Raw genomic sequence first — 72,089 nt, forward strand, 5'->3', positions numbered from 1 at the left:
GTAAATATATAAAGTTTTACACCTGATTATAAAAGTATGTGTATGATATTTAAAAGTAACTTCAATCTTTGCTCTATAACAAATGAGAATTAACTAGAAGTTCCACCTAAAATAATATTTAGAAAATTATACACTAGATTACTCTTAGTTTTTGTGACTGTGTACTACCATCATCCTAAAATTTGATAAAATCATTTTAAATGCCTTTAAAAATATTTTTTACCTTGGATATTACCACCAAGAAATGAAAAAGAATTCTGAACCAAATCAGAAGTTTGAGGTTTGAAATCTGGCTTTGCTACTAACAAACCCTATAAAATTAGAAAGTTTAGTACAATCAATTCACAATAGGCTTTAGAATAGGCCGCATGAGTTTGAACTCTGATACCACTTTTACCAATCACGAAACTTGGTTATAGAGCTATTGCGAGAAGTAACCAAGATAACACACACAAAGGGCTTAGTGCGATACAGAGCACATGATAAAAGTAATAACTCTCACGCAGTATTAACTATTACTAAGAATTTTTTAAATAATGTGTAATGAAAGTGTCACTGTCAAGTTGCATAGCACCCAGAAAGAGGATAATAAACATATTTACATATTTTCTTTTATTATTTTTAAAAAATCAAATAAATTCTTGCTGAAAAAACTAAAGGCCGAGGGAGGCAATAAGCAGTATTTGGAATGAAAACAAAACAAAAAGGCATTTCCTCTTCATACAGTTTTCAAATTCCAAATCCCCTCCCTACCATCACCACTACTGATACTCCTTCCCTCCACAAAAGGAAATCACTCTTTAGGCTTAGGAAAAGACTGGCAAAAAGTGTGTTGGAATGATCACAAATGTGCATCCACAACCCACATACATACTCCTTTTCTAAATACATCAGATCATACTACACATCTTTTTCTGTGTCTTGTACTTAACCACTCAAATTATTATAAGTATCATTTGATGCCAATAACTGGAGTTCTACCTCATTTCTAATTCATTTTATTGTAATGTAATTTATATACAATAAAATGCACATATTTCAGCTGTAGGTTTTGATGCAATTTTATAAATGTATAGGCCTGAGTAGCCTACCTTGGTCAAGATGTAGATTTTCCCAACTCCGAAAATCTCCCTGTTTGTAGACAGTCTGGCCTGCTCCATGCTCAACAGTGACTGACCTGCTTTCCTGCTTTCACTACTGTAGATTGTACAGTTCATGCAAATGGAACAATACAGTGGTGTCCTGTGTTGTCCTCTGTTTTTTAGTTGATGAATAGTACTTCCTTTTAGGAATATATTCCCCCCACTTTTTTTTTTTTTTTTTTTTTTTTGAGGCAAAGTCTCAGTCTGTCATCCAGACTGGAGAGCAGTGGTACGATCCCAGCTCACTGCAGCCTCCACCTCCCAGGTTCAAGCGATTCTCCTGCCTCAGCCTCCTGAGTAGCTGGGATTACAGGTTCTTACCACCACGCCAGGCTAATTTTTGTATTTTTAATAGAGACTGGGTTTCACCATGTTGGTCAGGCTGATCTTCAACTCCTGACCTCGTGATCCATCTGCTTCAGCCTCCCAAAGTGCTGGGATTACAGGCGTGAGCCACTGCGCCTGGCCTATTCCCCATTTTTTTAACCCCATCACCACTTTATGGACATTCAGGCAGTTTTCCAAGATTATTTGCTTCTTTGTTGTTTGGTTTTGGTTCTTAAGAATAAAGCTGCTGGGTAAAAATGTTTATGTGTGGGTCCTTGCATGGGAATGTTTTCACTTCTCCTGGGTAAATATCCAGGCGTGGAATTCTGGTTATAGGATAAGACTGGATTTACCTTTATTAAGAACTACCAAACTGTCTTCCAAAGTGACTGTACTATTTTATACTCCCACCAGCAATGTGTGAGACTTCCGATTTTTCCACATCTTTGAGAACACTTGCTTTTGTTAACTTTTTGATGTTGGTGATTTTAGTGGATGCGAAGTGGTATTTTTTTTTTTTTTTTTTTTGAAACGTAGTTTTGCTCTTGTTGCCTAAGCTGGAGTGCAATGGTGCAGTCTCGGCTCATTACAACCTCTGCCTCCCTGGTTCAAGCGATTCTCCTGCCTCAGCCTCCCGAGGAGCTGGGATGACAGGCTCATGCCACCACGCCCGGCTAATTTTTTGTATTTTTAATGGAGATGGGGGTTTCACCGTGTTAGCCAGGATGGTCCCGATCTCCTGACCTCGTGATCTGCCCGCCTCAGCCTCCCAAAGTGCTGGGATTACAGGTGTGAGCCACCGTGCCTGGAGTTTTAATTCTCATTGTTCTGAGGGCTGATAATGTTGATCCTTGTCTTATGTGCTCATTGGCCATTCATACATTTTCATTTGTGAAGTGTCTGCTGAGTCCTTTGACCATTTTCTATTGATAGCTTGTCTTTTGATTATTTAGTTGTAAGACTTCTTTATAAACCTTGGGCAGACATGTGTATTGGGAATATCTGGTTGCAATCTGTACCTAGCCTTTTCATTTCTTCAATACTGTCTTCTTGAAGAACAGACTATTTTAAGTTTGATGAAGTTCAATTTTGCATTTTTTCTTTTAGAGTTAATACCACTGTCTTCTGTTTTAAATTTTTTGCCGGTCTCATGTTTGCAAAGTTATTCTTCTACAAGTTTGACAGTTTTGTTTAGGTCCATGATCTATTTCTAATGAAATTTTGTATATAATATATTTTATGAATGAAGGCTTAGTGTTTTTTTCATGTAGATATCGAGTTGTCCCAGCAAATTTGTTATATCCTTTCCTTTCCTCATGGACTAGCTTTCACGTCTCTGTTGAAAATCAATTGATGATGACAAATCTCTTGAAAATCAGTTGCTGATATATGTGTGAGTCAAATTTATCCCATCGATCTCTTTTTCTCTTCCTACGCCAATACCACAGGGCCTTTATTCCTATGGCTTTATAGTAAATCTTGGAATCATATAGTATAAGTCCTTAAACTTCATACTTTTTCAAAATTGTTTTGTATTTTATATGTTCTTTGCATTTCCAGATAAATTTTATATTCAGGTATCAATTCATATGACAAATCCTGCTAGACTTTTGATTGGCATTATGTTAAATTTGTCAATCAGTTTGCAGATAATGACTATCATACAGTATTGAGTTTTCTGATTCATAAACTATATCTCCCCATTTAATTAGCTTTCTTTAATTTCTCTCAGTAATATTTTGCTGTTTTTCATGTAGCAGATTTGTACAACATTTACGAAATTTATTACTAATAATTTTATGCTATTTTGATGCTTTTCTAGGTGGTACTTTTAAATTTTTTATTTTCAACTTTTCATTGCTAGTATATAGACATAAATTGATTTTTGTGTATTGATGATGCTAAATTCGTGTATTAGATCTGGTCCTTTATTCGTAAACCCTGTAGTGTTTTCTTCATGTCATATCTTCTACAAATAACAACAGTGTTACTTCATGTATGTCTTTTTGTCTTTTAATTCTTTTGCTTGCTTTAGTGTCCTGGCTAGGACATCTAGCATCATGTTAAGTAGAAATATTGATAGCCAATAAGGCTTTTTTGTTGTTGTTATCTGTTAATTTCTTTTTTATACCCATAACACATTACCACTCTTTTTCCCCCTCTATAGATAACTTTTTGTTTTCATTTTTGAAGTTCTGGGATACATGTGCAGAATGTGTAGGTTTGTTACGTAGGTATACATGTACCATGGTGGCTTGCTGCACCCATCAACCTGTCATCTAGGTTTTAAGCCACGCATGCATTAGGTATTTGTCCTAATACTCTCCCTTTCCTTGCCTCCCACCCCCGCGACAGGCCCCAGTGTGTTGTTCTCCTCCCTGTGTCTGTGTCTTCTCATTGTTCAACTCCCATTGATGAGTGAGAACATGCAGTGTTTGGTTTTCTGTTCTTGTGTTAGTTTGCTGAGAATGATGGCTTCCAGTTTCATCCATGTCCCTGCAAAGGACATTAACTCATTCTTTTTATGACTGCACAGTATTCCTTTCTTTTTCTTTTTTGTTGAGACAATATCTTGCTCTGTCACCCAGGCTGGAGTGTAGTGGCGTGATTTTGGCTCACTGCAATCTCCACCTCCCAGGTTCAAGTGATTCTCATGCCTCAGCCTCCTGCGTAGTTGGGATCACAGGCATGGACCACCATGGCCAGCTAATTTTATATTTTTAGTAGAGACAGGGTTTTGCCATGTTGGCCAGGCTGGTCTCGAACTCCTGGCCTCACATTATCTGCCCACCTTGGCCTCTCAAAGTGCTGGGATTACAGGCATGAACTACCGCACCTGCCCCATAGATAATTATTTTTATGATTTCAAGATGGAACCTTTATTTGGACATATTCTAGGAAATATACATTGATGCTTTGGTGCATATCTTTTTAATATTGGGAAGTTATATTCTATGATATATTTCATGCTCTTTCTTACTTTTTCTTCTAGGTTAGGAGTCAGCAAATTATGGCCCACTGGCTAATTTCAGCCCACCACCTGTTTTTGTACAGACTGAGCTAAGACTGGTGTTTACTTTTTTTTTTTTTTTTAGTTTTGGGAGTACACGTACAGGTTTGTTATTTGGGTAAATTGCATGCCACAGGGGTTTACTGTACAGATTTCATTACATACTTGTGCGTGATCACATACTGTGTTTCATCACAAAATACCTAACTGGTAATAAGCATAGTACCAGATATGTAGATTTTCCATCCTCAGCCTCCTCCCACCCTCCACCCTTAGGTAGGCCGCATGTCTGTTGTTCTCTTCTTCATGTCCCTGTGTACTCAATGTTTAGCTGCTGCTTGTAAGTGAGAACATTTTGTATTCGGTTTTCTCTTCCTATGTTAGTTCACTTAGAATAATGGCCTACAGGCCGGGTGCAGTGGCTCACACCTGTAATCCCAGCATTTTGGGAGGCTGAGGCGGGTGGATCACTTGAGGTCAGAAGTTCGAGACCAACCTGATCAACATGGGGAAACCCCGTCTCTACTAAAAATACAAAATTAGCTGGGCATGGTGGCACATGCTTGTAATCCCAGTTACTCAGGAGGCTGAGGCAGGAGAATTGCTTGAACCTGGGAGGCGGAGGTTGCGTGAGCCGAGATCGCACCATTGCACTCCAGCAGCCTGGGCAACAAGAAGTGAAACTCCGTCTCCAAAAAAAAAAAAAAAAAAAAAGATAATGGCCTACAGCTCCATTATGCTTAATTCATTGAAAAAAAAATCAAAATAGCATTTCATGACATGTAAAAATTATATACAATGCAAATTTTAATCTTTATAAATAAATTTTTATAGAAACACAAGTACTCGCTTTAGTTTATAAAGTGTGTATGGCTGCTTTCACATTACAACTGCAGTTAATAAGTAGTTGCAAGAAATTATCTGGCCTGCAAAGCCTAAAATACTGACCAGCCGAACCTTTACAGAAATGCTTGGAGATCGCTGTCCTATGCAGTCCAGAGTCTTTTAAAAGTCGAACCATGTTGCTATGGATGTATTTTATTCTTGATTTACCAAATGCATAGCACTTCATGTGTATCCACCTCATTTTCCGTATCTGCTCTCCCGGCAAAAAAATATTTAGGTTGTTTCCAACTTCCCATCAGCATTACAAGCAATGCTGTAATGAGTATTCTTGTAGATTTCAAATGAGGATACTTCCAATTAGAAAGATGGGGTTTCCATTTGGTATCATCAAAGAGCTCTGGAACAAGATAGCAGTGATGTTTACACAACATTGTGAGTGCACTTAACACGACTGAATTCTACACTTTAAAATGGTATATTGCATGTCATGTATATTTAACATGATAAGAAAGATAACTGATATGCTAAATATGTGAAAATAATTTTTTCTCTTAAGTAGTTCAGTTTTGTTTACATTATTGATTTGCTTAGTCAAACTCATCCTCATAGACAATACAAAAGTAATCCAGCCCAGGCCAGGCATGGTGGCTCATGCCTATAATCCCAGCACTTTGGGAGGCTGAGGTGGGTGGATCATGTGAGCTCAGGAGTTTGAGACCAGCCTGGCCAACATGGCAGAACCCCATCTCTAATAAAAATACAAAAAAATTAACCAGGCACGGTGGTGCATGCCTGTGGTCTCAGCTACTTGGGAGGCTGAGGTGGGAGGATTACTTGAGCCTGGGAAGAGGAGGTTGCAGTGAGCTGGGATCACGCGACTGCCCTTCAACCTGGGTGACAGAGTGAGACCCCATTTCAAAAAACAAAAAGTAAACCAGTCCATATTTTTGCTAAATTCATAAGGTTCTACTAATGAAGCTGTAGAATGTAATTAAAGAATCATTAACCTCACTGATTCTAGCCAGTTCCACCCATGTCAATAAAAAGAGCCTCAATGACTTTTTTCAAAGTGTAATAATTTATTTTTCTTTATATATTTATATATCAAACTATAACAATTCATAGATAGATAGATAGATAGATAGATAGATAGATAGATAGATAGCGCAAGTTTTATGTCTCTGCATTGAAATATTTTAGTGCTTCCAGTGTGTGGAGTGGAAGATTGCCTTCAGAAAAACAGGCTCTAAATTTCAAGAGTCACATTTGACCTATATTGTGTATAGGTGTGATGGTGTGTATATTAACCATCAATATCATATTTTGGCATGAATTCCTGAGGAATTAGTGCATTTGAGTCAGTAGAGCTGCCAGTGCTAAACTGTGCAGGTCTTATTGAGGAAATGAGTTTCAAAGAAAAGGGTGTTTGAATACATTTGAGTTTTCGAAGAAAATAGTGTTTGCCAGAATGGATGAAGGAGGTTGCTCCAAATGTGGAAAGCAGCGTGCCTGAAACAAGAATCAGGGAGAGAAGTGTGTGGGGCTGTCAGAAGGAATATATGGTTAGTATATATAAGGGGCATACAATGATGGTGGATGAAAATAAACCAGTAAGGAAAAAACAAGTGGAATATTGATGTCAGTTTGCTGAATTCAATCAGCATGATTTTAACATTTAATTAATACAGTAAGACCTAGACAATGAATGGACTTTGTCATATGAATGTTATAGCATTTTAGAAATAACAGTTTGGTACATGGAATTAACTTACACAATCAGTTCAAAAAGCACATGCATATCTTCAGGAGTGCCATAGAATCAGACCAATGCAACGGAATTAAGATTTGGGATTTTATTAGTGAAAGAAAAAGACATTAGGGAAGGATTCACCTAATCCCAATTGCATGGTTTCTTTAGAGCAGGGAATGGAACAGATCTTTACTTTCCAAATTTTCCTAATATGAAATCCACTCTGCAAATGTCACAACAATCCATATGACTTTACCAGAGAGTTGCTGAAGTAGTGGCACAAACTGGCTGAGAAAATTAGATACTGAATTAAAATATGTATTTTTATTAATGAAATCCTAATTCCCTTAACAATGTTATTCACAGGAGCTTCTAAACACATTTTGAAAATAGTTGTGGACAGGTGAATTAACTACGTTACATATCTAGACTCTAGACTCTTGTAACCTGTTGCAAGGAATCTACAAATTCATAGCTCTTGTACTCCTGGGATTTACAGCCTACTGGTTCAAAAATACTGCTGTAAGAGAGCTGCAGATTCAAACGATTTTGTATTAATTGTTTGGAATGATTGCCTTGATAGGTAAGTCGTCAATCTGCAAAACTTAGGCTCACAATAATTATCCGAAGTTATCTCTTACTGCTGCCTGGATCTCAGCTGAGAGATAAACTCATTTCTCTCAATTCTTCATATGAAACATGAGTGTGCTGAGCTGTATCTCACCTGAGGCCCCTTCTAGTTCTAATTATTATATAATTTTATGAAATGAAAAATTAAAGTTATGGTTGTTAGCTTATGTCTCATAATACGTCTTTGTTCAGGATTCTTCCTAGAAATAGACTCTAAATCAAGGATTATCCACATATAAGCAGTTCAGTGGGAAGATGATGCCAAGAACACTACTGGGGGAGTGGGAATTAAAATGTGAGTCTTTGTTCTCCAAGAAACAGACACCATGTTGGGAATAAACAGGAAAGGACTTGATTAGGGAAAATACCTGTGTGGGAAAAAATAAAAAATAGAGTGCCTGGGATGTTACCAGATTAAAACATTAAGTCTACTCCCAGTGGAAGGAAATATGCTTGGGTGACTTGGAGGGTATGAAGAAGTTCTTCAGGAAGTCCTTGAACCAGAGCTGGCTGCCAGCAAGGTCCCACACCTGCCAGGATAAGGCCTGCGCTAGTATCCCTGCCATACTCTGGTTATGGGCTGGGAGCAGGAAGCTGTGACTGCAAGCAAATGCTGCCATGGATTCCAAAGCACAGCAGCAGAGGCCTTCATTGTTTCTCTCTAGGTACTTGGAGTCCTGCCAGGGCGTTCCCATGACGACCCTATGAGATATGGAAGGTAAGGGAAGCCAATACAGGGTGCGCCCAATACAGGGTGTATGCCCTGTATACCCAATACAGGGTGACTAGTGTGGGCCCTGGGAAATCAGAAAGACAGGCTGGAACATGTGCCTCAAAGTTATCCTATCTTAGGGTTGAGGGCTGGGGTATTTATTTGCCAGGTCGCACTGGTGAGTTCTCTAGGGCTGTGGGTGGGGGCAAAAATTCCATGAAACCTCCAGGCTGTCATATACCCAGACAGGCTGCAGCAAAAGCCCTCAGGCAGCAATCATAGGTGCTTGAAATTGAAAGTCAGGCTGGTGGGCACAGATACAGCCAGTGCCAAGAGGATATGGGCAGGGCCCCAACAGAGTCTGCTGCAATGCATGGGAAAGACGGTGGCAAAGGCAATGGAGGTCCATATGGTCCCTCTCCGCAGTTCTTCCTCCAGCATCAGTGCCATTTGGAATAACCTTCCAAAGACAGAGCACAGTCAGGATTAGTTATGTGTAGACATTTTAACAGTAAAACTACTGTGGTCTTCACCTACCCCTATCTGTTGACTTTTTCAAAGTAGTGCAGAAACCCTAGGATAGCCTCCTGCCAAAGAGTTACATTTATATTCCTATCACTGCTCACTGCAAGGTTTTAATAACCCTTTTCTCTTTCTTTATGAGATGCCTTGAAAAGACTATCTAAAAGCTAAATAATTAGGCTATGAATTGGAAAGAACTAATAGACTGGAAGGAAGGAAACAAAGCACAGGACAATTACATTTTTAAAAAAATAGCAGAGCTAGCATTCCAGTAAGCCGTAGGAAGCCAAAGGAACTTGCACGGGGTACACTCCAGGGGCAGATAATGGGTACAATGGTATAGGTCTCCACAGAAGAAGATATGTAGAACAGTCTTCTGATGGGTGGGAATTGTTTGCCAAAGGCAATCTTGGACTATTTCACAGCTAGCCTGGGGGTATGTAATCAATGGTCTTTCATAATGGCAGAAAGTGCTAAAGCAACCAAAATTCCAAGTTCAACTGGATTTACTTGCGTTTACTTACTTTACATGATGTGCCTACAAATATGCAACTATCAATCATAGGTCCTAGGAACATAGAACTTTCACAGTATGTATCCAGAGTTATTGGCAATTGGTTCATGACATTATTGGGTTCAGGGGCATTCCAGAATTGCCCTAGATGCCAAGGTGTCAAATATGTACTTGATATGAGTGTTGGGCAGAAGCATCACCTCTATTGAAACCTCAAAAGGCATTCAGAAAATATTAATGAATACTAATACTAACGTAATTGTGGAAGTGTTAGGTGTTCATCATAGGAAAACCTTCATTACCATGGAGACTTTTCTCTCAGTCCTGCCTCTAGACTGATGAGAAAGAATGATCTACAATAAATTCAATTCATGCTTCTCCCAGATACAGGACTAAAGGTGAGACGGCAGCATTTTAGTCACATTAAAAATGTCCCTGGTTATTGCTTCTGCCTCCCTCTGCTGTAAAGGCTGGATATGAGTTTGCATAACAAGTAGCTAAACTAAAACTTTCCAGCTCTTCTGAAAGATGGAAAGTTTAACCAGTAAAAATATAATGAACAATAGGTAAGTTCATTTTTAGTGCCTTGCAGCCTGCTTAGTTGGTGTAAAGAATGGACTACTGAAAGACAGTAAGAGCAGGGAATTTAAAATCTTACTATCAGAAACATGAAATTGTCACCGAAATTTGATTTAAAAACTCACAGGATTGTAGGCATAACAGTGACTTACAGCTTACTCATCAGAGCAAGTTAGCAGAAACCCAAGTCAGATGTCCATTCTTTCCTCAGATATTGACTTGTGTGTTTTTACATTCCTAATGAAATGTTTAAAAAGCAATATATGTAGTTGTCAAGCAAGATAAATTGGTAGCCAAATGAACCCCATGACGTGAGGCTGCATTACATTGTGTAAATCCTAAGTCATATTCAACTTGTTCTATATACTGATTTCCTTATTCCTGTTAGGAAAGGAAGTTGGAAATATAGACTTGTCCAGATTTCGGCTTTGAGGATTCCTCTATCAGATGAGGCTTGGGGTGGTCTGCGTTTGTTTCAGCTTAAGAGCCACAGCAAAGATGCTTGGGGGTGTTGAAAGCAACAGCTACATTGCGGAGAAGCATGGACAGAACTCACAGGTGTCCAGAAGGAGAGCGAGATGTGGGAGAGAGTCTGGGAATATGCAGCAATGGAGGAAAGAAGAAACGTTGAGGACCCCTCACCTCCTTTGTACTTTGTTTATTCAAGCCTAATGCTGTGTCATCTATTCTATGGCCTTGCTTATCCAGGACCAAAAACGGATCCTAATGAATACAATCATATCTGTAAGCTACAGATTTTACTGTCAAAAATATGATTTATTAGTAAAGCTGGCCACAAGACGCTGAATTTTCTGGCCTTCGTATTAATCATGTGAAATCGTGATGAGAGTTATAGTAGGCTGCTTCTGAGATAGCTCCCCGTGGTCTCATCGGAAGAGAGATGTTTATTATGATATGGCAAAAGCCTAGTGATAATGTGGTCTGCAGTTATGCTGAAGACAGAAGATATACCTAATAGACTTGGCTACATGGCTAAAGAGATTTCCAGGCAGTGAGGAAGACACTGTTTTTCTCTTGCTGTTTATAGTGTGATAGAAGAGCCATAAAGTGAGGGAAGAATAAAACAGGAGAGCATAAGGTCAAAAAAAGAATACATTAAGAGACATCTGGCTTTAATTCCAGTGTGTAAAGAACTTAAAAGTCATTGCTTCTACTCTTACCACAAGAAGAACCTGAGTGAACTGAAAATCAGTGACAATTCGTGTATCCAAACGAGAATGAAATTCCTACAGCAAACAGCCACCCAGAAATTTGCAAAGATAGATGAATTAGGGGAGTCACAGCTGAGATTTGTTTACCTGGCACAGAAACTACTAGAAACAAACTCTTGGTAACACTTCAGTGGTAATGCTGATGATTTTCCAGAGCCCGAGTGTGGGGTCGTGTGACAGTGATAAACTCCTGGGGTCACATTCTTAGCATCCCACACACTTGTGGATTTTACTTCCAGAAGCCCCACCAAGCTCTCACAGTAAAGAGCTGAGAAAAATGCCATCATGGTCCTCTAGGGGACATGGAAGAAAAGTTGTTGTGAAATATACCCAGAATGTTCTCCATAACAAAGACCTACCCTCCAGTAAGGGATAAAACCGTTATTAGAGACTTATCCCACTTGAGGGAAAGTCACTTTTCACACTCTGGACACCAATACCATTCCTGTTCCTTGTAAGGGAGAAGCAAAGCTAAGAAATGCTTGTAAGGGACATAGGCCCCCTAAAAGACTGAGGTGTAATCATAAGATTATAGCATACTTCCCCTATGCCAACCTTCTCACCACACTAACAGAGCTGCAATATAACAACTGTGGATTACACCTAAAAGAACCAGAAAACACAGACTCTCTTTGGAGGAGTATATAAGGATGCTGAAAGTCAAGAGTGGAGACAAAGTAAGGATAGCAGAGGAATTTGAAGCCACCGTTACCTACATCTACAGCAAACATTAAATATAGCTTGATTCTCAGCCAGATTAATAACAACAACAAAAAATACACACTAAAGGCCTGTTTGCCTCACTGATTACTATTAAATACATTTTGTATGAGTTTTAATGGAGATTTTTAAGGTATGAAAAAGGTAAGAAAAAATAAGTCAGAAAGACAAAGCAAGCATCAGAACCAGACTCAGATTTGACACAAATTTGGAAATTATCAGATAGAGAATTTAAAATAACTATGTTTTAGATTTTAAAGACTCTAATGGAGAAAATAGTCAATATGCAAAAATAGATGGGTAATGTAAGAAAGAGATGGCAACCCTAGGAAAAAATCAAACGGAAATGCTACAAATAATAAAAATCACTGACACAAAGAATGACTTCAATAGGTTCATCAACAGAACAAGTTTAAGGAAAGAATGAGTAAGTTTGAAGATAGGTCAACAGAAATAATTTCAAAAGTATAATATACATCCATTTGGAATACCAGAAGGAGAAGAGCAAGAACAAGAAACTAAAGAAATATTTGAAGTGACACTGTCAGAGGATTTTCCCAAATTAACTGCAGCAAATCACAAGTCAAGAAGTACAGAGAACAGTAAACAGGAGAAATACCAAAATAATCATATACAAACTTCAGAAAACCAAAGACAAAAAGAAATTCTTCAAAGGAGTCAGAGAAAAAGTAACCTGACTTACAGCAAAACAGGACAAGAATTAAATTAGACTTCCCATCGGAAATATGGAAGCGAGAAGACTGGAGTGAAATATTTAAGTGCTAAAATAAAGAAAAAAAATACAAACTTGAGAAATAAAGACTTCCTCAGACAAATGCTGAGGGAAATAATTACCATCAGACCTTTCCTGTAAAAAATAATTAAAAGAAGTTCCTCAGGGAAAAAGAAGTTGATAAAGGTCAGAAACTCAGATCTGTGTAACAAAGGAAGAGTGTCAAAGAAGGAATAGATAAAAGTAAAAGAAAATCTTTTTTTCTTTTCTTATTCTTAATTGATCTGAAAATAACTATTTAAAGTAATAATAGGATGATGGTATCGTATGATTAGTGAAGTGAATGACAGCAATGATGGTGGCATAGTGTCATTTAAAGGTGGAGTTAGATTACTTAAAATGTATGTTGGAAACTAGGGCTACCATTAAAATATTTTTATTCTTTTTTTTTTTTGTTATACTTTAAGTTCGAGGGTACATGTGCACAATGTGCAGGTTTGTTACATATGTATACATGTGCCATGTTGGTGTGCTGCACCCATTAACTTGTCATTTACATTAGGTATATCTCCTAATGCTATCCTTCCCCCCTACCCCCTCCCGACAATAGGACTCGGTGTGTGATGCTTCCCTTCCTGTGTCCAAGTGATCTCATTGTTCAGTTCCCACCTATGAGTGAGAACATGCGGTATTTGGTTTTCTGTTCTTGTGATAGTTTGCTGAGAATGATGGTTTCCAGCTACATCCATGTCCCTACAAAGGACACGAACTCATCCTTTTTTATGGCTGCATAGTATTCCATGGTGTATATGTGCCACATTTTCTTAATCCAGTCTGTCACTGACGGACATTTGGGTTGATTCCAAGTCTTTGCTATTGTGAATAGTGCCACAATAAATATACGTGTGCATGTGTCTTTATAGCAGCATGACTTATAATCCTTTGGGTATATCCCCAGTGATGGCATGGCTGGGTCAAATGGTATTTCTAGTTCTAGATCCTTGAGGAATCGCCACACTGTTTTCCACAATAAAATATTTTTATTGTTAATTATTTTTTATTTTTTGAGATGGACTCTCGCTCTGTCACCCAGGCTGGAGTGCAGTGATGCAATAGTGGCTCACTGCAAGCTCCTCCTCCCGGGTTCAAGTGATTCTCCTGCCTCAGCCTCCCATGTAGCTGGGATTACAGGCACCTGCCATCATGCCTGGCTAACTTTTGTGTTTTTATAGAGACAGGGTTTCACCATGTTGGCCAGGCTGGCCTTGAACTCCTGACCTCAGGTGATCCACCTGCCTTGGCCTCCCAAAGTGCTGGGATTACAGGCATGAGCCACTGTGCCCAGTCTTAAAATATTTTTAAAATATGTATAATTAATATGCTAAAAATGAAGATAAAATTGTGCAAAATGTCCTATTAAAATCAGAAAAAGCAGAAAAGTAGGAAAAGTAAAAAACAAAGAACAAATATAGCAAATAGAAAACAGTTTAAATATGGTGGATATTAACCTAACAATATCAATAATCATTTTAAATCTAAATGATATAAAGAAGCCAATTTGTAGACAAAGGTGTTCATAGTGGTTAAAAAAAAAATCCAACTACATTTAATCTACAGGAAACTCATTATAAATATAAAGACATAGGTCAAAAGTAAAGGTTTTAAGAAATATAAATCTTGTTAACACTAATTTTTAAAAATGAGTAGAACTTTATTAGTTGTGAACAAAGATAGCAGAACAAGAAAAATTATAAGAGAAAAAGAAGTGCATTACATAATGATAAAGGGGTCAATTCTCAAAAAAGACAACAATCTTAAACATTTATTCACCTAACAACAGAGCAAAAACACCTAAAAATCATGCAAAAGCTGAAGGAACTGAAGGGAGAAATATACAAATTGACCATTACAGTTGGAGACTTCAAATTTCTTTTTCAGTAATTCATAGCTCAAGCAGGGAGAAAATCAGTGAATACAGTTGACTTGAGGAACACCAGCAATCAATATGATGTAATTGACATTTACATAATAGAATACTACCTACAAACAGCATAACATATGTTCTTCCCAAGCTTCTGTAGAACATACAGCAAGATAGCTCACATTCTGGGCCATAAAACACAGAGGAACAAATGTAGAACAATAAAAATTATAGGAAATATGTTCTCTGGTCACAGTGGAATTAAACTGGAAATTGGGAACAGAAAAGTAGCTAGACAATCCCAAATATCTGGAGATTGTCTCAATTGGTTTAGTGTAGCTATAAAGGAATACATAGGTCTGGATAATTTATAAAGAAAAGAGGTTTATTTGGCTTACGGTTCTGCAGGCTATACGAGACATGTGGTGCCACCATCTTCCTGGAGCCCTTCAGGAAGCTTCTACTTACGGCAGAAGGTGAAGTGCAGCCAGAATGTTCAGAGATCACATGGTGAGAGAGGAGGCAAGAGAGAGAAGAGGGAGGGGTCAGGCTCTGTTTAACAACAAGCTTTCGTGGGAACCAATGGAGTGAGAATGTACTCATCCCCCCACCAAGGGAAGGCATTACTCTATTCATGAGAGATCCACCTCCAAGACCCAAACACCTCCCATGAAGCCCCATCTCCAACACTGGGATCAAATTTAAACATGAGATTTCAAGAGGACAATCATTTAACCTACAGAAGAGATTAAATAACACAATTCTAAATATCACATGATCTAAATAAGTAGGCTCAAGAGAAATATAAAATATTTTGAAATAAAGAAAAATGAAAATGAAATTTATCAAAATTTGTAGGATGCAATGAAAGCAGTGCTTAGACAAATTAATAGTGTTACTGAATGTATAAGAAGAAAGATCCAAAGTCAATAGTCTGAAGTTATGGAAGAAAAAAAATTTAAAAAAAGAGCAGAAATGGATAATATTTAAAACAGGAAAAAAGGAGAAAATCAAACAAATTAAATGCTGTTTTTTAAAAAATTAATAAAATTGATTGATAAACCTTTAGTTAAGCTAACCAAGAAAAAAACCCGAAAGTACTGCATATTGACAATATCAGAAATGGAAACAGGGTCATAACTACTGATCCTATGGACATAAAAAGAAATACACAAGAATACTAGGAACAACTCTGCCTGCCCATAAATTTGATGGCTTAGGTCAGCACTTCCCAACATTTTTGTCACTAGGGACTGGTTTTGTGGAAGATAATTTTCCCTGCATGGGAGAGTGCCATGGCAGGAAGGTTTCGGGATGAAACTCTTCCACCTCAGATCATCAGGCATTGGTTAGGCTCTCATCAGGAGCGTGCAACCTAGATCCCTTGCATGCAGGCAGTTCACAGTAGGGTTTGCGCTTCTATGAGAATTTGACAGGAGGAGGTGCTCAGGTGGTAATGTTCACACACACACTGCTCTGTGGTCTGGTTCCTAAAAGGCCATGGATTGGTACCTGTCCACGGCCTGTGGGTTGAGGACCCCGGCTTAGATGAAATGTAACAATTCCTTGAAACAGACAAACTCATACAAGAAGAAATGGGTTATCTTGAGAGGTGTATTTGTATTAAAGACATTGAACAGTAACTAACAACCTTCCAAAAAGAAAACAGTGGCGGGGCACAGTGGCTCATGCCTGTAATCCTAGCACTTTGGGAGGCTGAGGCAGGCAGATCACAAGGTCAGGAGTTGGATACCAGCCTGCCCAACACGGTGAAACCCTGTCTCTAAAGATACAAAAATTATCGGGGCATGGTGGCATGTGCCTGTAATCCCAGCTACTTGGGAGGCTGAGGTGGGAGAATTGCTTGAACCCAGGAGGTGGAGGTTGCAGTGAGCTAAGATTGAGCCACTGCACTGCAGCCTGGGTGACAGAGCAAGACTCCATCTCAAAAAAAAAAGAAAAAAAAAAAAAGTAAATAAAAAAAAAGAAAACTGCAGGCCCAAATGGTTTCATTAGTTTTTTTTTTAGATGGAGTCTTGCTCTATGGCCCAGACTGGAATATAATGGTGCAATCTTGGCTCAGTGCAACCACCTCCTCACAGGTTCAAGTGATTCTCCTGCCTCAGCCTCCCAAGTAGCTGGGATTGTAGGTGCCTACCAACAAGCCCAGCTTATTTTTGTATTTTTAGGAGAGATGGGATTTTGCCATGTTTGTCAGCCTGGTCTCAAACTCCTGACCTCAGATGATCCACCCGCCTCAGCCTTCCAAAGTGCTGGGATTATAGGCGTGAGCCACCATGCCTGGCCTCATTGGAAAATTCTGCCAATTATTTAAAGAAGAATCAACCAAATTCTCTATGTCTTCCAGATAATAAAAACAGAAGGAGCAGCAAGCAGAATTTGTTCCCGGAAAGTATGACTGGTTCAACATTTAAAAATGAATCACTTTAAGGTCGGGCATGGTGGTTTACGCCTGTAATGCCAGCACTTTGGGAGGCCAAGGCCTGTGGATCACCTGAGGTCGAAGTTCACGACCAGACTGGCCAACATGGTGAAACCCAGTCTCTACTAAAAATATAAAAAAAATTAGCTGGGCGTCGTGGCACATGCCTGTAGTCCCAGCTACTTGGGAGGCTGAGGCAGGAGAATCGCTTGAGCTTGGGAGGTGGAGGTTGCAGTGAACTGAGATCCTGCTACTGCGCTCCAGCCTGGGCGACACAGTGAAACTCAGCCTCAAAAAAAGAGAATCACTCTAACACACTATATCACCAAATTAGAGGAGACAAAATGTATCATCATACCAATTGATGTGGAGAAAGCATTTGATAAAAACCAGCACCCATTAATGATAAAAACTTTCAGAAAATTAGGAATAGAGGGGGACTTCCATAACTTGGTAAAGAACATCTACAAAAACCTACAGCTAACATCACAGCTAATGGTGAAACACTGGATGCTTTCTCTTTAAGACAGAGAGCAAGACAAGGTGCTTCTTCTCACCACTCCTATTCAAGATCATACAGGAATTTCTAGCTTGTGCAATAAAACAAGAAAAAGAAGAAATATATAACAGATTGGAAGGAAGAATAAAAACTCTCTTTTTTGGGAAGATGACATGATTGTCTATCAAGAAAATTGCAAAGATTCTACTTTGAGAAAATCAACGAAATGGGCGTTCTGAAAATAATTTGTAGTGTAGCAAAGTTAAAGGATACACAATCGTGTATATATATAGGCTTATATAAATACATAATTTATATTGTTACTATATGTATAATTTGTACCAGTACTATATAAATATAGAAGTAGCATAACAAAGTTATAGGATACACACACTCTCTGTCTATATATATAAATATATATATTTATATTGTTATTATGTATAGTATCATATATATATTTTGTATTATTATATGTTTGCATAATTTGTATGTTACTATGTACTTTCTAAAATTTTTGAATTGTTGCTATAGTAAACTACCATAGGATTAGTGTTTTAAAACAGAATAAATTCATTGTTATACTTACAGAAGTCAGAAGCCCAAATACAGTCTACCTGAACCAAAGCCAGGGTCAGCAAGGTCCCTTCCCACTGCTTTTGCCAACATCTAGAGGCCACCTATTTTCCTTGGCTCATGGCCCCTCTCTTCATCATAAATGATCAGCATAGCTTTATGACATCAGCAGCTCTGATTTTGCTCTCTTGTCTTCCTCTTATGTAGACCCTTGTAATTACATTGGGTACACCCAGATACCCCCAAATAATCTCGCTATCTCAAGATTCTTAATGTAATTATATCGGGAAAGTCCCTTTTGTCATAGAAGATAACATAGCAACAGATTCCAAGGATTAGTGAGTTTCTTTTGAGGGGCTGCAATTAACCCTACCACAATATGGAAATGTCTATTATTTTTCTGTATACCAGAAATAAGCTTTAGGATGTGAAATTAATAACATAATACCACTTACGGTATTACCAAAAATAAAATAATTAGGCGTACATATGGAAACATGTGAACAGGAGCTATGTGCCGAAAACTACAAAACTCAGATGAAAGAAATCAAAGTAAAGCTAAATAACGAGAATCATCGTCCATGTTCATGGATTGGGACACTTGATAACACATAGATGTCAATTATCCCAGACTTTGTCTACAGATTTACTGGAATCTCAATCAAAATCCCTGCAAGCCCTTTTGTAGATATCAACAAACAGAAGCTAAAATATAAGGGAAGGCCAAAGACCTTCCTATAATTGGCCTAGAATAACCAATACGCTACTGAAGAAGAGCAAAGTTGAGGACTTTTATTACCTAATTTCAAGACTCACTATAAAGCTACAATAATCAAGACAGATATATTTAAAAGAATAGGTAGATAGGTCAATGAAACATAAAACATAGAAATAAATCTATGCAGAGTCTGCTGGTCTTTAACAAAGGAACAAAGGCAAGTCAATGAAAAAAAAGAGTCTTTTCAAAAATGGGGCTGGAACAATTAGACATACATATAGCAAAAAAAAACAAACAAACAAAAAAAAAACCCAAAAAAACAACAACAAATAAAACAGATGCAAACCTTACACCTTTCATAAAAATTAACTGAAAATGTATCAGGGCCCTAATCATAAAATACAAAATGATAAAACTTCTAGATGTAAACATAAGAGACAAACCAGGGTTTTGCAATAAAGTTTTTGCTAGAACAGCAAAATCATGATCCATGAAAGAAAAAATTCATACGTTGTACAATATTTTAAAATTAAAAACATCTACTCTGTGAAAGATACTTTTAAAAGAATCATGGATGGAGCTTGAGAACATTATGCTAAGTGAAATAAGCCAGGCACCAAAAGACAAATATTATATAATCTCATTTATATGTGGAATCTAAAAGACATTGATCTCATGGAAACAGAGAAGAAAGTAGTTACTGGGGCTGAAAATGAAGGAGGGAAATGGGAAAGGAGAAGATATGGATCAAAGGGTACCAAGTCTCCCTTAGACTGGAGAAATAAATTTTAGTGATCTATTTCACTGCATGGTGACCACACCTAAGAGTAACACGTTGCATATTTCAAAATCACTAAAAGAATAAATTTTTAACATTCTCAACACACACACAAAATGTTAATGTGATGATGAATGTGTTAATTAGCTTGATTAAATCTTTCTACTATATATATATGTCAAAACATCACATTTTAACCCATAAATATACATAATTTGCTAATTTTTTTAAAAAAGCAAGGAGAAGAATTGAAAGACAAGCAACAGACCAGAAAATATTTGCAAAATACAAATTTGCTTAATTATATATATTTAATAAACAACTCTTAAAACTCAACAATAAGAAAACAACCCCAATATAAAATTGACAAAATATCTGCACAGACACCTCTGCAAAGCAGATATACACATGGTAAATAAACATAAGAAGGGTTGCTGAACATCATTGGTGACTGGGGATTTTCAAATCAAAACGGTAATGAGGCGGGGCCCGGTGGTTCATGCCTGTAATTCCAGCACTTTGGGAGGCCAAGGCAGATGGATCACGTGAGTTCAGGAATTTGAGACCAGTCTGGCTAACACGGTGAAATCCTGTCTCTATTAAAAATACAAAAAATTAGCAAGGCGTGGTGGTGCATGCCTGTAGTCCCAGCTACTCAGGAGGCTGAGGCAGGAGAATCTCTGGAACCCAGGAGGCAGAGGTTGCAGTGAGCTGAGATTACACCACTGTACTCCAGTCTAAGCGAAAAGAGCAAAACTCCATCTCAAAACAAACTAACAAATAAACAAAAAACAGCAATGAGGTACTATTATACACTAATTAGAAAGGTGAAAATACAAAAACAAACTGGAGATACCAACAACTGGCAAGGAAGTGGAGCAACAGGAACTCTCACTCATTGCTTATGGGAATGCGAAATGGCACGGTCAACTTTGGAAGGCAGTTTAGTGGTTCCTTAAAAAGCTAAACATACTCTCACCGTATGATCCAGCAATCACTTTCCTAGGTATCTACCCAAAGGAGTTGAAACTTCACATCCACACAAAAAAATCTACATTGAAAAGTTTACAGAAGACTGATTCGTAATCACTAAAAACTGAAAGTAACCAAGATGTTCTACAATATGTGAATGGATAAGGAAACTGTGGTATAGCCATAGAATGAAATATTGTTTAGTAATAAAAGGAAATAAGCTATTAAGCCAGAAAAGAGATGGATGAATCTTAAATGCATGCTGTTAATTGAAGGAAGTCCATCCAAAAAGACTGCATACTGTATGATTTCCATTATATGACAATCTGAAAGTGACAAAAACAGAGATAATAAAAATCACCATTTTCAGGGGTTGGGGAGTGAATAGGTGAAGCTCAGAACTTTTAGGGTGGTGAAACTGTATTGTATGACACAATGTGGATACATTACACTGAGAACAAAAAGTAAATATTAATGTATGTACATTTAAAATAGTATTTAGGAGGTCAGTGAATCCTAGAATAGCATGCAGAATGTGACAAAACCAACTTTATTAAAAATGCATGACACAATCTCACTGAAGAGGGCGGGGAAAAGGTGCTGACATAAGCAACTTTGGAAATGAGTCTGTAAGACAGAGTCAAAAGAAACTTTACCCAGCAGCTGCCACTGCATTCTAGTTAATAACACTGTTTCTCACTGGCTACAAGTTAAACATTCTGATACCGCTGTACATATAGAGTAGAACTGAACAACGAATTGAACGGTTGGTAGAAGGTAGGAGCCTTCTACCAACTTGTCTGTTGGAGTGGGAATTTACAGACAAGTAAGAGAAGAAGGCTGGAATGATTCGTGTGGTAATGTATTAGAGTTGGAGACATTAGTATGAATTAATATTTGGCCTAATATAGACATACACAGTTAAATATAGAAATATTTATAGATACTTGTGTATGACCTGTGTTAGTATGTACAAATATGTTACCATTCTCTGTTAGCTAGAGGACTCTGAAACAGTAGCACAGTAGCCATGAGCACAAGTCATGCCCAGACATTCGTTTCTAATACCATTGTCTAATAAAAATAACCAGGGCTCCTTAGAGAAGTGGCTGATTCTAGTGGCAGGAAATATACAAGATGAGTCTGAAGCACCTTGTAGTGCCGTAAAGGAAATATTCCAAGCACATGCGCATGCACGCACGTGCACACACACACACACACACTAATGGGGGTGTGACCAAAGGTGCACAGAGCCACTGAAGATCATCCAATCGCCAAAGCTGGCATAATGTGAGCAAAAATAAATAAGACTAGTATTGAATTATAACCCAAAATATCATACAAATATTCATAAACCCATGCTTTATAGTTAAATAATAAATAAATGAATGGGTGAGAAGAGACAGGTCTCCCGTGGGGGAGAATGTTAAAAATGTATACATATGTAACAGACCTGCACATTGTGCACATGTACCCTAGAACTTAAAGTATAATAATAAAAAAATGTATGCAAATGCTCTGTCGTCGGGGAGGTGGAGCACAACTCCTCACTCCTTCAGTGTAGGCTGCATGTAGACGCCTCCTTACAAAGAGTACAGTATGCAAATGAGAAAGGATAATAGTAATTTTACTGTGGAGAAACTCGACAAATACTCCCTCAGGCCAGGAAATCCCAACCTTTGCCTGGCTGGATTTAAGAATCGCTTTAGAGCAGCAACTCCTTCGTGCCTCCAGTTCTCTCTTTTTGGAACAGGTGTGCCTACACCTGTTATCTAATGGCCATCCCACCATTATATGTTGAATACGTGTGAGAAACTACCTTATCTCTTAACTTTTACATATCTAAACATGGAGGAAAGCTATACACAGGAAGTACCCCAAGGAGCCTCCTTCACACATGAAACTGATTTTGATGATTGAATTCTAGACTTTGAGCTGATGCTGTAATGAAATGACTTTTGGCAATCTTGAAAGAAAGTGAATGCATTTCACATGGGGAGAAACACAAATCATTGTGGGCCAGAGGGCAGATTGTGGAAGGCTGCTTCTGACAAGGCTTCCAACAATCCCATCCACCTGGCATTCACATTCTTGCAAAATCTCCTCCACTTGAGTGTGGGATGAACCCGGTGACTTGCATCTAATCAATAGAATAAAACACAAGTGGTGAAATGTCACTTCTAAGATCAGATTATACATGATTGTGATTTCCATCTTGCTTGTACTCTCTGGCTCTCTGGCTCTTCTTGAGTGCTTTTCCTGATGACACTGGCTGGTGACGCTCACATGGCAAGGAAATGAAAGTATCCTCTGACCAGTCACCAACGAAGAACTGCAGACCTCACTCTAGAGGTGTTTGAGGAACTGAATTCTGCCAAGAGCCACACGAGTGAACTTAGAAGCAGATCCTTCCCTAATAGAGCCTTCTGATGAGACTGCAGCCCCAGATGAACACTTCATTGCTGTCTAGTGAGATACCCTGATGCAGAGGACAAAGCTAAGCCTTGCCTGAGTTCAAGATCCTCAGAAACTCTGAGACAATAAATATGCTTTGTTTAAAACCTCCCTGTTTTCCAATTAAGGATGGTCCCCAACTTACTGTAGTTCGATTTATAATTTTTTGACTTCATAATGGATTTATCATGCTGTAACTCCACTGTTAGTTCAGGAACATCTGGACTTATGATGGGTTTATCATGTTGTAACTCCATTGTAAGTCAAGGAGCATCTCTATTTGCTATGCAATAATAGATACCTAAGGAGTTTAAAAATGGTACTAACATCTTGGGAAATGATTTGGCAGTTTCTAAAAACACAAAACAAACAACCCTGCATCTACCTTAGGACCTATTAATTCCACTTCTACATATCAATACATGATAAATGAAAGCAAGAGTTCACACAAAAAAAATCCTATACGTAAACATTTAAAGCAGCTTGATCCACAAATAGTCAAAAACTAGAATTAACACATGTAATCATTTGTAAGAGAATGGATATACTAATAATGGTACATCCATACAATAGAATATTATTTAACAATAAAAAATGAACTACTGAGACATGCAAAAGCATGATGGACCCCATAAACATTGTATTCAGTGAAGTTCATAATGAATGACTTCATTTATTTCAAATTCTAGAATAAGCAAAGCTAGTCTATGGTGATAAAATCCGAACAGTTGTTGCTTATGGGGGTAGTTTATCGGGAAGAAGTACCCTTTGGGGGGTGGCAGCAATGTTACCTGTCTAACAGGGGTATGGATTATACAAATATACATAACTGTCAAAACTGATCTGTTCATATTACTCTACATTATACCACAATTTTTTAAAAATAAAAGCAGATGGCATTAAAAAAAAAAGAAAGAAAAGGAAAACATAGTGAAACCCCAAATTCACAATGCGGGAATTTTTAGGAAGAAAACTATTTGTGCCATGGAAGAAAAAATCGCTGTTATTTTACTAAATCATAACTGATTACATCAAAGTCAAACATATTGTCACATAAGTGACATAAAACCAATTAGACATCAATAGCATCTTTCTTATCTTTTTCTGTGCAAAGTTTTCAAGCTTGATTAATGAAATGTCTTTCCTAAAGTGAGGGTGAGTCATCAAGCTCAAGATCATGATGAGCTCCTCTCAGGGCCACTGCTCACGCTGCTCCCTTCAATCCATCTCAAGGGCCCTCTCTTCCACCATAATAGAGCTCATAGTCAAAGTGGGAGAGGGAAAGTACACAAGTAATCACAGATAAATGCATGAGTAGTTGTTAGCCAGAAAACTGGAATTGAGCAATAGTGTCTGTAAATCAATGTGAAGTGCTAGCAATTGTTCCAGGCAGTTGGTAGTAACGGCTGATGAACACCCACTACTGTGCGAAGCACCTTCTACACGTTAGTATTTCTGAGCCTCAGTTTCCTCACGTGGAAAGGTGAAGCTATAACACCGACCTTACAGATGTAAGAATAAAGGAGAGAAATAAATTGCCCAAGGATGTGCACTAGGAGGCGGCAAAGCCAAGATGCCAACCAACATCTGCATGCACAGCCAAGCTCTGCATCACGCTGATCTCCAAGCTGAGCCTCCATATTCATCTCATGAGTTGCTTTTGAATGTCTTCAGCAGCCAAAAGCAACCAAACACAATTTTACAAAATGGGGATTATTCCAACTTGGAATTGGGAACATTAAAGAAATGACCATGAATATTAGCAAATAGCAGAACTAAAATAAATCTCTCTTTTACTTTTAAAGGGACGATGTAAGGGGATGTACTTGTTACCAAGCCAGTGCATTGGAGGAAGAAAGTGTAGCTCTGGTCCTCATAAATGAGTCTAACTTCTTCCCTCGATTTATACACGTTCAAACCAAGAATTTGGGATTGTGAAATAGAAGCCAAATTATGTGGCTTGATTCCCATTCAGAATATCCAAACTCAACTATCTCTGCCTGGATAAAACTTAACGTTTTGTCAAATAATATGGCTGTCTCCTAACGTGCCCTTGGTACCCTGTTCAGATCCTAAAATGTTGCAGTGCAGTCTTCATGAAGCAGCTACTCTTTTTTGACTCGTTTTTCTTAGTTCCCTGGGGTCAATTTCCTTTCACCTGTGTCTAAACGCTGACTAATTAGATCATGACTTAACAGGTGCCAAAAGAAAAAGGAGGAAACTGAGAAAAAGGAAAAAAAAAAAAAAGTATTGGGAAGCTGCAGAGACTTCTACTGCAGAAAGGAATGGATGTACACTCTGTTGCCTCCCCAAACACGGCCCTGGTCAGGCCAATTGGGCCGCCCACCAATGGCACCTACTGAGCCTCAGCGTGCAGCGCCTGCCCAACTGACAGCGTGCTGGCATCCCTCAGCTGTAGCTTGTGCAGCCTGTGCTAACGAGCCCGGTACCGTCCCAGCTCCTCCTCCGCCCACTCCACTGTCTCTCTTTCGCCTGTGCAGTGGTTCCTGGCAAAACCTCTTATGCCCCCTCCCGACCATCCCGGGAAGATTTGGCGGCTGGAGCCCTGCGCAGGAGCTGTAGGCAAGAGTGGGTTCCAGTCCCTCCTTAACCCTGCCGGTTGGGTGGGGTGCCCGAGTCCGCACTGATGACCCCTCCAGCCTGAGCTTTTGAGGGTGACGGGACTGTGGAAAGATCCGCGCTGGAGCGGAGCGCGCACCCGTGGGCTCCTTGCAGCGGTGGCTGTGCCCTGGTGGCGCGAGGGCGTGAGTGCGCGCGACTCCCCGGCTTTCGCGGGTTTCCCCACCCCTTGCGCAGGGAAGAAGAGCCTAGTCCTACGTCTCCCTGGCTCTCCCCACACACATCTCCTTGGAGCTCCTTTTGGGTTTGCTCCGGCTTCTGGTCTTGAGCGTCCTGGACTGTTTCCCGTGGAGGCTGCGCTGGGCAGAACGCCCTCGGAGCCGCTGGCGCCGGCCGGGTTCCCTCCGGGGTCCCGGCAGCTGCTTCTCCTTCTCCAGCTCAGGGCTGCGGATTTTACCGCCCCTGCACAGAAGCCTGCAGCGTGGAGGCTCCCCTCGCGCTCGCCCAGACTCGGCTGCAGAAGGAGGACCCACCTCGCGTCTCCTGCAAGGCGCGCACCTCCGCCGCCACCCTCCACGCGCCTAGGAAGTTTTGAAGGTAGAGAATCTGGGCCCCTCAACTTCCTCTGGACATGAATCAAACCGCAGGAGTCTCCAACAGCGTCAGGTGTCCCCCGGGGAAAGGCCACAAGGTAAGGGACCCGCGACGGAGGGGGCTTGTGCGGGGGCATGGGGCGCAGGTGGAGGCTACAGTTGGCCGGCGAGTGGAGACTCCGGCAGGTTTGTGGAGGGAGTGTGAGCAGCCGCCGGTGCCTCTGCATCCCTTGCAGGGGTCCGTGACTGAGGATGGTTGGCGGATCGCTGGGGTTGCGAGAACGTGTGATGTTTCGTAGACCCACGGCCAGCAGCAGGGCTCTGCCCATGCATCCGCTCCCGCCGGCCACCCTGGGGCTGCAGATCCTACGCTGCTTCGAGGCCGGGCTGGCAGGTGCAGCTGGTTCCCACGATTGCGGGGCTTTCGGGAGAAGAGGTCAGCGGCGGGAGGCAGAGCCCCTCCCCCTTTCACAATCACATCCCCTGGGCCAGAGCTTGCAGAGGAGCTGTTCCCGGGAAGCGCGCGGGGCTCTCCCTCAGGCGCTGGCGCTGGCTGCTGTCGCGGACACGTGCTTCATTAACTTTAATGAAGCAATGCGTGCCTGGAATTATTTCCAGGAAATTAGTGACGTTCAGAGAAAGGGGAGTGGGCGGCGGCCTAAGGAATGCTGGCAGAACCTCACTAGTAGCCCAGAGTGTGAGGGACTCGGGAAACGTTTACTCCCACGCGCAAAAAAAAAACCCCAGATCGCCAGCGAGGTTCGGGATTTCGCGCGGATCCTGTGGGGACCGGCCACCCTTGGCTCAGTACGCCTCACCTATCTGCCGCTCCGCTTAGGTTGTGATTAATTAGTGAGGAAATTCTTTACCTGGGTTACATAGGGAAGCCGCACAGCAATGCGTGTAACAATGAACTTTAAAATATTTTCAAATATTTATATTATTTTTTAAACTGAAAAAAGGCGAGCACTGTGGAGCTTAGTCCTTGATATGCAGACTGAATTTGTGCTCCACTCTGTCTTCTTATTTTCGACACCTATTTTGGTGTGTACATTTTATGTAAGGGCATATATTGTTTATTAGCTGTTATTAGAAAAATATTCCCATTAATATCTACTAGCTGGGGTTTAGGGCATGTATTAGCCCACAATATCAACTCCAAACGCTATTTGTTCAGAGTTGAAGTGAGTAATGATATTGGATTCATTTGATGGATAGAGGAATTGTTGGTCTGTTTGAGTTATGTAAGATGAGGATTTACGGTTGAATGCTTTTATTCAACTGAGTAAGTAATATCAAGCATTTTCTTCTATCAGATCATGATGAAATATTTGAATCAGCAAGTCATTTCTCTGATCTCTGTTTTCACCACGATTTGAGTAGTTAGATGTTTCACATTTACATTACTTAGTATCTATAGGACATGTATTTTAATACAGAGTAGTTAATATAAAATTTTTCAATTAAAAATAGTTTCACCCATCAGTGATAATGTAGTAGAGACATCTGTGGAGTTCAGAAGATCATTCAGGAATTTCCTGTAAGAAATGTCTTTGGCTCCAGTATTAAAGTGGCTTCTTGGAAGAATTGGACTGTAGGGTATTGACATCAGTACAACTTTCTGGAAAGTGTTGGAACACACACCAACAATTTAAAAGATACTAGGAAACCTGTTAATCATGAGTTAGGGATCACCTTACATATCTATCAGGTGTCCAACAAATACTTGCTCCAATGAATCATATTAATTCAATAGTCATCAATCATCCATTTATTAAACATGGTAAACCACTATTAAGTTCCAGTAATATGAGAACGGAGAACCCAAATATGAACTTAGACATTGCCTTCACTGTCCAACATGCAGTTCTAGTCATACCCTGTCCTTGTTTCTTTAAAATCTTTGATGGCCTAAAGTGAGATGATGGTGAAATTCATTAGCTAGAAGGAAAAGAATATTCAGTTCCTTTTCTCAAAGAAGAACCCACTTAAGTTGTTGTTTGCCTGCAAAGTTTGTAGCTTTGGAGTTTGTCTCGTAGGTCGCTGTAGTGCAATAACAACATGAGAGACTGAAGTAATTGGAGGTGATGTTCGTGAAAGTTCTGTAGTGGATGAGGGATGAGCTGGTAGCAGGAGTCAACACTGGGAACTAACGCTGGATGGACCATGTGATGTTTAGGTCACAGTATTTTTCCAACAAAATATAAAACTCAATAATGTCAGTGTAGTAGATGTTTTGGAATAGTTGTTTTTCCATTGTATATGCTATTCTTAGAGTTCATCTTGGGAGACTTTGATGGAAGGAAAGGCATTAGCCTCTTAGGAAAATATTCCAGCTGGACTCACTTTTGTTTGGTCTCATTCATTTACTGATTACTGGTACAGCAATTTACATTTGGCAAATTCTTATTTGTTCTTGTGCAGATATTTCTTGAGCAACATTGGTTGTCTCTTTTTGGATGTGTATTCAATGAGTTAGCCTTCTTTTAGATGTGTTATTTATTGCTAGGTTCATTCTTGCCTATTGAACCCCTAGAATTTGGAAAGAAGAGGTCCTTGTTGCAGCCTCCTTTCTCCTGAGCACGGGGGCACCTGACCACCTGGTAACAGCTGCTAAGGATCACAGGGTAATCCACCACACTGTTGGCCCTGGTAGAAGCAGGAGCCACTGGTCCTGAGAAGAAACCTCCTGAAGTGATAATCCTCTGGAATTGGCTCCTGGAAACTTGAAAGTGGTATTCATTCTTGAGCAAAGAATACAAACTTACGTTTTACAGAAGATGTAAACTACAAACATAAGACTGTACAACTTTAGCCTTGGAAGATGGCACTCACCTTCTGAGCAGAAAGTAAGGACACCCAGTTGAATAGTTAACTCCAGCCAAAGTAAAGCCTCTCCTTTCAGCCTCAGGTTTGAAGAGAAAGCAAAGGTTTGGGTTGAGTTTCTTTGCTTAGAGCTTTTCTGGAAGGGAAACTTCTTTGTGTCAGTATGTATTACATTAGGCATCAAGACAAGTATTATCAGTGCTTCAGTCTCTGGAAGCAGCAGACATAGCTGTTCAAAGTTTGGTCTTTGGGATCCTAAGGTACCAGTGTCATTTTGGATAAATTGCTTAACCTCTGTGCCTAAGTTTTATAGGACCTTCATAGTAGGAGTTGCATGAGGGTTCAACAAACTAATCCATGTGGGGGGCTCACAGCAGGACCTGACACACAAGATGAAGCATTACTTTACCTTTGAGCACCCAAATCAGGGAGGACAAGACAACTTCACTTTAAAACCCTTTCCATTTTTTTTGAGACAGAGTCTTGCTCTGTTGCCCAGGCTGGAGTGCAGTGGCGTGATCTTGGCTCACTGCATCCTCCACCTCCCAGGTTCAAGCGATTCTCCTGTCTCAGCCTCCCAAGTAGCTGGGATTACAGTGCCCACCACCATCACACCCAGGTAATTTTTGTATTTTTAGTAGAGACGGGATTTTGCCACGTTGGTCAGGCGGGTCTTGAACACCTGACCTCAAGCAATCCACCCTCCTGGGCCTCCCAAAGTTCTGGGATTACAGGCGTGAGCCACTGTGCCCAGCCACTGTGCCCAGCCTCTTTTTACATGGTCGCCTCTCATAGGCTTTTCAGGAGCAGGTCCCAGAGGGTATGGATGGGACAATCGTTAGAGTATGGGCTTTGCAGTGAGACAAGTGGTAACTTGGTAGAGATCACACAAATAGAGCTGGGCATGGCATGGTGGTGTGTGTCTGTGGCCCATCTACTCAGGAGGCTGGTGTGGGAAGATCACTGGAGTTGGAATCCAGTCTGGGCAACACAGTAAGATGCCATCTCTAACCAGTCACCCTCCAACCCCAGAAAAAAATCACACAGGTAGAAAGTAACAAATGTAGGACCTAATTTAATTTATTTTTACACATCTGGAAAAAGGGAATATGATATATGCATTATCTCATATAATTGTTAAGCAAATCCCCATGAAAGAAAGTGTTTGCATATAGTAAGCATTTATTACATGACAGAGCTTTACATCAAGCATGGAGATAGGTACTGGAGATAATTCTTTATATTACTTATAATTTGAGACCCCATTTTATCTGAAATTCTTCAATCTATCTGATGTTGTAATTGTTTATATTTTATATCTGTTTTATCTTTCCTCTGCTTTCAAGAATATCTCCTTATCTTTGATTTTCTATATTTGGTGACTTGTATGTGACTAGCCATGGATTCCTTCATACTTATCCTGCTAGGAGTTTGCTAAGCATTTGATTCTTTAAATTATTTCACCATATTTGGGAATTTTGTGCCATTATTTTCAAAAATATTTTTCCATTTCAGTCTTTCTTGGGATAGCAATTGTACATATTTTACACAATTTATATCGGCCTACAGATGTATATAGCATTTAAGCTATTTGATAATTAGGATCAGTATAACAGATTCCAAAAGCACAGTTTCCAGCTTGTAAGATTCCTTTCCTAGCCATTTTTGCCAATGAGTAATCTAGTTCCACCAGGTCCAAAAAAACTGTTAATTCAGAAACATACTTAAGGAGTAATCATCTTGTCTGAGGGTAGAGATCAAAAGTCTCTGCTTTCTATTTATATAGGTGGATATTTAACATTCTATTTTTCATTGTCATTCCACCCTTGTCTCCAAAGCCGAAAGGGATGAGTTATTAGCCACTAACCTCAAGTGATTCTTTGCATTGAAGAGTAGACGCAAAACCTTGACTTTGTGAGTTTCAATCTGAACTCAACTACCAAAATCCCTTCAGGATCAAGGACTCACTTGGTGCCTCTCTGATGAACGCGGTGATTAATAATCATCATATCTCCTGTTTACCCATTTGTGTACCTAGAATGTGGCAAGAAGTCAATCCTTATTCATCACTTGGCACCATTTTCTTGTGAGGAACATCATATTCTACCAATGAATTAGTAAAATGTTGGTGTTTCTTCTCAAGGTTTTCATCCTGTGAAAAAGCTGATGAAGCCTTTGCATTTTGAAGTTGCTTATGACCCATGAAGAATATCAGCCTCTGTCCACAGGGGCTTGCTCACTTTTGCCAGCTCTAGGTATTATACTTTCTGGAAATTTAATAGGCTTCTTACCTTCTACCTCTAGTGCTTATTTTATCACAAGGGCAGGGATAGCAAAGATACAGCCTATGGTCTCAATCTGGCTTGTGTGTCTGTCATTTTCCTTTTAGGACATTAAAAAATGAATTAATCAACTCAAGTCATTTTGACTCAATAGGAATGTATTTTTTGTGAAATATTACTCATGAATCCCACCTGCATTTTTACTTTGATTTCATCCTTAAATGATATATTTTCCTGGATGTAAAATTCTAATTTGACAGGATTTTTATTTCTTTTTCAGCACTTTAAAGATGGCATTCCACTGCATTCTAGAATGAGTTTTTTTCTGCTGAGAAGTGAAGTCATTTGATTCATAGTTTCCTGTATGCGCTGCATTATTTTTCTTTGTCTGCATTTAAGATTTTTCTTTGGTTTTCAATATTTCAATATTATGTGCCTAGGCATGATTTTCTTCATATTTATTCCCCTAGTGGTGCAAAGATCACCTCGAATCTTCAAATGCACCATCTTTGGGAATTTGGTGGCCATTATCTTGTCAAACATTTATTCAGTCCCATTCTTAATTTGTTGAGATGACAATTATGCATGTTTTATACAGCTTATATTGCTTTACAGTTCTCTGAGGCTCATCATTTTTCAAAGCTACTTTTCTCTCTCTTTTACAGATTTAATTTCTGTGGCTCCATCTTCACATTTAATGACTCTCTCCTCTGTGTTCTGCATTTTGTGGTTTGTGTATTCAGTGCTTAGCTCCAGATATTACATTTTCAGATTCTAAAATTTCCACTTAGTTCTTTTTTCACAATATCTATTTTCTGCTTGGATTTTTTTTTAATTCATCAGGAGTATTTTTGTTGTTTAATAAATGGGTCTTCTCACTTTAAAACCCTTGTAGGATAATTCTAACGTCTGAGCCTTCTTAGAATTGGTCTGTGTTGACTGTATTTTCTTCTCAAAAATGGACTACAGTTTAAAATGTCCTTATGTTGAGTGATTTTGAATTTTATCTTGGGCATCATGAATGTTGTAGAAACTCTGCATTCTGTTATGTTTCTCTGATGATTGGTTTTTCATTTTAATGAACACTTAACTTGGATGGCAACTCAAATACAAGTTTTATTATTTTATCTTCTTGTAGCCCATTCAGCACCTGCATGACTCAGGGGACAACTAGAGATTTGGAGGCTGCCTAGTTTTCTTAATTCTGGAATCCCTTTTCACTTTCCAAGTGAGTCCTTTTCAATACTTTAAATCTTTGTGAAGCTTTCTGGTTGACCTTCACTCAGTCTCTTTTTTATTTTCTCTTCTGTCAGTTCCTTCTCTCGTCTTCTTTCATTTTCCCAGTGTTACATTTTCCAAAACTCACATTTTGATAAACTATCTCTTGTTAAATCTGAAGGTGTTCATGCTCTCCCTTGTCTTCTCATAAAAAGCAAAATCTACTTTAATGCTCTCTCTTTGCCAAAATACCTCCTGTCTCCTTTTCTATTCTTTCCTGCCCCTTCTGGTTTAGATCAATAGAACTTTCCCATCCTGGGACATTTCATCCTCTTTCCAAACTTTTCCTCAGTCTATCCTTCTTAGGAATTGAGCATCCTCTTCCTCCTCCTTTTCATGGCTTAAAGAATTTCCCTCCTGGATTTTAGCACTGATTCCCTTTCCGTGCTTTTCACTTTCCAAGTGAGTCCTCTATAAGACTTTGAATCTTTGTGAAGCTTTCTTGTTGACCTTTATTCGTCTCTTTTGTACTTTCTCTTCTCTTCCTGTGGAATGCCCTCCCTCTAAATGATCAGATCAGCCACTGACTCATAGGCTCTGGGACACGGCAAACTCATACAAGGTTTATGACGTTTCGCCAATTGCTGCCATAACATAATATGGTCCTTTTCCTGCCCCTTTTCTTTTCTCACACACCTGGCTTCAGAACTACTATCTATGGACATGAGAATATCATAGAACCAGAGTCCTGCTAAGAAGCAGATTAAAAAATTTTTTTTTAATAACTCATGGTTGCAGGTACCATTCTCCAGCTTGATTTTTGACTTAAATCTCAGCCCCTCCCACCTACTCTGATCCCTACACCTCCCTGTTCCTGAGTCTGTAGTTCTTTCTGAATTCCCAGGTTCCCTCATCCTGACCAGTGGTATCTGTCATTTTCTGCACAATGCCTAGTTCCTCCTATGCTGGAGAATCTTTCATCCCTAACATAAAATATTTTAAATGAGGACCTAACTTTAGAGGTAATTTCATTCAGTCCTCTCATTTCAAAAAACTGAGATCCAACAAAACACAGTTAATGAGAGAGCCAGGGCTCAAAATCCCACTGCCTGATCCTAGGTTTTGGTACATTCCATTATACCAGGCTGCTTTGTGGTTCATCTTCTCCATCTGAGCACACAGTGAAGGACCATGTCTGATAGACACTTAGGTATCATGAAGGTTAGTGAATCAGCCTGAAGGACACTTCGCTAATACTTAATATTAGCAAGGACATATCTAGTTCATAGTTTTTCTTATCCACTATTGCTCTTCATACTGAAAAGAAAGCTTAGTTGTTTAATTGGTAATTTCTAGGAGAAATAAGAAAGGGTACCCATATAAATAAAAATAAATAAATTCTTTTTATCACCCAAAACTTAAATCATCCTAAAGTATTTCAGAAAGTTTAATATAATTGATAGAACATAAATGACTTTTATGACTTCCAGAATATTAGTGAAAATCTATTTATGTTATTTTGGCTTTACATTTTATTGATTTTTAAATTTTTAATTGTCCTCATTTTATCAGTAAAGTACATAAAATGAATCTAAGCTCATACATAAGGTTCCAGGAATAGAGGGCAGTAAATGAGTAGTAATTGTTTCTTCTGGTTTTATTTGTTGGATTTTTTTTTAAGTCAAAAGCTATACCTCAAATGCAGTATTTCAATTATCTTACACCTTGTCCCTCATGAAGGAAATAGAGTGATTGGAATTTTACTGGACCCTCAAATCTATTATTTTTATTACAGTCCCAGCAATAGGGATTTAGTCAACAGAGATGGAGGAAGTTACATAACTCCTGTGCATGCCCTCCCTCATCTTTAGGGCTTCAGAAAATTTGTATTATTTTCCTACTTCGGAGACATAATGTGTGTGTCCTTTCAGTGTCTGTATCTTCCTTTTTATGAAAAGTTCAAGTGCAATATTAAGAGATCATAAGGCATTTAGGCATTATTAGACAATTTAAAATTACATCTGACAAAATGTGTGCACAGCAGAACAAGTTTGTATTTTTCATTTTGTTTTTCATAAACCAAAAAAGCTGACAATTCACTGGGGCCTTGTGGAAGCTTCTTAACTGTGTGACTTCACACGGAAAAGCTCCTCCAGCGGAGGATGGTTTACTGAGGTAGAGTGGAAGGAGGAAAACAGGGAATCAATAGACTCAACCTTAGCATTGGTTGAGTGGGGTACCTGTTATGTGTCAGGTGGGTGGTCACTGCTCTCTGGGCCTTTGTTCACCTGTGTGAAAGCTGAGGACGTTCAACCAGGCTTCAGGATCACATCAAGCTCCAACTGGGCAATATTCCAACCCTAGAAAGAACGATGGGCCAGGCACGGTGATTCACACCTGTAATCCCAGCACTTTGGGAGGCCGAGGTAGGTGGATTATTTGACACCATGAGTTCGAGATGAGTCTGGCCAACATGGCAAAACCCCATCTCTACTAAAAATATAAAAATTAGGCCCAATGGTGCATGCTTGTAGTCCCAGCTACTCCGGAGGCTGAGGCAGGAGAATCGCTTGAACCCGGGAGGTAGAGGTTGCAGTGAGCCAAGATTGTACCACTGCACTTCAGCCTGGGTGACAGAGTGAGACACTGTTTCAAAAAATATATATAAAATATAAAGAAGAAAGAACCAGAGGCAAAGTGGTTACTATTATTAAGGCATCCCTTGGCATAGGTATCAAAAACAATCCCATAGTGAAACATACTTAATGGAGAACCTAGGTCAGTAGATGTCCTTTAGACTTCAGTGCAAAAATTATGACCTCCAGTAAGTCCTTTAGGGAAAGGGTGCATTATAGTTGCTAGGCTAGTCCTTTCAGGGACTCTTAATTGGTGTTTGTCATATTTAGTAAGTACTAAACTCATTGCATAAACTTATAAATTATTGACGTCAACTAAGTTAAGAGATGGTGTCTTAAAAGCAGGTCAGAAAAAGATGATTACCTCTTTTGTTCTTGAAAAATAATACAAATACTGGATACCATGTTTAATAAGTACATCGAGGTACTTATTAAGAAACTGTTAAATTTTTTTCCAGAGCCATTTTAGAATTTTACCTGCAGCTTCTGAGGCTTCCAGTTCCCCCAGATCCTTGCCCACACTCAAAATAATCAGTCTTCAATATGAGCCATTTAAATAAGTGTTTAGTGGCATCTTGGTACAGTTTAAATTTGTATTTTGCAATGGCTAATGATGTTAAGCATCTTTACACATGGTTATTTCTATCTACATATCCTCTTGGCTAAAGGGTTTCTGAAAATCTCTGACGTATTTTTGATTGGGTTACTTGGTTTCCAGTGAGTTGAGAGTTTTTCATAAATTTCTTTATCAGCTATATATTTGCAAATTTTCTTCCAGTGTGTGGGGGTATATAGTCTATAAATAAATATATTTATTTTTAAATTATCTTAATTACTTTTTTTTTTTTTAAGACCCAGTCTCGCTCTGTCACCCAAGCTGGAGTGCAGTGGTGCAATCTCAGTTCACTGCAACCTCCACCTCCTGGGCTCAAGCAATTCTCCTGCCTCAGGATTTCTAGTAGCTGGGGCTACAGGCGGGTACCACCATACCCAGCTAATTTTTGTGTGTGTGTGTGTGTGTGTGTGTTTTTAGTAGAGGTGGGGTTTCACCATGTTGGCAAGGCTGGTCTCAAACTGCTATCTTCAGGAGATCTGTCCGCCTTGGCCTCCCAAGTGCTGGGGTTACAGCTGTGAGCCACCACGCCCAGCCAACAATGACTTTTGAAGATGCTTGCAATGTGGATAACGATATGTGAAAAAAAGAACTTTGATATATCCTGACACCATATGAATATATTAACTCAAAATGGATCATAAATAACAATGTTCAATTTAAAACTAGAAAAGTTCTAGAAGGAAACATAAAATGCCTTTGGGTTAGGCAAGTGCTTTTTAAATATCTGTGAGTTTATCCTTTTCATCAAATTTGGAAATCTGGGGGCACTATTTCTTCAAGTATCTCCCTGCTTCCATCTCTCTCTCTCTCTCTCTCTCTCTCTCTCTCTCTCTCTCTCTCGTGTGTGTGTGTGTGTTCTCTAGGGGTTTCAAGTGCACGTATATTAGGCTGCTTGAAGTGTTAACATATCTCAATGATGCTTTGTTCATTTTTAAATTAATCTTTTCCCTGGATTTTATTTTGGATTATTTTTATTCTTATGTCTTCAAGTTCATCAATATTTTCTTCTGCATTAACTAGTTTGTTGTGAATCTCATCCAGTGTATTTTTTGTTGTGCACAGTATCCATTTCCTCTCTGGGATTTCAATTTGGGTCTTGTTAATATATGTCTTCACTGAACATTTGCACATATGGAATGCAGCTGTAATAATTGTTTTAATGTCCATGTCCACTAATGTTAAAAGTTGCATCAGCTCTGGGTCAATTTCAATTGATTGAATGCCCTCCTTGAGTAAGATTTGTATTGTCTTGCTTCTCTGCAAGCCTGGTAATTTTTGATCGGATGCCAGATATTGTGAATTTTATATTGTAAATGCTGGATATTTGAATATTCCTATACAAATTTCAGAGCTATGTTTATGGCATTCAGATAAGGCCCTTGGAAATAACTTGATTCCTTCAGGTCTAGCTTTAAAGATTTACTAGGTGGAAATGTAATATTAATTATAATTTACTATGATTATAATTAGCCCTATGATCAGTTTTAGGGCTAATTATCCCCACTACAAAAATAGGACCCTTTTGTGAATTCTACGAAATGTCTGTAAATCATGAGATTGTTTTAGAGGAGCTTATCTGAGCAGATACTATTTCCTGTCCTGTGTGAGTATCAGGGCACCATTGCCTCCAATCCTTCCAGGTTATTCTTTCCCCAACCCTGGAGAGTTTCTCTCATGCGTGCCCTGTTCTGTATTTAGCTAGTTTTCAGGGGACCTCAGCAGATCACCAAAGCTCTCTTTCCATGCTGTTTGCTCCTCTCTCGGACCCTTTAGCTGCAAACTGTAGCTACCTTGTTCTCCCCGGACTCTCAGCTCCATCTGTTTAGCTCAGAGTCTCCTGGGTCCCACCTGGGTTTTCCATCATCCGCTTTAGTCTGAAAACTCTCTAAGGCAATAAGCTCAGGATAAATGGGACTCGCCTCATTTACTCCCCATCGATCAGAAACCAGTGCCCTCCTTCGCTTTCTTTGATATCCAGTGTCTCGAAATATGTTGTGTCCTATATTTGTAGAAGATTTATTTGTTTCAGGCAAGAAGGTTCATCCAGTTCCTGTTTCTCTATTTTGGCTAGAAGTGAAAGTCTCTGGGAAAATTTGTTTGTACTTACCTTTTGATTTTAGAAATCATGACTTTAAAATAAAATGGGCCTAAAATGTATGAGAAATTTTAAATTATGCTAAATTTCATGCTAAATACATTGAATATGTTAAATATAACTAAGACACACCCATACTCTGATATCTGACGTGAATTATTTGAGGTCTGAAGACTGGAAGACACTATGAAATGAAAAGTGTGTCAACAATTTAACATTTCTTTCTCCATCCTTTCACTTGTCCAAACTTTTTCATGAATGTCACCTTATTTCATTTTGCAACAGCTAGTGAAGTAAATAGGTAAGTATTTATCTCCGCTTTTTTTGACTGAGGAAATTGTCCTACACAGTTACGTGTGTATCACATATGGTCAAAAGCTAATAAAATCAAGAAATGTTTTCAAACTAAGAATGTATAAATATTGAATACTATTCAGTCTTTTATTCAGCAAGCATCAATCCATGCTTCCTTCAACCCATGTGTCTGTCTATTAATTTACCCAATGCTGAATATTATTTCTGTACTTCATAAGCATTGGACTCCTTGCTATTATTCCTTTAAAAAAATAACTAAGAAGCTATTATTTTTATTAGTGAGTCAGTGCGTACCCAAACAAGGCAGGAAACAACAGAATAAAATACCCCAGGACATTGAAAAGGAATAAATCCAAATTGTAGCATTTTGGTTGGTCAGGGGAAAGAGTGGTCAGCGTGGTTTAGGTAGGAAATGCTTGCCAAAAATAATGGGACTCATTGCCTACTCTTCTAGTTACATGTCCTGCAGTCATAGAAATACGCAGACTAAAGTCAGTGTAACAAACATTTGCTGCTTCCCCATGTGATAACTGCAATCCTTTGCAACCAAGGGACCTATACAGTTTTAATAGGCAGTTATTACATAACATTTTCTATGTTTACTTCTGTTAATTTGTATTTGTAACCACAGAGAACAGATTCTAATTCCCTCTAGTACAGGAACGCTGAAGCTTTACTTCCGCTTTACAATGGTCAAAAGTCTGAGAAATCATAAAGAGCAACATGATATGAAAAAATGAAAACAATAAAGCAACTGTTAATATCTTCTTCCATCCTATGTAGGCTTTTGTAGTGGTGCAACATTGCTTATTTAATCTATTCATCAACTGCCAATTGGACATCTGTGTAATAGAGGTGTTATTAATTGCTTCCCAGGCCACTTATCTTCTAAGGGATTAAGACTCTACCTGCTGGGCGCGGTGGCTCACGCCTGTAATCCCAGCACTTTGGGAGGCCGAGGCATGCGGATCACCTGAGGTCAGGGGTTCAAGACCAGCCTGATCAACATGGAGAAACCCTGTCTCTACTGAAAATACAAAAAAATAAAAAATAAAAATAAATTATCTGGGCATGGTGATGCATGCCTGTAATCCTAGCTACTTGGGAGGCTGAGGCAAGAGAATTCGCTTGAACCCAGGAGGTGGAGGTTACAGTGAGCCGAGATCATGCCATTGTACTCCAGCCTGGGCAACAAGAGTGAAACTCTGTCTCAAAAAAGCAAAACAACAACAACAAAAAACTCCACCCACAGTCTCTTCTCTTCTATTTGAAACACAGGACTCTATCTCCTCCTAAATACAGACCAAGGTTGAACAAGCACTCCCAGGGGAAGAAAGCTACTAGTTGAGCCATGCCAATCAAATCCTCTCTTTTGGAAACTTGAACAAAGACATAGAGATTACAATGAGAATTTGAAGGACACTGTATAAGATAACAGACTGACAGCCGTGCATGGTCATGAGCAGCCCAAGGATGACCACTGGGAGAAGGGAAGGCGAAGAGCAGCAGAGATCACAGAAATCATGAGGCCCTGCAATGTGAAGATCCTGCCCTCACGTTCTCACTTTCTTGCTGCAGTCATGTGAAACCTGTCTTTACTTCGCTTTATTTCGTTTTCAACTCTCAGTGTTCTGAAAGGTCATTACGTAAAAGTAACAGACAATGAAGAAAAACCATTAATCCCTAGTGGGATTTCCCATTTTTACTCCCACTCCCCATTACCACCAAAAAAACCTGTTTTTGTTGAGCAAACTTTTCTATAAGCCTCTTTGCATTCTTACTTTGTATTCCAGGAGGTACGAGTAAGAAAAAAAAAAAAAAAAAAAAAAAAAAGTCTTCTGAATTCTTCTGAATTGTTTTCTAGGTAGAAGTGGGGATGATGGCTATTTTCCAGGTTGATATTGGATAGAGCTCGACAGAATTGAATTTGTCAGAAAAACAGAGGGTATCTGTGAGGCTTTGTGGAAAGAGATGAAAGGGAACAAGGAAAAGGAAACAAAGATGATGTTGCTGGCAGCCAGGAGATACACTTTGGGGAACAGAATGGAAGTGTTACTGTATTGTATCTTGCTTTTTTAGAAAAGTGTCAATAGAAATCTTCTGGGTTTACTAATGTGTTATAGAGCTGGATTTGGGCGTTTTGTGGCAATTGGAATTGCGTAGTTTGTGTAACACTGAGCAGAGGTTCAAGATGGGAGAGACAAGAGCTCAGACTGCCCAAGGGGGCTCAGAAAATCTAGGTTACATCCATAATACATTTGTTTGTTGTTTTTATTTGAGCTACTTTGTATAGGCATCTATTTTCTTGCAATCAAATAAGCTCTAACAAAAATGACGTATAATGTGCAAAGTACCTTAGCAGCTTCAGTAAGCATGAGACACGATCTCCGCTCTTTCATGAATTCACCCGTGTTATATGGATCAGTTAGACTCCGGGAACAATCATAAAACAGCCTTATTCTTTTCTCCAGCTCTCCCTTTAGAACAAACCTCTGTCTAGTTCTAAACAGAACCACACTGATTTTTGAAGATAATATAGCTTTTCTTCTGGCTCTTTGGCATTGCAAATAGTATCATTTACAAAATTAAAAATGCCCGGCCTAGGCTTATATAACATTATTAGCTTCAGGATTCATTCAGAGAGAAACTTTTCTTCTCTCTGAGTTTGAGCGGCTTTGGGTCTGGAAACCTGCCCTGGGGGTGGGAAGAGAGGAGGCCCTTCTCCTGGCCCCCTCCCTGGCATGTTCCTTACTCCTCCTCTGCACTCGCCAGTCTCAATTTCTCACTTCTCCAAGGTTGGGTTCGGGGCAAGGAGGGATGAGAGAAAGGATACAGCGTCACATGGTGGTTACGGTTCTCATCTGGTGATGGGGCTCTCTGAATGTGACAAATACACAAAGCCACACTTTTTCTCATGGGGAGCTTTGAGGGAGCTTCTTTGGAGACCCTCACATAGAATGTTAGAAGACGACTTTAGCCTTTTCTCTGTGATGCCTTCACACATCCTCACACTTCCTGTCGTCACCCTCTTCTGGTCCTTTGGCTCTTTCGGGTGGAGTCCTTTACAAAATGACTCTTGGGATTCCTCCATGTGGTTCACATCTGGCTCGTGAGAAACACCTACATTTTCCCACCATCACTAGAACTAACACAGCTTGCTTCCAATCCAGTCCCCTCTCTTCACATTGGGCTGCCTGAGATTTTTCCAGGTGGGGTCTAGGTAGCATTACTTATACTTGAAAGACTCCCTGTTCTCCAAAGCACCCATATCAGGCTCTCTGAATGGCTCTGTGACATCTTCTCCTTTGGCTTGTGCTCAGAGGAAACCTGTACTTTCCTTTTCCTGACCCAGTGGCACATTGCTTAGTCCCTTCTTCCTCCACCCAAAAGATGAGGGTACCAGAGAATTCCACTCACTCTCTATTTGGAAGTTTCCTGTGCATGATTGTAAATGTGTGCTAACCAATTTCATACCCTTCATTATTTTTTAAATAGTGTAACTGGTCACCTTGGGCTGCAGGGACACTTGGCAACCATTTTTACAGCTTTTAACTTTTGGTGCTCAGGCTGGGTGTGGTGGCTCATGCCTGTAATCCCATCATTTTGGGAGGCCCAGGTGGGCAGATCACCTGAGTTCAGGAGTTCGAGACCAGCCTGGCCAATATGGTGAAACCCTGTCTCTACTAAAAATACAAAAAATTAGCCTGGCGTGGTGATGAGCACCTGTAATCCTAGCTACTCAGAAGGCTGAGGCAGGAGAATCCTTTGAACCTGGGAGGTGGAGGTTGCAGTGAGCCAAGATCGTGTCATTGTACTCCAGCCTAGGCAAGAAGAGCAAAACTTTGTCTAAAAAAAAAAACAACTAGGTAGTTGATGACATAATTGTCAGTGCTATCTACATTCAGGGGGTGCATCAAGAGGATGTATTTTGGTTTATGTGATTTTAAAAGGATTCACGGCAGAGTTGAGGTTTCCGCAGGGCGGTGGAGGACACAGCATCTTACTTGAGACTGCGTTTTACCCAGAGAACACGTGTAGCCTCACCAAGGTGGAAAAATCTCATTTTCCTTACACACTGTACTGCAATTGCTTGTGTGCTCACGCTTATGGGAAGAGGGAACCCTTGAATGACTTATCCTTTTCACACTAAAATCCCCCCGTGTTGCAAAGCTTCTTCTCGAATATCATTGTCCACACACACCATCGGGGTGTCCTTGTTAAAATGTGGATTCTGACTGAGTAGGTCTGAGTGGAGCCCAAGATTCTGCATTTCTTACAAAGCTCCCAGATGATGCTGACGCTGCTTGTCCTATGACCACATTTTGAGTAGTAAGGCTCCATCCACTGCTTTTGCTGAGTCATATGTAATGTACTAAATAATACATTTTGTCATTTATGATTGACAAATCAGTAGAAGCCTTTCATTTTTGTGAAAACGGTCTTAGTGGTAGTTTGCACATAACAGCCTCTCATTTCTTTGAACTGGGGTTAGACATTTTGGTGCCTTTCATTTGGAAAGGAGACTTGAAATAGTAACAGAGGGAATGAGATTCCCATTGTCAGCCGTGCTATCGACTTTTGCTATGTGGCCATTAACAAGCTTTATCATCTTCAAACTTTAGCCACTTGCATTAAGTTATTGTATTAAGTAGTCTCCAGAGATCTAGTCAATACCAACATTCTATTTCTAAATATATTTTATGTTTATCTTATCTACTCAGCTGTATCATAAAAAAGTTGGGAACTAAGTTTTTATTTGTACCTGTATTTTCCTTTCTGGAACAAAAAATAGAACCTTGCCATTAAACGTGCTCAATAAATATTTATTAATGATGATGCAGAGCTTTGACAGTGAAGATACAAGAGTGATTCTAACAAAGAATCCATGAGTTTTTTTAATCTAAGCAAATTTTTATTGCTGAATGACATTTACTTACTGAAATTCAAAATAATAAATTCGATAATGTTCATGCATGCTAAGTTTCTCATCCCTGACTTTAGGGTAATAGAGGCAACCTCTCCAGAATCAAATAGTAACAGTAAAAAAGAGTTACAGCCTGTATCATTATAAAGACAATACAAGTTTTTTTTAAAAAAAACAAGCAAAAACCCAAATATATTTCCTGGCTCCCACATTTTAGTGATTCTATATCAATAAAATGTCTTGTTCTCTTTAAGGTACACTACCCATATCACAATCCACATAATAATTTGGAAAAACATCATTGATTCAGCTGTGAGTTACCATTCCATTGCGTTGTGGGTTGTGGAGCCGTAATTTGAGGAAAGTCAAGGAAAAGATTGATGGAAAAGGCAGAATGACCTAGTTAGTCTTTAAGTGATGTGTTATTACAAACAAGAAAATGTCACTATGACATTTACTAGCTACAAAAGAAGGAGGTGGGGGGTTAGGAGGAGTAAATGGTGTATGAAGCCCAGAAATTCCTCCTTGATTATCCAAGTGATGCTGTGAGGCAAATGCTTCCACTTACCAAGAAGAGCAGAAAAATGTCCACTTTCCTTCTAACAGTTACATTATAGCTCTTATTTTAAGGGATAAATTGTGTAAATTGCTGTAATAAATGCAATTTTGATGATAAGGACAGAACATTCAAGTCTAAAACTTATGCTTTAGCCAACTTTCAAAAAAGTCAGAAACTTCTTTTTTTTTTTTTTTTTAAATTCAGACTCTTGCTCTTGTCGCTCAGGCTGGAGTGCAGTGGTACGATCTCGGCTCACTGCAACCTCTCCCTCCCAGGTTTAAGTGATTCTCCTGCCTAAGCCTCCCGAGTAGCTGGATTACAGGTGCCCACCATAACACCCTGTTATTATTATTATTATTATTATTATTTTGTATTTTTACTAGAGATGGGGTTTCACTGTGTTAGCCAGGCTGGTCTTGAACTCCTGACCTCAGGTGATCCACCTGCCTCGGCCTCCCAAAGTGCTGGGATTACAGGTGTGAGCCACCGTACCCAGCCTAAAATAAGTGAGAAACTTTTAAATGTGTGTATTATGTATTGTAGAAAACATCGATGTCTTGTTTGGGACAAGAATAGCTCAAATGCCACACATTTTAAAATGTGCATCATTCCACATAAAAGTTTCTTTGCAGCACTATTGTGTGGAGGGCTCTGTGTGTATCTATTGTGTTGTGTTTCATAAAATGAACACCTGGAACAGATGTGTCCCAGTGGCAGGTGGGGTAGCACCCGGGTGGTGAAGAACGTGGGGTGAGTCAAAATCGAGACAAACATGAGGTCTTCTAAGAACTTGAAAAGTATTTCAATATCTGAACTGGAAGGCTCAATGTTAGAAAATTGATAATGGAACTAGGGTTGCAGGCAAAAAATTATTTGAATCTAGGTGTAGAATTCTCATCCCCAGAGGGAACAAGCTAGAAAGTTAGTTCATGATCAATAAACTAACATCTAGGCAATATGAAGATAGAGTTTAAAAATAAATAATGTTCAGCACTTGGACTCGGGAAGGGGAACATCACACACCGGGGCCTATCATGGGGAGGGATTGCATTGGGAGTTATACCTGATGTAAATGACGAGTTGATGGGTGCTGACGAGTTGATGGGTGCAGCACAGCAACATGGCACAAGTATACATATGTAACAAACCTGCACGTTATGCACATGTACCCTAGAACTTAAAGTATAATAATAAAAAATAATTTAAAAAAAACACAAAACAAAATAAATAAATAAATAAATAAATAATGCGTATTTATTGTGGAAAGGGAATTTTTAATTTTCTTTTGTTAAGTACAGCAACCTGGGAAAAGAAAAAGAAGTTCTTGATGGTAATTAGGGAAGAAAAGGGAAAAGGTTTATCCATGGATTAAAGGAGAAAGTACTATATACCAGAAGCATACAATATTTTATCTCACTTAACCCTCTCAGTAATCTCAGGAAGAGCATTTGTAAGGAGAACTCAGAGATGTTAAGTAACTTGCCTAAGATCACGAGGTTCCTTTGTATGTCTGTTCGTTCAGATGTAGGCATAAGATCAGCTTTAGTATTATACTACCCAAGAGTTTTTCAATGCAGTTGTGCTGGTTTATATGAGGGCATCAACACTTGATGTTATCACCCTTCCGGATGTGGGGCTTCAAGTGAGGTTGTGGAGGTATCTCAGCATGGTTTTGAGCTGTGTTTTCTTGATGACTAGTGAATACTAAACACATATTCTTATGCTTATTGGCCATGTATATTGTCTTCAAGTCTTCTGTTCATTTTATTTTTAGTTCAGTTTTCTGTCTTTTGAAAAAAATGATTTTTAAATATATTTTGAAAAGAGTTATTTGTCAGATATACACATTGCAGTGTATTTACCACCTATGACTACTTTTTCAGTGTCTTCATGGTCACTTTTGATGGATAAAGGCTCTTAATTTTAACAAAGACCATTTTAACAACAAGAAATTCAGAGCTGGGCTTAACATCCAAATTCTCTGAATCTAGTAGGTTAATTCTAACACCAAACTGCATAGTAAATAGTGAAAAGGGAGTAAATTAATCAAAATGTCTATTTAGCAATTTGGTCAGTAGTTAAATTGGCCTTTGAGTAAATAAGGTTCTTCTTCATTATCAGAATGGTACCATACAATAGAATTGTCTTCCTAGAAATTGTGGCTCTGATTGATTTTCATAGGTTGATCTTGTACCCATTTATCTCAAAGCTTTCTCATTAGCTCTAATTATGAGTTTGTGCTGATTTTGTACATGTGATCATGGTATCCACAAATGATAACAGTTATATCTTACTTTCCATACCTTGTTGTTCCTGTTTATTTTTTCTTATGTTCTTTATATTGTGTATATTTAAGGTACACAAGGTGATATTTTGATATATGTGTACATTGTGAAATAATAGCAATCAAGCTAATTAATATATCTGTCACCTCACATAATCTTGGTCAGGACCTCCAGTGCTATGTTAAACAGTAGTGTTTCCAGTGGAAGTTACTCAATATTCTAGCATAATTGGGACACGTAATGGTGCGATTTACTAACATAGGGAAGAATGAGAAAGGAATAGTTTGGAGGAAAATATAATCATCCCTGTGATAGGACCAAGTAGAGACACTAAGTAGGGAGCTGGCTATGAATGTCTCCAGCTCTGGAAAGAGGTAATTCTAGGGGATTTAGACTGGGGAATCATCGACTGACAAGCATTAACTTAAACTGTGAAGTTACTTTCCAGTTTCTGCTCAGGAAAAGCTGGAGTGTTACACCCAACTTTAAAACAGGAAAAAAAAAAGCCAGAAGTGTGAGCTCCTCACTTTTTTTGAATCCACTAGACAGAAGAGATTGCAGGACAACCAAATAATCCAAATCTAAGGAGAGATAAAAGACTACAGGCTGAAACAGGGTGTGAACACACTTGCTTACTTGATTCAGATGAAGTCAGACATCAAGAGGAAGAACTCAGCGGGAATAACAGTTGAATTGGTAGAGGTCAAGTGTGGGTTGGTGAGGGACAATGGAGTCCCGGGGGGCTGCTTCTATGCAGGGAAGGCAGGGTTCGTATTCTCTTGAAGACATCTTCTTTGTGAATCCAGGCATTCACAGGGAAAGCTGGGAAGAGTGCAGAGAAAACTTTCTCAAAGGTGCTGCCTGAGCGGGGGAAGAACCAACCTCTGCAGTGGAGATGCTGGATTCAGCCTGGACTCTACTGCCCTATGTCCCTTAAGGAATAAAAAGTCTTAGTCTGCCGTGGGAAAGACAACAAAAGCTGCCTCCCTCAGGCCCAGATGAATACCCATTGCAACTGGTGTATAAAAACAAGAAAACTCATCTGTCCCGGATAATCAAGAGCAATATATTCTAGACTCAGAACCACAGCAGTCAGAGGAGAAGGGGCACTCATCAAAGCCACACTCCCAAGACCAAAGAACATAGTCCCTGGCTGAAGCTGAGGACAAAGAAGAGCAAAGAACCAAGAGGAATATCCTAAACCCGTGGTATTAATAAATCTGAGGCCTGTGGTACGCTCAATGTAAATCAACAACAACGAATCCCAAACCCAGCCCAAGACCTAACTAGATTAAAACAAACTTCCACAAGAAAGGCCAAGGAGAAGGAAAAAAAAGCCCATTTCCAAGCACAAAACTATTTACTTCACTCTCTACTATTCTATAGGAGATGTCCAGCTATCAACAAATAAGGATGAGGAATATGGAAAGACAAGAGACAAAGCAATCAAAAGAACCACTTAGACACAGACCTGTCTACAGATAATTTAAAATAACTATGAGTATGTTTAAGGCATGAATAGAAAAGGTGAGCAGCATGTAAGACCAGATAGGCTATTGCAGCAACTCAAGACAGGAATCAATGGAAATGCTGAAACTAAAAATAAATGTAAAATGTGGATGAAATATACTTTTGACATGCTCATCAGTAGATTAAAAACCATTAATAAATATAAAGATGGATTAATAGAATTTTTACAAAGTGAACCAGATATAACTAAAGCAAAAATAAAAAGAACAGAGCATCCATGAGTTATGGTACAACATAAAATGGTTTAATATAGGCATCATTGAAACCCCAAAATTATGAGAGATATGAGGAGACGAGATGTTTGAAGAAATATTGGCTAAAAATTAATTAGAATTAATAGGTCCAAAATCAATTAGAAACACCACACCATGGATCTGAGAAGTTCAAGAATACTCTATAAGTAAATACCAATATAAGTGCATTTGTGTACACACACGTGTCATGTTCAAATGCTGAAGAACAAAATATGAGAAGGTCCCAAAACCACCCACAGGGAAAAGAAAGACACAAGAGGAGAACAAAGCTAAGAATTATAGCAGACTTTCTGTCAGAAGTCATGAAAGACAGAAGACAATGAAGCGAAATGAAATTTCTTTTCTTTTTTTTTTTTTTTTTTTGAGATGGAGTCGCACTCCACCTCCCAGGCTGGAGTGCAATGGCACGATCTCGCTTCACTGCCAACTCTGCCTCTCAGGTTCAAGTGATTCTCCTGCCTCAGCCTCCCAAGTTCCCAAGTAGCTGGTATTACAGGCATGTGCCACCACACCTGACTAATTTTCATATTTTTAGTAGAGACAAGGTTTCACCGTATTGGCCAGGCTGGTCTCGAACTCCTGAGCTCAAGTGATCCACCTGCCTCGGCCTCCCAAAGTGTTGGGGTTATAGGCGTGAGCCACCACGCCTGGCCCTGCTGAAGTGATCTTTCTGAAAGGCTGCAAAGAAAAGGGTCAACACAGAATTTTATATAGAGGGAAAATGTCTTTCACAAATGAAGGAGAAATAAAGACTTCATTAGACGAAAAGTGAGAAAATGTATTGCCAATAGACCTACATAGCAAGAAATTTTAAGAGAAAAAACATATCAAAAGAATTCCTTCAGGCAGAAGAAATATGGTACCAGAAAGAAAGTTGTATCTACACAATGAAACAAAGAATATTTAAAAAGAAATAAACAAAAGAAAATAAAAATAGTTTTTTATACCTAATTGCTCCAAAAGATAACTGATTTTTTTAAAGCAAAAATTCTAGATCTATAGTATATTTATAGCATGGTTAAAAGGAATCTATGGTGTAGGGATCTTGTAACAGTACGTTCCCAATTCCTCCTTCACAGCATACATTGTTGTGATCCTTACACTTCACAGGAAGTATATATTTTTTTTCTTTTTTTTGACACAGAGTCTTGCTCTGTTGCCCAGGCTGGAGTCCTTGGCTCACTGCAACCTCCACTTCCTGGGCTGAAACAATTCTCCTGCCTCAGCCTCCTGAGTAGCTGGGATTACAGGCACCCACCATCATGCTCGGCTAATTTTTGTATTTTTAGTAGAGATGGGGTTTCACCATGTTGGCCAGTCAGGTCTTGAACTCCCGGCCTCAGGTGATCTGCCTGCCTTGGCCTTCCAAAGTGCTGGGATTACAGGTGTGAGGCATCACGCCCTGCCGGGAGTATAATGTTATTTATATTTAGATGTTGATTAATTAATAATGCATATTGTAAACCTCAGAGCAATCACTAATGTGTAAACATGGGCGTAAGAAATAAGTTGATAAAAGAGATAAAATGAAACAATGAAAACAAGAAGCACAAATCAGAAAAAGAAGAAAAAAGAAACAAAAACAAATGGAACAACTAGAAAAGAGCTAGAAGGATGGTAGATTTTAATCCAAAGAGATCAACCGTAATATTAAGTGTGACTGGTTTATACATACAAATTAAAATACAAAGATAGTCATATTGGATTAAAAAAGAAAAAAAAACTATAAGCTCTTTTCAAGAAATCCAACTTAAATATAAAGATTTAGATAGGTTAAAAGAAAAAGAATGAAATCATTAACACACAGAAGCTGGAGTGTTTATACTAATGTCATATAAAAGACTTTTGCCTCTGATATAAAGACTTTTGCCTCTGATAATTTTTCTTGTTTCTTTTATATTAATATCACATAAGACTTTTATATATTATATGATAATATGATATATGACAATATCATATAAAATAAAATACTTTTATATGATTTAGTATAAAAGAAACAAGAAAAATTATCAGAAGCAAATAGGGGTATTGTGTAATGATAAAGGAGGAATTTATCCAAGGAGGTGTAACAATACTATGTATGCATGCACCTAACAACAGAACACACAAAACCAAAAATAAAAAAAACCCATAGGAAGCCAAAAATTGTTTTTAAAAAGACAAATCCTCAATTGTGGTTGCAGACTGAAACTCTTTTCTTGTGTGTGTGTGTGTGTGTGTGTGTGTGTGTGTGTGTGTGTGTTTACATATATATATATTTACAGTAAGCATAGTATTAGTAAGAATTTGGAAAGACTACTGTTAACTCAGTTTACCTAATGACATTTATAAATTAGTATGTAAGAACATCTGGATTATTCACCAAGATAGACTATATTCTGGGCCATAAATTAACCTCACCAAATTTGAAAGAACAGAAAGCACATGAAATATGATCTCAAATTGCTAGAGATTTAAATTAGAAATTAATATCCAATAGGTATCTGGAAAATTCCTAAATAGTTGGAAATTAAACATGTTTCTAAATAACCTGTCTGTCAAAAAGAAAGTTTCAAGGAATTTAAAAACAATTTGAACTACATCAAAGGGTAAATAAACTACATCAGAATTTGTGTGATGAACAAAGTCATGCTTAGAAGAAAATTTATACAACTAAATTCTTATGTTGGAAAAGAAGAAAGATCTTAAATCAATTATCTAAGCTTCCCTCTTAAGAAACAAGAAGAAAAGCAGGTTTTACCCAAGGCAAGCAGAAGGAAATAAATAATAAAGATGGCAACAAAAACAAACAATTAAAAAATTTAAACAAAATCAATAGAGAAAATCAATTAAACCAAAAGCTGATAATTTTTAAAGATCAATAAAATTGATCAACCTGTAACTGAACTGACCAAGAGAAAATAAAAGACACAAATTTAAAATATAAAAGAGAAATTAAATGAACAGTTCTATGCCCATAAGCTTATAAAAAGCATAACAGCCAAATATAACTCAAGAAATAGGCAAGCAGAATATGTTTGTACCAATTGTGTTGACTGAAATTAAGGCTGTTTAAGCAGAAACAATAAAGACTTACTGGAAGCCAAATATGAGGATTGACTGGGGAAGACACATCAGCAAAGTGGGTATGTTTCAAAGTCTGTTACAAGTCCAAAGGCTTTTATGAGAAAGTTTGGGAGAAGGAAAGGGGAATCCTCATATCAGAGTTGTCCTTTTCACTGGAAGGTACAATGCAGAGGTTACGATCATTGTCTAGAGATTGCAACATACAGGCTAAAATGTCTGTGTGCAAGACTATCAGTAAAACTTCATGATTCTAAAACAAATCAGAAGTGTCTTTGTCAGCGTCAGTTGTTTACACCTTAATAGGTATGTCAATAGAGTGAGGAACTGACAATAAAATTTGAGGATTCCTTATTCAAGGACAAAAGGTAAACCGTGAATCGTAAGACCATCCCCAGGTGGGTAATTTGGAAGCTTGCCAGGTGTGACCTAAGGTTATCAATTAAATAAGCTGAAGTAATAGTTAATATTCTTCCAAAAAGGAAACTTCAGAAACAGAGGGTTTTACTTGGAATCCTATCGGTAGTTAAGGAATAAATAGGGGCCGGGTGTGATGACTCATGCCTATAATCCTGACTCTTTGGGAGGCTGAGGTGGGAGGATCACTTGAGGCCAGGAGTTCAAAACCAGCCTGGGCAACAGAGCGAGACCTCATTTCTATGAAAAATGTTTAAGTTAACTGGACGTGGCGATATGCACCTGCAGTCCTAACTACTTGGGATCCCTGAGCCCAGGATAATCTCTTGAGTCCAGGAGTTCAAGGCTGCAGTGGGCTATGATTGCACCACTGCACTCCAGCCTGGGTAACAGAGCAAGACCCTGTCTTAAAAAAAAGATAATAAAATGTTATTCAACATATTCTAAAAAGCAGAGAAGACAGCACTTCTCAACTCAATTCATGAGGCCAGCACTAATATAATACCAGAAACAGTTAAAAGATTAAAAGGGAACTAAAAACCAACATCCCTTGTGAACAAACACATACATATTCTAAATAAAATACTAGCAAATACAATCCAGCAATATATAAAAAGAGTAACACATCACAACCAAGTCACGTTTGTTCCAAGCATGCAAGGCTTGTTCAATATTTGGAAATCAATCAGTGTGATTCACATTAGTAGAGCAAACAAGAAAACCATATGATTATTGCAATAGACACAAAAATTGAATTTGAAAATAAATGATAGTATCCACTCATGATAAACAATTCTCAGTATGGTAGGAATAGTGTGGAACTTTTGAGTGGCACTTATTTAACTTGATGAAGGGTTTCTACAAGCAAGTTAAAGCTATCATGATTCTTAATGAGGAAAACTGAGTGCTTAATCCAAAAGTTCCACTCCTATTTAGCATCATACTAGAAGTCCTAGTTAAGAAAATTTTTAATTAATAATATTTTTTTATTTATAAATAGTATTTTATTTATTTATTACCACAGGCCAGTAGAAAAGTCAGGAAAAGAAAGAAAGGCCTCAAAATTTGAATGTAAGAAATAAAACTGCCTCTATTTGCAGACAAAATGACTTTCTACGTGGCAAAACCCCGAAAATCCACAAAACATGTTCTAGAACTAATTAGTGAGTTTAGCAAAGTCACAAGATTCAAGGTCAAAACACAAAAATTGTTTTTCTGTGTTCTAGCAGTGCATATTATAATTCAAATTTTAAAATTACCATTCAAAATAGCATAAAAATGAAACACTTTGAACTAAATCTAAAAAATATTGATCTGTATGCTGAAATGTATAAAACTGATTAAAGAAATTTTTAAAAAGCTAAATCATTGGGGGGAATATACTGTTTTCTTTGTTTGGGAGATCTAACATTGGTAAGATGTCAGTTATTCCCAAAATTATATGTTTGTTTAATGCAATCTGAATCAAAATCTCAAAGTGATTTTTACAGATATTGACAAGTTCATTATAATATGTGGAAAGGCCAAGAAACTAAAATAGCCCCCCCACAAAATTGGAACGGAAATAACATAGTGGGGATGCTCATACTTGATTTCAAGATGTATTTTAAAACCACAGCAATCAATATAGTGTGGTATTGCCAAAGGACAGTGATATAGTTAGGCTGTGTCCACACCAAAATCTCATCTTGAATTGTAGTTCCCATAATCCCCAAGTGTCGTGGGAAGGACCTGGTGGGAAGTAACTGAATTATGGGTGTGGTCACCTCCATGCTGTTCTCATGATAGTGAGTCCTCATGAGGCGTGATGGTTTTATATGGGGCTTTTCCCCCTTTGCCTGGCACTTTTCCTTGCTGCTGCCACCTTCCACCATGATTGTAAGTTTCCTGAGGCCTCCCCAGCCATGCTGAACTGGGAGTCAATTAAGCCTCTATTCTTTATAAATAACCCAGTCCTGGCTATGTCTTTGTTAGCAGCAGGAGAACAGACTAATACAGACACATATACAGTTCAAGTAAACAGGTTAGAGTCCAGAAATAGGCTCACATAAATAGAGCCAACTGACTTGTTGCAAAGATGCAAAGTAATTTTACAGAGGAAAGGCAGTCTTTCCAACAAATGGTGCTTGGAAGACGGGACATGCACATGAAGAAATAAATGCCCACCCATAGAAATATTAATTAAAAACTGTAGACTTAAGCGTAAATTTAATGTGTGAAAATTTATTTAAAAACTGTGAAAAATATTTGTGACATTGAGACTTAGATACAACATCAAAAGCAACATTCATAAAAGAATCAGTAAACTGGGTTTTGTTATAATTTTAAAACTGCTGTTCTTTGAAAGACACAGTTGAAAGAATGCAAAGACAGCCATAGCCTGGTAGAGAGTATTTGCAAATAACAGTTCCGACAAAGGACTTGTATCTAGACATGTAATGAGCTCTTAAATCTTAACAGTAAGAAAATGACCAACTCAGTCAACAATGAGGAAACAGATCTAAACAGAAACTTAACCACAGATGTGTGGATGAAAAACAAACACGTGAAGTTTCTCAATACCGTTAGTCATTGTGGAAATGCAACCATTCAAACCACAATGAAATACCGCTGTATGAGTATTATTAGAATAGCCAAAGAGCAGCAACAAAACAGCAAGCTGACCACACAAAGTTCGAGCAAGGTCACAGAGCAACTGGATTTCTTTACTTGTGGTAATACAAAATGTTTCCTCTCCCACAGCAAAGTGAGAAGCTTCTGATAATGCTAAACATATATCTCCCACGTGGTCCAGGCATCTCGTCCCTGGGTATTTACTCAACAGAAATGAAAAGGTGTGCTCACATGAAAACTTGTACAGGAACATTTACAGCAGGTTCATTTGTAAGCATCAAAAGCTGGAAACTACTTAGGTAACTTTCAACTGGTAAACTGATAAATAAGCGTGATATATCCGTACAATTGAGTACTACTCACTGATAAAAAGAAGGAAGTATTGATTTATGCAACAATGTGAATAAACCTTAAATGCATTTTGCTACACCTGTTGGAACCAAACTGTCGATTCCCTCCTGGGCAGGGGTCGCCGCGAAGGATCACTGACACGAGATTCACAGCAGAGAGTTATTTATTACTAGCGCGCTAGGGTCCCAAGCTCTAAGTTGGCCCTGGGACCCCGAGTGCTTGTTACAGGCAGTTTATATAGGCAATTACAAGTTCAAACACAGCTTAGGGCGTGAAATTCAAACAAAGCTTTAGGCGCGTGATGATTGGGTCTAGCTATGGCCTGAGCAAGGTATCTTGTTCTGATTGGTTGGGGCGGGACCTTAGGAAGTTCTTTCCTGGAATTGCTGATTCCGGGAACATCGGGGGGCATTGAGTCAGGGTGGGACCCCATGAGGTTATCAGGGTGGGACCTCATGAGGCTATCAGGGTGGGACCCCATGAGGCTATTTCCCGGAATTGTCTTTCTGTTTGGGTTCTGTGAACATCGGGGGGCTATCCGTGGCCATCTGGGGTTTAAGTTTCATGATGGCCAGGCTTTCTAAATTTTATGAGGCTTAGGAATTATGAGGCCTAGTTTCATTCCCTCCTCTTTTTGTGTTAGAGGCTCAATCTTGAGCCTCTTCTTCAGTCCTGAGGGTCTGGTATTGTTGGGTCAGAACCATAGCATGTACTATGTTTAATCTATTTTTAATAAGGGCGAGTAAACGGTTAAGTATGCACGGCCCGAAAGTCAGGATGAGCGTGAGCAGGATGAGGGGTCCTAAGATGGTGGAAATTAGGGTGCTAAACCAAGGGGATTGGTTGTACCAATTTTCAAACCAACTTTGCTGAGATTCTCTCTCTTTTTTTCTCTTGTCTAATCTTTCTCTTAGTTTTGCCATAGAATCTTTACTCCTGAATGATCTGCATAAAAACAACATTGCTCTTTCAGGGCTGCACAGAGCCCGCCCTCTTTCAGAAAGACAATTTCTAGTCCTCGTCGGTTTTGTAATACAACTTCAGACAGAGAAGTCAAGGAATCTTCAAGTTTTGTGATAGATTGTTCTATGGCTCTAAGGTCTTCATCTATGGCTACTCTAAGTTGTTGCAGATGATGGTTACCATGCACTAGGGCTGCTGTCCCGGTCCCAACTCCAGCCGCTACCCCAATTCCTAACATGACGGCGAGGGTGAGGGAGATAGGTTCTCTCTTTGGTCTAGTATGAGTTTTTTGCTCATACCGGAGATCAAAGGAGTCTCCAGAGTGATAGTATACTCGGGGAACAACTTGTACCAACACGCAATAGTGGGTGCCGCTGCTAAAAATGGCTGTGGATACACAGGGGGTGAGCCCAGTGTTGCAAGCCCACCAGTCCGTCTCGGAGGGGACCAAATAGTGATTGGAGCTGGGTACTGTCAAGGTTACATTACAAAGATGCTGATGACTAGGGGGCACCTGGCCTATGCAGGTTCCTGACCCAGAAACTTCAGCCAGGGTTAGTTTTCTTTGTTGTTCCCACGCGCATCCAGTAGGATTGGCGGAGTTAGTGAAATTATTAGTGGAGGCGATGCCTTCATAGTAAGGGGGGCCTGTTGCCAGACATAGCCAGCAAGAGGAGGTAAATTCTGGCTTTGTCTGGTTTAAAGCGAAATAGGAGCCCTTTATGAGATTTAGGAGCCTGTCACCTATTCCCAGGACAAGGGGCCCGCGGGTGACGTTTTGGGCTGAGGGTGTGTATTTAGAGGAGGTGGAGATTAAGGGCGGGGAAGTGCTTTTAGGAGCTGTTGGTTGGGGCTTTCTCGGTGCAGGAACCAGGGGCTTCCTTGTTTCTGATAAAACTTGGTTTGGTCCTACTGCGACAGGGGCTGTGATAGGGTTGACTATTAATTTGATTTGGATAGGGATTCCATACAGTGGCTTTTGGTATAAATATAGGCCCCATATTAACCCAGATATCCAACGGTTATCAGATTTTGCTGCATCTTCAAACTTGATGTGGACCAGATTGCAAGTTTTTGAATATTGGGTTCTGGTGCAGCGCTGGACAAAGGACATGGTTATGTACCAGGGTTTCGTGGCCCATTTCCATTCTCCATCATTAGTAGTTATACAGGACCAACTAGAGCAAAACAGGGTACCTATTTCTCCACAAGTTTTTCTCATTTCTCCTGTCCTGAATCCGGGACAGGCATAGAACCCGTTCCGGCTTACGGACACCCTTCTAGCTTGTTTTCTCCATTCTCCCCCTTCCATGTCATTTATCCTTGCTATTTTGTCTAGGTTGAAATAGAGGTCAGGGAACCAAGTCCCCATAGGAGCAATTTTTGGTTTCACTTAAGACCTCATGAGTACTGAAATCAATTACCTGCCAGGTCAGGTTATATGGCCGGTGGGGGTTATTACTGCCAGCGACGCAGGGAAGGAGGGCTAGTAATAAGCAAGGGGCTAGATACGAGAGAGTCTTATCTTGAGCGGGTCCTCGGAGCGTCGGAGTCTCCATGTCTCAGGTGGTGGTGGTCCGGGCGTCTCTGGAGCAGCCTTGGCGTGGGATGCGTGGATCCAAGTGGAGATTCCGTCAACCTTTATGGCTGTGGGCGTGGTCAGGAGAACAATGTAGGGTCCTTTCCACCGAGGCTCTAGTCCTTGAGTGCGGTGCCGTCTAACGTAGACAGAGTCTCCCACCTGGAAGGGGTGACTGGTCTGTGGATTTCCTGGTTGGTACAGTTCTGCCAAGGGGGCCCAGATTTGGGCCTGTACTGCTTGGAGTCCTTTTAGCCGGGCCTGTAGGTCAGTCTTAGGATCGGAGGGGGAGAAGGAGTTAAGCAAGGTTGACAAAGGGGGAGGTCCTCCGTAGAGGATTTCATATGGAGTGAGCCCAAAACAGTTAGGCGTATTTCAGGCCCTTAACAGAGCTAAGGATAGGAGGCGTCTCCAATCTTTTAAACCAGTCTCCAAGGTCAATTTAGTAAGGGTCTCTTTTATTGTTCTATTCATTCTTTCTACCTGTCCTGAGCTCTGGGGTCTATAGGCACAATGTAATTTCCAATTAATCCCCAATATCCTGGCGAGCCCCTGACTTACCTGAGAAACGAAGGCCGGCCCGTTATCTGACCCAATTACCTTGGGAAGTCCAAATCTAGGAAAGATTTCTTCCAAAATTTTCTTGGCTACTATGTGTGCCGTTTCTTGCCGGGTGGGGTAGGCTTCTACCCATCCTGAAAAGGTATCTACAAACACCAGTAAGTACTTATATCCAGCATAGTGAGGTTTTACTTCAGTGAAGTCTATTTCCCAATAGACTCCTGGGCGGTGACCACGAGTTCGTTTCCCTTCTGGCACTCGGGTAGCCCCAGCGTTTACCTGCTGACAGACCTTACAGGCAGATGTCACTTGTTCTACGAGGGTACTTGCCTTTGGGATTAGAAAGTCAGTTTTTTCAATCAGTAATTTTAGCTTTCGATTACTCAAGTGTGTCCAGGCATGCATCTGCTGGATCATTGCCAGGGCCTCCTTTTGGGGAAGGACTATTTTCCCTCCTTTTTCCCAGTTTTTAGTGTCTTTGTTTTCTATAGCCCCTATGGCCTTTGCTTCTTCCTGGTCTTCTGGGGTATAAGTATGTTCAATAGTTATGTGGCTGGTTTCGTCAGGTTCTGTGGCTAGGGTCAGTACTTCCGCCATGGCGGCTTGCCTGGCCACTTGGTCAGCCTGTCTGTTTCCTACTGCGACTGGATCCTGTCCTTTCTGATGCCCGGGGCAGTGAATTATAGCCACTTCTTGAGGAAGAAAAAGGGCTTTTAATAAGGCAATTATTTCAGCTTTATTCTTGATTTCCTTTCCTTCTGAGGTTAGGAGACCTCTTCTTTCATAAATACTTCCATGAGTATGAGCCGTTGCAAAGGCATATCGGCTATCAGTATAAATGTTAGCTTTCTTTCCCTTGGACAGCTCTAGGGCCTTGGTGAGTGCTATTAACTCAGCCTTCTGTGCAGACGTGCCAGGAGGTAGTGATTGTGCTTAAATGGTGTTGTGGCTATCTACTAACGCCGCTCCCGCCCTCCGGGTACCTGAGTCAAGGTAACTGCTGCCGTCTGTGTACCAAGTGTGATCCGCGTCTGGGAGTTCTTGATCTTTAAGGTCTTCCCGCGTTCCATGGGTCTCAGCCAGTACTTGCCGACAATCGTGTGGGCTTGGTTGGTCTTCTGGTACCGGCAGCAGCGTGGCAGGGTTTAAGGTGACCGGAGGGCCAAACTGGATGTGGTCCGCATCCAGTAGGAGGGTCTGGTAGTGAGTTAGGCGTGCGTTGGTTATCCACCGGTCCGGGGGCTGCCGCACTATGGCCTCTAGAGCATGTGGGGTAATAACAGTTAGTGGCTGCCCAAGGGTTAATTTAGCAGAGTCCTTGACCAGCATAGCGGTGGCTGCCATGATACGAAGACACGGGGGCCAGCCGGCCGCCACAGGGTCCAGCTTTTTAGACAGGTACGCTACCGGTCTCTTCCAAGGCCCCAATTTTTGGGTCAGGACTCCTTTGGCAATCCCTTGCCTCTCGTCCAGGAAGAGGGTAAAGGGCTTTGAGGTGTCTGGTAACCCAAGGGCTGGAGCAGACAAGAGGGCCTTTTTTAGTGCCTCAAAAGCCAATTGATGCTCTGTCCGCCAGGTGAAAGGGGTGCTCTCCTTGGTGAGTGCATAAAGGGGGGCGGCTAGTTCAGCAAAACCGGGTATCCACAAGCGACAGAACCCAGCAGTTCCCAAGAATTCACGTACCTCCCTGGGATTTCGTGGTGGTGGAAGGTGAGCCACTGTCTGTATGCGCCCAGGGGTGAGCCACCTTTTCCCTTCACTCAGGATATACCCCAGATATGTTACCTTGGTCTGACAGAGCTGTGCCTTCTTGGCGGATGCCCGGTATCCTTTTTCACTCAGTGCCTGGAGTAAATGCCTGGTACCTTGTATACAGGTTTCCTTTGTAGGAGCAGCCAAGAGGAGGTCATCTACATACTGGAGTAGGGTCACTTCTGGATTCTGGGTCCGGAAGTCGGTCAGGTCTCGATGAAGAGCCTCATCGAAGAGAGTAGGAGAGTTCTTGAATCCTTGGGGAACCCGGGTCCAGGTCAATTGGCCCGAAATTCCTTTCTCAGGATCCTTCCACTCAAAGGCAAAGAGTTCTTGGCTTTGGGGGGCCAGAGGTAAACAGAAGAAAGCATCTTTTAAATCTAATACTGTATACCAGTTATAGCCTGGTTTTAAGGTGCTGAGTAAGTTGTAAGGATTGGGGACCATGGGATGGATGTCCATGGTTCTCTTGTTAATTTCTCTCAAGTCTTGGACGGGCCTGTAATCCTGAGTACCAGGCTTTTTTACCGGCAGAAGAGGAGTGTTCCAGGGCGAGCGACAAGGTCGCAACACTCCAAGTTCTAGAAATTTGTTAATATGCTGCCGAATACCTATATGAGCCTCTCGGCTCATAGGATATTGCTTGATAGACACGGGCACCGCCGTGGGCTTTAGATCAATTATGATTGGGGCTTGATACTTGGCCCGCCCGAGTCCTCCCGTTTCCGCCCAATCTTGGGGAAAATCTTGCAACCAAACATCAGGGAGGCTAGTGATGGCTGGGGCGTCAAAAACCCGATGTTCATCTTGCAGAGACACAGTTAAAATTTGGATGGGCTGACCATCCCGATCTAATACCTGGGCCCCTGTCTCAGAGAAATGGATTTGGGCTCCGAGCTTGGTCAGAAGATCTCGCCCTAGGAGGGGGTATGGGCATTCAGGTACCACCAAGAAGGAATGTGTCACCATTCCTCGTCCAAGATTAACTGTCCAGTGGTTAGTCCACTTGTGCAATTTTCCCCCTGTTGCCCCCTGGACCCAGGATGTGCGGGAAGACAGGGGCCCGTCTGCCTTTGTCAAAACTGAATGTTGGGACCCTGTGTCCACCAAGAAGGTGGTGGGGTGCCCCCCTACAGAGAGAGTTAGCCGGGGCTCGGGGGGGGCTCCAGAGCCCTGACACCCCTATTCACTATCTTCACCTAGGGTGAGGACAGCAGCAGGTTTCTTTTGGTCTTTAGGACGCTTGGGGCAATCTTTGATCCAATGTCCCCGTTCTTTGCAGTAGGCACACTGGTCTTTTTCCACTTTTGGCCGCCTTCGCTTCTCTCCCTCTCTCCCTGGTCCTTTCTCTCTCACAACTGCCACCAGGATTTTTGTTAAATGCTTATCCCTCACTCGGTCCCTACGATCCTCTCGCTCCATCTGTTCCTTCGCTAACCTGGCTTCCCTTTCCTCAGGGGTTTCTCTCTTATTATACACTTTTTCTGCCTCCCTAACCAATTCCTGTAATCCATAGGTTTGGATCCCATCTAGCCTTTGGAGTTTTCCTTTGATATCTAATGCAGCTTGGTCTATGAATGCCATAGCTACGGTAGCCTTATGTTCTAGGGCCTCTGGATCGAATGGGGTATACATTCGGAACCCTTCCAGAAGCCTTTCCATGAAGGCTGCCAGGCTTTCGTCCCTTTCCTGAGTTATGGTTCTTACCTTGGCCAAATTTGTGGGGCGCTTTCCTGCCCCTTTGAGACCCGCCAACAGAGCCTGGCGATAGATTCGGAGACTCTCCCTACCTGGTGCTGTTTCATAGTCCCAGTCTGGGCGGGTGAGGGGAAATCTCTCGTCTATTTCATTGGGAAGTTGGGTTGGGAGGCCTCCTGGTCCTGGCACATTTTTCCGGGCCTCCAGGAGGACTCGCTGCCTTTCTTCAGTGGTTAGGAGGACCTGCAAGAGTTGCTGGCAATCATCCCAAGTGGGCTGGTGAGTGAGGAGAATGGATTCTATCAACGAGGTTAGGGCCTGGGGGTCTTGGGAAAAGGAAGGGTTATGGGTTTTCCAGTTGTAGAGGTCAGAGGCAGAGAAGGGCCAGTACTGGACCGTGCGATTGACGGTATGGAGGGGAAAAAGGGAGGATTGCCAAGTAGAAGGGCCCTCTGGGTCCTCAGTCCGCCGCAAGCGGAGACGAGGCGGTGTCGGTGGCGGCGTCCGAGGGGTGAGTTTGGGCGGGGCTGGGGAAGGAGACGGGGTGGAGGGAGGGGCCGAGGGAGAAGTTGGAGAAAGGGTAGGGGCCGAGGCGGTAGAGGAAAGAGCTGGGGACAAGACAGGGGGCAAGGGTGAAGCGTAAGGTGGAGGTCTCAGAAGGGGGTTTTGAGGCGGAGGAGGCAGGGGGTCAAGAAGGAGGAGATCCCTCTGGGGTTCATCTGGGAGGACTGGCTTATGTGGGTCCGGATTCCGATTCTTTGGGGCTTCTAAGGCAAGGAGGGTAGATTGGGATGGGGAAGGGGAATGGAGGAAGGGTTTCACCCAAGAGGGAGGATTTCGGACCAGATCCTCCCAAGTAATTATGTAGGCCACCTGGTCTGCGTGTCCGAGTGGCCCAGGATCCATCACTTTTGCTTTAACCTGCAAGATAATTGAGAGGTTAAATGTTCCGTCCCGGGGCCACTCTCCATGGAGGGTTGGCCATTCGGACGAGCAGAATGTTTTCCATTGTCCCTTACGGACTTCTACAGAGAGGTGGTGGGCTCGAGCCCGGACGTCAGGGAAGTGAGTCAGGGTCAGAGACAAAGGAGTCGTCAACGTCTGTCTTATTTCGTCCACGTATAACAAGGACAAAACGAAAGTAACAAAAACAAAGACCAGACAAGTAAGGAGAAGCCGCGCGGCCAGAGAGTGGCGCCACAAGATCACAAAATATTCAGACGGCAGAGGCGACCTGCCTACAGATTTAAGGAGGCTGACTGAGTCGTCAGCCTTCTCCCAGACTACCGCCAGGGCGTTCCCCGGGGCGTAAGTGGGAAGGTGCCGGATACGTCTGTCCCCCTTCCCCACTTAATTCAGAAGGAGTACTCCCCAGAGTTCAGAGTTAGCCAGCAAGACAGACAGAACAAAACAAAAGTACCTTGTAGGTCCGTTCAGTCAGCAGTCCGTGGCCCAGGCCAGATGGGTCTCCGCCGGATGGGTCGGGGGTCCTCGGACGACCCCACTTCCCGGCCAATGCACCAAATGTTGGAACTGAACTGTCGATTCCCTCCTGGGCAGGGGTCACCGCGAAGGATCACTGACACGAGATTCACAGCAGAGAGTTATTTATTACTAGCGTGCTAGGGTCCCAAGCTCTAAGTTGGCCCTGGGACCCCGAGTGCTTGTTACAGGCAGTTTATATAGGCAATTACAAGTTCAAACACAGCTTAGGGCACGAAATTCAAACAAAGCTTTAGGCGCGTGATGATTGGGTCTAGCTATGGCCTGAGCAAGGTATCTTGTTCTGATTGGTTGGGGCGGGACCTTAGGAGGTTCTTTCCTGGAATTGCTGATTCCGGGAACATCGGGGGGCATTGAGTCAGGGTGGGACCCCATGAGGTTATCAGGGTGGGACCTCATGAGGCTATTTCCCGGAATTGTCTTTCTGTTTGGGTTCTGGGAACATCGGGGGGCTATCCGTGGCCATCTGGGGTTTAAGTTTCATGATGGCCAGGCTTTCTAAATTTTATGAGGCTTAGGAATTATGAGGCCTAGTTTCACACCAAAAAAGCCAAAACTCAAGGGACTAATATCAAATAATGCTATTTATAAGACATTCTGTAACAGGCATACTTACAGAGATACAGATCAAATCAGTAGCTGCCAGAGGTAGAATTAGGTGGGAGGGGCTGATTGCAAAAGGATACCTCAAAGGAATTTCTGGGGTGATGAAATCATTCTGTATTAAAATCTTGGTAGTTAATACATGATTGTATCCATTTGTCAAAATCTACTAAATTGTACAACTCGAGGGTGAGTTTTAATCTATGTAACTTAAAGGGCACACACAAGATATTTGGGGAACTCAAATGGAATACAAATTGTAACACATGAGACTAACTCTATTATAGATGACAACCACACAACATATGGGGCAGGAACAAACCAGTTACTTTAAAAGCATTACTTTGACTTGATACTATAAGCCCAAAGGCAAAAAGAATAGAGCAAAATGTTAAACTCTAGTAAATTTATTTCTAATAAGGTTATATGTTAGCAATTCAGAAGCTACTTTATATGTATATATTTAGGGTTGAATACATTAGTAAGTGTATTGTAGATAATGAGAACTGAGTTTTTCACTGTAAGGGAAAGAATCAACATATAAAGAGGGAAGGCTAGAATAAACCCTGGGGTGTTGGAGGGAGGTTGGCGGTATCAGTGTGAACTCATGTTTTAAAAAACATGTGGGCATTACAAATATACACATACATATGCAGAGATATGTGTACAAAAATAAATATAAATGTGTGTGTATAGTTGTTATGCATACACATATTTTTGAGTTCTGTCCCTGGAGAGCGCTTAGAAGCAATGACACCACACAACAATGAATGTAGCTCTTACTCAGAACTTGTATTTTGTAGGGAATGAGTTCAGGTTTATTGAGGTATAATTTGTATATAGTAAAATACACCCGTTTTAGTGCACAGTTTTATGATATTCAACCATGTATACAATTCCATAACCACCATGACAATCAAGATAAAGAATAGTTTCATCCCTTCAAAATATACCCTTGTGCCCTTTTGTTATCTATCCCTTCCCCTCACTTCCAAAACCAAGTGAGGGCTAGTACGGGGAGCAATTGGAAGTCTCATACACTGCTGGTGGAAATGTGAAGTGAGGCAGCTACTTTGGAAAACAGTTAATCAGTTTCTTGTAAAGTTAGACATTCCTTTACCATCAACCCAGTAATTCTATTCCTAAGTATTTACTCAAGAGAACTACAGACTGTGCCCACACGAGGCCTGTATGCAATTGTTTACAGCAGCTTTATTGATAGTTATTCCAAATGAAACAACTGAAGGCTTCACCTACAGGTGAATGGATGAACAGATCGTTACTTTCATGCAATGGAACACTACTCCACTACAAAAAGAAAATGAATTTCTGAAACAAATGGATGAAGCAAAATGGATGAATCTCAGAAAAAATGTGCTAAGTGAAAAAAGCCAGAATCAAAAAGCTATGAACTCTATTATTTCATTTATATAATATTCTGGAAAGAATGAAACTAGAGACAAAGGTCAGATCTTATATTTTAAATATCATTTTCTAATAGAAGGAACTAGGGTAACTTGGGGACGTGGTGGAGTTCAGAACTGGGGCAGAGAAAATTCAAGATAAGCATGAAGTATCGTGGTGTCAGATAATCAGTAAGAACAGGCAAAACAGAAACACACCAAAAAATTAGAACACTCAATTATATTGTTGCAAGCAGGATCCACCATTGAATGCTAAAATTGGTGAGCAACAGTTCAAGGAGAAATAAGAGATGCACATTCTGAAAGATCTCCCCCAGGATATTTATTAATTACTTAGGGAAAGATAATAACTTTCCAGTGGAGAAAGCTGACAGATACCACCTTAACCGAGTGATCAAGGTAAAAATCATCAGTACTAAGACACATCCACATCTTATACCTCCTGATACGATGCACATGGATTCCATGTTATTCTGGCCAAAACCACATAAATAAATCTAGTCAGGAGATAACATCAGACAACCCCAAACTGAGGGACGTTCTGCAAAATAACTGACCAGGACTCTTCAAAAGTATCTAGGTCATGGAAGACTAAGGAACTATCAGAGGTCAGAGGAGATGAAGAAGACGTGCTTGCTAAATATAATGTAGGCCCTGGGCTTGGGTTCCAGAAGAGAAAAAGAACATTAGTGAAACAGCTGGGAAAATTCAAATAAATTCTTTAATTAATACTGTTGGAGCAACATTAATTTCTTGACTTTGATAACTGTGTTGTGATTGTACAAGATATCAATGGTAGAGAAGATACATGAAGGATATGTAAAAATTATCTCCCATATTTGTAACATTTTTACAAGTGTAATTAATTTGTTTACCCCAATGCCAGTTGGGGTAATGTCTAAACTTATTTGAAGCTAAAGAGTTAAAAAAACAAAAAACAAAAAACAAACACGTGCTTAGAGGAGTACAGTGAAGAATATATATAAGAAGACAAGCATAAAATTCGTTATAATTTAAAGAAATAGCAAGCAAAAGAAGGTGTGTTTATGGAAACAGAATGAATATTCAGAGAAGTAAGCAGAGAATCAAAAAAAGAGAATAGTGTCTTGCAAACCAAGAAAGCAGCGTTGCTCGAATTGTGTTCCTGTAGAGTATTTTCATGATACAACTCCGTCAAATAGAGAAATGATTCCATGGTTATTCAATCTTCTTGAAATCAGTAGTATATAAAGTACAATGCCTGTAAACAGTTTAAGAAAGGCTTCACTACTGAACTTTTTAAAAAACAAATCGAATGGTTCCCAGAATTATTTAGCTATGAGTACTTTTTTTTTGTTTTTAAATAGCCTCTTGATATCAACTTTATGAAAGCAGCATAAAGTTGGTGCCAGGTACACAAACACAATTCACAACTCATATTTGTTATTTATTTATTAAACAAGTATTTATTGTACACCTATGAACATCCTTGGACTTTGGGATCTGAAGAACATACTTGGGCAAAGCTCTAACACACACAATGATGGGATAAGTATTGTGATTGGCAAGAGGATTGGCCATGGGGAAAATAGGGATAAATAACCCTGAGCATATGGGGGTTGAAAAATGAGGAGTCATTTCACTGTGGGCTGCTAGTAAGAAGAATGGATCTGGATTGGGAGTTAGTCCAGAAGGAAATGTTACGATGGCCAGAACGTGTATTTTATGTTGATTAATTCTACCTTCTGGTCCTCCAAGTTTCCATTTGGATTATGACACAAACTTGTGGGCTTTCAATACTAATGTTTTCTCATGGGATGGATCACAACCTGGTGTCTCCTTGTAACTTTCTGTTTGGAGAAAATTAATAAATATCATCTCAAACTGCTAAAGAATGAATTTTTAAAAAAAGAATGTGATTGCCATGATAAATTTCCCTGACATATGTATTGTAATTACTTCCTGAAACATTTGTCAGGGAGACATTGATGAGGACTGGACCGTTTTAGTCACTTAGGTGTATTCTCTAAATTGTTTTAGAAGAGAGAGTTTTTAATGCAGATTAATGAATGATCTATGCACATCACGATAATGAAGCATTAAGATGACTTCTGGGCCCATTTCTCACCTTGCCTGTGCAGACTGAACTCTTCCACCAGCTCTAGACTGACTTCCTGTTGCCTACATTTCACAAAGTTTCAGTCGGAGATGAGAAATAGCCCTGAAATTTGCTTAAATTCTTCACTAATCCAGGATCAAAATTCCCCAGGACTGCAAGGGAAGTTGTTACGCAGAGCAGTTGCAGCATTGGGCAGTAGTATGTGCTTAGCAATAGAAGATACTCTTGTGAGAGCTGCACTAACTAGCTTTTAATCTGGCTGAGCCCAGTAGGGAACTTCTGGTTGTGGTTCTTCTGTAGGAACAGGCACCCTGCTTACACTCTATTCTCTTCTTTCCAGATCAGTCCATGTGAGACATGTCAGGCACAGGAGAATAGTTTTTCCTGTGAAAGCTTTTCTGCTCCTCTCAGGAGACAGGGAAGGTAGATTGGCTCCCTCTTGTTCTGCCATTCTCATAGGAGTCACCCTTTATATTGATGAGATGCATATTGATGGGAAGCAATTTGAGGGTGCCATGAAAGATGCATAGCAGGGTTAGATTAACCTCTCCTCTGGACCTGCCTCAGAATCACAGTATATCATTCCTTTATATAGAAAAAGATGACGCTTGATGAAAATAAACGATTCAGTCATCGTAAAGATATTTGAATGTTAGCTTAATTTATGAGATGTTGTTACTGTTTTTCATCAAGTCATAAAGCAGTAATTATTAACTATTTTAAATTCATAAACTTCTATAATAATGTGATGAAATCTTTAGACCATTTCCCCCAGAGAATACACATACATGCCTGACATTTAATATGGACTATTCAATCTACAAGGAACAATCAGGATCACTGTGGTAGACACCATGGTTTTCTCTTCAACATCTGTGCACTCATTTATGAGCACCATGCTGTTTGGGAGGGTTTAGCCCCAATCCCATCTTTTGGGGAGACCATGATTCCTCTCAGTCAATAATATCCTAATCACACCAAAGTGATCAGATCTAGTGAAGCCAATCAGTCCTTGACAATCCCCATGTTATGGTTTAGGCATGGCCCAAAGATCTTAGATGACAGGACTTTTGCTGGGAATCTAAGATACAGCTGCTCTCTCTCCTTGGGTATACTGTGGTGGGCAGGTGGGAAGCCTAGAATAACAGAATCCATTTAGTTCCTGTGAAGGAAGCGAACCCTGGCACCATGATGACAACTAGAGGCAGAACCAAGAGCACCACAGGGAAAAAGAGCGGCAGCCTTGAACAAAACATGAAGAAATGCACTGGTGGGGTGAGACTTAAGCCGTTAAGTGAGCTCAAACCCCCTTAGGGTGTAGGCCTTTTCTGTGTAGGTTGTGTTTTCTATTATTTTCAACAAAATAGTTCTAAATAATGCAGTTATTCAGTGCTGGCTTTTCAAGTACAGATGTGCTGGAGAAGGAGTGAAGAAAGAAGGGTAAGAAAGATAGTGCTAATATCTCTCTAACATGCTGTCCTGCCTGTATAAAGATGGAGCTACCTATGTGTACCATTAGTGGTATGAGTGTTTTCTCAAGAATGGAGATAGATTCACCTCTGGCCCCTATGCATCTCTCCACCCTGTCTTGTTACTAGTCTTACTCTGTGGTTACCCAGGTTCTAGTCAAGGTCCATAGACATGGAAGAGAGGAAAACCAACTGGACAAGAGAGCTGAGCCCCCCACAGCCTGGGTTCTTTAACACCATGTGTGATACTTGTATAGACCACCACTCTGCTGCCTGTCTCTGAGGTAGTTGCTGGAATGCAGAATGTGGCCTGCAGGTGATGTGCTGAGAGTTAAGTGATGGTTTGTCTTTACTTTGTGAAATTAAACTTCATTGAACAAGGAGAAGCAGGGAAACTGATGAGACCTTTATGAAGCCAGTGTAAAGTGTAGTATGCAGAGCATATTAGACATGTGCACAGAACACAGAGCAAGAAATAGTGTGTATTATAGTCTGTTCTCACGTTGCTATGAAGAAATACCCGAGACTGGGTAATTTATGAAGGAAAAAGGTTTAATTGGCTCACGGTTCCACTTGACTGGGGAGGTCCCAGGAAACTTACAATCATGGCGGAAGGCACCTCTTCCACTGGGCAGCAGGAGACCAAATGAGAGCAAGTAGGAGAAATGCCAGACACTTATAAACCATCAGATCTCATGAGCCTCACTCATTATCACAAGAACAGCATGGGGGAAACCACTCCCCTAATTCAATTACCTCCACCTGGTCTCACCCTTGACACAATTATGGGGATTACGATTCAAGGTGAGATTTGGGTGGGGACACAGAGCCGAAGCATATCATAGTGTAAATGTACATTCAGGTGTTTCTGACGGATAAGCTGTCATTTATTTATTTATTCATTTTTCAGCCATAGCCACCTGTGACTTTGCGTATGTCCTAAAATCTATATTCAATGTAAAGATATGGAAGTTGAAAATATGTTTGTTACCTTTTACTACTCAAACCTTTTAAAATGACAATAAAAACTTACATGTGCTGATGATCAGAGTGTAGTTAATTGTTATTTTGAAAACTGTCATTATTTGCTAAAACTAAGTATGTCCATACCCTACCTTCCAGTTTCACTGCTAACTGCACACATAAGTGCCAAGAGAAGTGGATAGAATATTCATAGCAACATTGTTATAAGAGCCCCAAGTTAGAAACAGTGTTGATGGTTATCAAAGTACACTGGACAAATTACTGTAGTATTTTTAATACATTAGAACACTACACAGCTACATGTGGCAACATGGATGAATCTCATAGTCATATTTATAAAGGGAAAGAATCCATAATGTGCGTGTAAGCCCCTAATGCTATACCTGGAACACAGTAGTTACCCTATAAATGTTGGTTTGCCATTTATTTTGGAATTTAAAAGAATATAAGATAATACAATCAGTGCTCAGTAAGTAAATTAAATGGAGTTTTCCATTTCTTGTTGAACATCTAATGTGGGATGTAAAATTAAAATTCATCAACAAACATAATAAATGTGCAATCAGCATTTTGCAAAGAACATTGCCCTCATGTAATCTAGCCTGTTTTGCAAACCCTAATTCATCAATCTGAAAACAAAAATAAGTATTTGCTGTGCTTAGCATAAATTTAATTGTAGAAGATGGAGTTCCTGAATTCAGAATCACATGATAGATAAAATGATAAAGAATATTATTTTTAACTTTTAGTTGATTCAGCCTTGTCCATTAATATTTAGCTAGCATTATGCCTAGAATCATTTATATCATTGAAAAGAATCAAATTGTTTGAAAGGCAGACATTTGATAGTCCTGAATGTTTTAAGTCTTCTTGTTTTTGAAGAATTAGTTTTGGATGACATATTGTGATAAAATGGCTTAATTTCAGGTGAAGATGTGCCTTATGACTTTCATTTTAAATCTTAAACACCTGCAGAGTTAAATTGCAGCGAAGCTCATAAAAATCGCCATCTGTAATTGATGGAACATTGATTTTTAATGATATGCTGTAGGAGTCTGAAAAGATCTAGTGGTCCATTATTAATAGACCTCCCAAAAAAAGACTGGTGGATTTTCTTCTTCATAAAGCTGAATTTTACGGGCAACAGACAGGTAGGGAATGGTATAAAGTGAACACAAATGTTTTCTTATTTGCAATATTTGAATAACACAATTTAAAGTAAGCCTTTACAATATTAGACCAAAATTGAAGACTGAATAAGCATCCTTAATTATTGCAAAATAACCTCTTTTGTAGCATTTAGCTAATTCCCAATTAAACAGGTTGCTGGGGCAAGAATGCAGTTATAACTACGTTCAGTTTACAGGTAATCCATAAATCCAGCTAATAAATCCACAGTAATCAATAGTAGATTATAGGGTTTTCTTGTCATCACTGTTGTTACTGTTTTTCTGTTTGTTTGTTTTTGATCTGTTGGTGATGCACGGTTGGGAATTGGAATGAGCTTAGATCCTCAGGAGGGCAGGAGGGACACTTAGTAAGGAGGAAAGAGCTGGTTATGGACTGCCACAAGCCCCAGTCTCTCTCTACTTCTGTTTCTGCGTGTTCTGCTCTGCTCCTTTTGTGTGTCCATTCTAGTGTAATTAGCATTTTATTTTGTCTATCACTAGACTATAAGCTCCATGAGGGCAGGGCTCTTTGTGTTGTTCACTGATACATTACAATTGTCCAGAACAGAGTCTGGCACAAGGGGATCCAATACATATTTGTTGACTGAATTAATTATACACCATTTTAGTATTTTGTAGGGGTAATCTCATCCCCTAGCTCTCATCTTTTCTGTTTGTTGATCTTTTTCAAACATTTTCTAGATCTACTCCATTTTTCATTTTTCCAAATTTATGCTATATTTTTAAAAATGTCTAAAATGTTTCCTCTTTAATTTTATGATGGTAGTGCCCCACAAATCCATTTTGAGTTCTCTCATTGGGAAATGGGTTCCATATATATAATTTTTTTTCTAAGACAGTGTCTTGCTCTGTTGCCCAGGATGGGCTGGAGTGCAGTGGTGCCACCTTAGGTCACTGTGCCTTTGAATCCTGGTCTCAACCAATTGTAATCCTTCCACTTCAGCCTCCCTAGTACCTGGAACTACTGGTGTGTGCTAACCATGCCTAGCTACGTTTTCCTTTCTTCCTTTTTAAAGATGGGCTCTTGCAATGTTGTCCAGGCTGTCTTTTTATTTTTAAAACTTTTTTTTTCTATCTTTAGTCAAATAGTAGAACCTGATTATTTTCTTCTAATGGAAATAAATAACGAATGTGTAGGAGCCAGGTGTTTAAATATTTGTTATTTCAAATGTAGTAGTTTATCTACTGCTTATGTTTGCTAAGACAAACATTTTATCTGCTGGATGTATTTGCTAGGACAGCATTGACTTTCATGCATTTATTTTATAATTGGCCATGTACTGATCTGACTTAGACCATGACTAATAGGTTTTCAGTTGGTTCTTTTGAGAGTTCTCACTAGTCATTTACATCATTTTTACTTCTCTTTTACAATATTTATATTTCAATATTCTTATATATTAACCCTTCTGTTGGTGGTTTTAATGACATCTGACTAGAAATACTAGTTAAAACATTAATGAAAGTAAATGAGGGATTGTATATCAAATATGACCACATGAAAGTATGCAAAAAACATAAATTCACAAAACAATACTTCAAGTGACAAGAACACTACAAAAATGTTCACATCCCTAGTAATTAAAACAGTATACGTTAAAATGGTATACTACTGGCCAGACGTGGTGGCTCACACCTGTAATCCCAGCACTCTAGGAGGCCGAGGTGGGTGGATCACGAGGTCAGGAGATCAAGACCAGCCTGGCTAACACAGTGAAACCCCGTCTCTACTAAAAATACAAAAAATTAGCCAGGTGTGGTGGCGGGCACCTGTAGTCCCAGCTACTCTGGAGGCTGAGGCAGGAGAATGGCATGAACCCGGGAGGCAGAGCTTGCAGTGAGCCCAGATCGCACCACTGCATTCCAGACTGGGAGACAGAGCAAGACTCCGTCTCAAAAAAAAAAAAAAAAGGAAATCTTCCTCTTCCTATGTTTTTAAATATACAGTGCTAAATTCATTTCTAGAATGTTTGCACATTTTTTTACTTCCCTGGCCAGTAGTGAGACTTTGTTTCCTATGCTGACCAGAATAT

The sequence above is a fragment of the Macaca mulatta genome, chromosome 3 (genome assembly GCF_049350105.2).
Source record: "Macaca mulatta isolate MMU2019108-1 chromosome 3, T2T-MMU8v2.0, whole genome shotgun sequence".
NCBI lineage: Eukaryota > Metazoa > Chordata > Mammalia > Primates > Cercopithecidae > Macaca > Macaca mulatta.